The sequence below is a fragment of the Rhinopithecus roxellana genome, chromosome 16, assembly GCF_007565055.1.
Source record: "Rhinopithecus roxellana isolate Shanxi Qingling chromosome 16, ASM756505v1, whole genome shotgun sequence".
In the NCBI taxonomy this organism is placed as follows: Eukaryota; Metazoa; Chordata; class Mammalia; order Primates; family Cercopithecidae; genus Rhinopithecus; species Rhinopithecus roxellana.
In genome coordinates, this window is record NC_044564.1 from 99,955,312 (window position 1) to 100,027,400 (window position 72,089).

Below are 72,089 nucleotides of genomic sequence, written 5' to 3' on the forward strand. Positions count from 1 at the left end.
TGTAATCAACTGAATCTGTGTTGTGAAGGAAAACTTGAAAAGCTCTTCTGAAACTCAAGGAAGGAAAAGCAGTTTTTCTAAAAAATGATTGATATAAATGACAGAGGACAGAGAAGAGACTCAATTAATTGGTAACCAATAGTTAACTAATAGATATTGTTGAATTAATTGATATTGTTGAATAAGAGAGAAGAAAACCAGAAGTAATAATTAAAGATATTATAGAAGAAAATTTTCAAAAATGAAGAAAGTAGTAAACCCATGGATTAAAATATTCAAATTAGTTATTAGAAATATACACATAGACATGTTCTGTTTGATGTTTTTATTATAAGAATAAAACCTCATAGAAATTTAGGCAGACAAAAAACAAGTTGCCTCTGACGAGCCAAAATTAGATTTGCTCAGACTTGTCCAATACACACTAAACACAAGATAACAATGAAGCAAAATGTACAGAGTTATGAGGGAAAGATCTTGTGTCATAAGAATTTTATGCTTATCTTGTCTAGCATGAAAGCAGCTGATTTGCTTTCACAGATGAGAAAAAGCCTGTTAAGTCTATACTCCCAGCCTCATCCTGCAAAGATACTGAAGAAATTTTCCAGCCCATGTCTTCTGAAACTTTTTCATGTGATGGCACAACAATAAGGTGATAGAAGTGTGCCACACACAGATTTCAAAAAGTCTATTCTTGCTGATATCTATAGCAATGAGATTTGAGCTTTGGGGAGTGTATTAGTTCGTTCTCACATTGCTATAAAGAACTACCTGTGACTGGGTAATTTATAAAGAAAAGCTGTTTAATTGGCTCACTGTTCCACAGGCTGTACAGGGAGCATGGCTGGAGAGGCCTCAGGAAACTTACAATCATGGTGGAAGTTGAAGAAGCAAGCACATGTTCACATGGCCAGCAGGACAGAGAGCGAAGGGGGAAGTGTTACACATTTTTAAATAACCAGATCTTGTGAGAACTCCTTCACAATCTTGAGAATGCCAAGGTGAAATCCTCCTTCATGATCCAATCGCCTCCCACCAGGTCCCTTACCCGACACTGAAGATTACAATTCAACATGAGATTTGGGTGGGGACACAGAGTCAAACCATATCAGGGAGATCATTGTGGATGCAAGACTAGAAGGGGGTGAGAGGGGAACAGGACTGTCGGCACAGAGCAGTTGGGAGGATGTCCCAACAAAACAGGAAAGCAGCTGTGAAGTGACAGGGAAGCCAGAAGAGTGAGGAAGGTGAAGAAAGTGAAGAATGTGTTTTTAAGAGAATGAGCAATGGTGCCCAATGCTGCTGAGAGTTCAGAGAATGTGAGGATGAAAAAGTGACCCCCAGAATTAGCAACATGGAGGTCACTGGTAGCTTGGATATGAATAGTTTCCAAGGAATGATGAGTTTAAGAAAGAATGAAAGGAAGAAAAATGGAGAAAATGGGCATGGCTAACACTTGCAGGATTTTGCTGCCAAAGGGAGTTGAGAAATAGGGCAGTAGCTGAAGAGGGAGATAGAATCAAAAGGGGCTGTTTGTCCTATGAACATGGGACATGTACTGGCATGTTCACAGGAAAAAAAGAATCATCTATTGGGAGGGAAATTTGGTGATATAGGAGAGGGGAGAGAACTTCTGGGCAATGCTCATGAGTAGGCAAGAAGGGGAGAATCTATCCAGTGCTCAAGTGGAGGGTTGACTTTAGAGAGTTGGTTTACAGGGATGGGAAGGAAGCCAGAGGATGTATGGGTGCACATGCTGGTGGGTGGATGGATGTGGTGGTGGATCTGACAGAGAGAGAGAGATGATGGTGGAGGAGGTGTCAAAGGAATGAGGAAAGAGGAAGTTTTGCAAGAGTCTAGGAGGTGGGAGAGAGAATGGACTAGGGAAGTAGATTACAATGGCTGGGCCACATCAAGGTCCACTGAGATTCCTGGTGTTATTTTAAAGCAAGAGCAGTGAGGGTGGTTGTATGTTTTTCTCCAGTCACATTCAGCTGATTGGCAGCTGAGAAGGAATTGGATTTCACTCGGATTGTGGTCTTGCCAAATGTATATGACAAAGTGAGAGAGGGACGAGGGAGTTGAGAAAGAAGACTAGGAGAGATCTTAATGCGTGGCTGTGAATTTGAAGCTGGGTCACGGGTGATATGGTTTGGATATTTTACTCACCCAAATCTCATGCAGAATTGTAATCCCCAATGCTGAAGGTGAGGCCTGGTGGGAGGTGTTTGGGTCATGGGGGCAGATCCCTCATGGTTTGGTGCTGTCTTCGTGACAGTGAGTGAATTCTTGAGAGATCTGGTCATTTAAAAGTGTGTGCCACTCCCATCCTAACTCTCTCTCTCTCTTTCTTTCTCTCTCTTTTGCTCTTTTTCTTGCCATGTCATGTGCCAGCTCCCCGTTTGCCTTCCTCTATGATTGGCAGTTTCCTGATGCCTCCCCAGAAGCAGATGCTGCTATGCTTCCTGTACAGCCTGCAGAACAATGAGCCAAATAAGCCTATCTTCTTATAAATTACCCAGTCTCAGGTATTTCTTTATAGCAATGCAAGAACAGCCTAACACGGGAGGAAAGAAGGTAAGGACAGTGAGAAGATGGCATCAATAATTGTAGGTCTCTATGGGGTCAAAGGATAGCTAGGGATGAGGCACTAGAAGGAATGAGTTGGAAGGACAGAAGGTGGTGTTCAGGGAGGAGGATGAATAAGATGGAAAGGATGGAGGGACTACTGGTAAAGACAAAGTCTAGAGGATGACCCTGGGAGGGAGGGGCCAAGGTAGGGTGGAGATCGTGTAGGAAAGGAACTTGGGCACTGAGAGACCAGGATGTCAGAAGGATCATCTCCAGGCATACTGAAATCATCAGAATAAAACAGTAGTAGTGTTGAAGAGAGAAACAACAAGCCAGGAGCTAAAATCAATGAGAACCAAGGAGTGACATGGGCATCAGTGAATTGATTGCAGCAAGGATGAGGAGCAGAGGATAGATTTGTGGGATATCTTGGGGTGAAAAGTGGGTTGGGGTTTTCAGGGATGAGAGAGCAAGGGATATTGTAACCCCATTTTTTGTACCTTCTGTAGGTACACCCATTGCAATGCAACTTTGCAGAAATCCCTTTCAGGAGATCAAGTCTATTTCCCACCCCTTGAATCTGGACAGTACTTTTGACTTACTTTGGCCAACAGGATGCAGCATAAGCAATCCTGTGCCAGTTGATCAAGAGGCCCAGCAGCTCCCACTGCCTTGGACCCCTGTCCTGCTGTCATACGAACAAATATGGGTTAGCCTGCTACAAGCTGAGAGATCATGTGAAGCAGAACCAAGTTGTTCCATTTGAAGCCATCCAGATCAGCCTATAGTCAGTGGACCCCAAAACATGTGACAGACCCCAGCCCAGATCAGCAGAGCTGCCTATCCAATCTGCAGCTGACCAGAGACACATGAGTGAGCCCAGCTAAGACTGCAAGAACCATCCAGCTGATCAGAAAACTCATTAATCAAATCAATGCTTATTGTTGTAAGCTGTATTGCTTTTCTATTGCTTTGTAACAAATTACCACAAATTTAGTGGCTTAAAACAACACCCATTTATTAGCTCATAGTTCTGTAAGTTAGAAATCTTGATGAGTTCAGTGGGGTCAGAGTCTCCTTAGTCTCACAGCCAGTATTTAGCTTCACTGCTAAGCCATGTAGTGTACTATATTAATATTTCCTTTCTTATGCAACTTGGAGTTGATAGCTGCTGGCTTTTTTCATTCACTTATTTTTATTGACACATAATATTTGCAATTTACAGGGTACGTGTGATATTTTGATTCCAGCATACTATGTGTAATGATCAAGTCAGAGTGTTTAGAATATCCATCACCTTGAACATGTATTATTTCCTTGTGTTGGGAACATTTCAAATCTAGCTATTTTGAAACATACAATATATGGTTGTTAACTATAGTCATTCCACTGTGCCACTGAATATTAGAACATATTCCTTCTATCTAACTGCATGTTTGTACCCATTAATAAACCTTTCTTCATCCTCCCACCCCCACCCTTCCCAGCCTCTGGCAACTAATATATACAGATTATCTATCTACTCTCTTGCTGGGTAGGGGAGGGACAGTTGCTGTGTGGGTTAGAAAAATAGGCCAGGGAGGGGGTGGGAGATCTCACAGCTCTTTCTACAAACTCTCATCTAAATCCAACACATAAACACCCTATTATTTCTCTCATAAAAGCAAAACAAAACTGAATCCAAAAAGCCTCACTGCCACACCTATCTTCTATCCAGTATGGCAGCCACTAGATATACATGGCTCTCGAGCACTTGCAGTGTGGCCAGCAAAATCAAGGTGCATTGTAAGGGTAAAATACACACTAGATTTCAAAGACATCATTTGAAAAAGAATGCAAACTATCTCATTCATAATTTTATATCAATTACATATGGAAAATATAATTTTTAGATACAGTAGGTTAAATAAAATATATTAATAAAATTAATCTCACCTGTTCCTTTTAATTTTTAAAATGTGGCTACTATTAATTTAAAAATTACATAGGTAGCTTATATTCTGTTTCTACTGGACAGGGCTGGTCTAAACCCTTGCTCCAATTGCTCTATTCTTGTCCTCTCTTGAACTCATTCTCCACTTCCCTCCCTTGAAATGGTCCCTCAGGTTCACTGACAACTGCCATGTTGCCAAGTCTGAATTCCCAGACCTCATCTTACTTGACCGCTCAGAGGATACACACGAACTGGTCATTCTCCTCTTGGAGACACATTCTCTACTGAAACTCCAGGACATGACACTCTCCTGGTTTCCCTCATACCTCTCTTAACTGCTGCTCCCTGAACCCTTTGCTGGGTTCCCCCTCCTGTCCCTGAACTTTAAATGTTGCCATGCCCAGTCCCTGGTTTCTTTCTTTCTTTCCTTCCTTCCTTCCTTCCTTCCTTCCTTCCTTCCTTCCTTCCTTCCTTCCTCGGAAGGCTTCAGTCGTTCCTCTCTCTCTTTCTAGGGCTTCTTTCTTCGCTTTCTTTTCTCTTCCCTCTCCTAGTTCAGAGGTCGAGTGCCCTATCTGATTCGGCTTATTCTCTTTCTTTCTTTCTGGTTCTTTCTGTTCTTTGCGTTTCTTTCTTATTTCTTTCTTTCTTCTCTTCTTCTTTCTTTTCTTTTTTTTTCTTTCGTGTCTTTCTTCTTTCTTTTTTCTTTTTCTTTTTTCTTTCTTTTCTTCCTTCCTCACTCGTTTCTTCTCCCTCTCTCTCTCTCTCTCTCTCTCTCTCTCTCTGTCTCTCTCAAGATCTCGCTTTGTTGCCCCTGCTGGAGTGCTATGGCACAAACATGGCTCACTGCAGCCCCACCTCCTGGGCTCAAGAGATCCTCTCACCTCAGCCCCACAAGTAGCTGGGACCACAGGTGTGTGCCACTGCATCTGACTAATTTTTGTAGAGATGGGGTCTCCCTATGTTGTTCAGGCTGATCTCAAATTCCCAACTCAAACAATCTTCCCACCTCAGCCTCCTCAAGTGCTGGGATCACAGGTGTGAGCCACTGCACCTGGCCCATGGCTTTCTTTTCTGTCCACAATCTTTCCCTTGGTAATCTCATTCACTCAAGCTTTAAACACTATTTCTTCATAATAGGACCCACTGCTAATTCCCTGACCTCATCTCCCACTGGCCTTCCCCTCACTCACTTGGCGCCAGCCACATTTTCTTCCTTACTGTCCCTCAAACACGCTGGACACATTCCAGTCTCAGGGCCTTTGCACTTGCTGTCCCCTCTGATGAAGCAGTCTGTACTCAGCTTTGTGAATGGCTCACTCCCTTTCTTGCTCCACGTCTTGACTCATCTGTCACCTTCCATGGAGTCCTTCCCTGGCCTCTCTGAAATTGCACCCCTCCAATGTAATATTTCCTGTCCTTTTCCATCCCTCATTTTTCTCCAGGGTTCTCACCACTGTCTAATATCCTATATGTTTCACTTATTCATTTGTTTCCTCAACTAGAATGTAAGCTCCACGAAAGAGACACCTGGAACATAGCAGATCTCCTATATTTGTTGAATGAGTGACCAAACAAATCCTCCTGCTTTGACCCCATACCTCAACCTCATCTTCCTTGGTAGCTGATGCTCCAAGCTCCTACATCTTTCTAGGGTGCTGTGTCTTCCTGGGGTGCTGTGCTGTGGAGTTCATTGCCAGCATCCCCTCTGCTGGCTCATAATGCTCATCTTCATCATCTGCTCTAGTTCATTATCCTCACTCCACTTCCCCCGAATTCCTGTCTCTCATCTCCTCTCACATTCACTTTGCCTTGTAGGTTTGTGTATTTTTATTCCTTTTATTTTAGTGTGATTTCAGGAGGAAGCAGAAATAAAAACATTTTTTCAACCTACCCTATTTAGCCAGAAGTCCCAACATAGTATTTTGGGAACACCTTTTTACATATCATTGTATAGGGTGAGCGTGTGTGTGTGTGTGTGTGTGTGTCTGTGTTCACTGTAATTGGCTGCAAGGATTCTGCTTTGTAGATAGACTACAACTTATTACACTAATTCCCAGCCCTGGCCTATTAAGAGTTGTTTCTAATTTTTTGCTATGATAAAATAGTGTGATTCACATTGTTCTATTTTCTCCTATCTTTGTGATTATTTAAATGCTAAGGAGCGGAATTTTGGAGGCCAAAAGGCAGGCATATTTTTAAACCTTCTGATACATATTGCTAGATTATTCTTCAACAAAAATTCCAGTTTACATTCCTCCCAGCAATGATTGTTTGGAAGAGCCTGTTTCTGCATGCATATAACAGCAGTAGGGATTCTCATTATTCTAAATCTTTAACAATGTGATAGCTAAAAATTTATGTCTCACTGTTATTATAATTCATATTTTCCTTAATCACTAGTGAGACTGTCTTTTCATACTTATTTGCCTTTTCTATTTCTTCATATATTTATGACATATTATAAAAGATAAAAGCAGGTTACAAAACATTATGTATAATATAATCCCAAGTTTGTTAAGAAAAAAAGTTTACCTATGCATAGGAAAATGAGACTGGCAGGAACTAAGACAGACATGGACTGTGGTTTTGTCTGGGCAGTGACTTAACGAATGAGTTTTCTTTTTCATTTTCAAACTTACGTATTTTCTAAATTTTATACAAGAACCATGTATTATTTTGTAACTAAAAATGTGATTTTAAAAGTAACAATTGGCCGGGCGCGGTGGCTCAAGCCTCTAATCCCAGCACTTTGGGAGGCCGAGACGGGCGGATCACGAGGTCAGGAGATCGAGACCATCCTGGCTAACACGGTGAAACCCCGTCTCTACTAAAAACTACAAAAAAAACTAGCCGGACGACGTGGCGGCGCCTGTAGTCCCAGCTACTTGGGAGGCTGAGGCAGGAGAATGGCGTGAACCCGGGAGGCGGAGCTTGCAGTGAGCTGAGATCCGGCCACAGCACTCAAGCCTGGGTGACAGAGCGAGACTCCGTCTCAAAAAAAAAAAAAAAAAAAAAAAAGTAACAATTATTATAATCACATTAACATAGCCCAAAGTTTGTAGAACAGAGTCAGGCAGCAAAGCAGCCCACAGTTTCTTGAAAAAGCACAGTCCAACCAAACCTCCGGGGACATTCAAGATTGGCTCTTCTTTACAACTGCAGAAAACCATATGCGATGTATTCTGTCTCTAGAAGGGCAAAGGTGGGCCACTGGGGGTGGGGCAGCAGGCCTGGGATGTGGCCGGTGGGTACCAGGCGCTCACAGGCATCAGTGGGTAATTACATCTCCTTTTAACGCATGCAAATTGTATCAGTATTATTTATATATTCAAAGCCACGGATGAATAATATATGCATTTATGCAGAGGTAATTGCCTTAGCCAGGTTCTTCCTGGGACTTTTATTGTCTCCCCAGATACTGAATATTCAACTCCTCTCTCCCGACTGGAGCTGGGGGTGCAATGTGCTGTGTGCAACCCTGGCCTCCTCCAGGGAAGGGGAGAAGGCTGAGCAGGGAAGGAGGCCTCAATTTGAGATGTATGGGTAATGAGGCTGAGGGTCAGGGCTCTGGAATTGCAACTCCAACTGGTTCCTCCGTGGCTCATCCCTGGTTCAGGGATGACACCCAGCTTCCTTCTTTGGTGCAAACTCTAGTACTGCAAGAGTCTGTTAAACCTGGGTGTTCACCTGCTTCCATGCAGCCAGCACCACCAGAAAGGCCACCACCTCCTTTGCCCTACTGACAGCCTTGCTTAAGAATCTCTTACCCTAACCCGTGCATTTTTACAAACTGCTCCAGCCAGACCAGTTTGGGCTGTGACTGTGGCAGGCAGTTCTGGTCTCTGTGGGGGCATCCCGGGTAGACACCCTCCCATCTCATGCAGCCTTCTCTATTTGGTGCAGTGTGGCCCATCCCTGGCCATGCCCCGTGGGAGTGCAAGAGGAACCAAGGAAGCAGGAAGCATCGTTCTAGATGTCTTCAGTGAAGACTCAGGAAACAAAATTAGACTGCAGTGGGTAAAGGGTTGGGTGGAGTGTCGGACTCACAATTGAGGGAGTAGATCTCTAAGCCAAGCCTTGCTTTTTGGTGCCTTCTGTGCACCTCTTGTCTGAAAAGATGTCACTTTGGGGAAATGAGCTCAGGGGCAGCACCTGCAACCCCTGCCACCCTCTGCAGGGTGACACTCACCAGGCCATGAGCCCATGAAGGGATCCCACGTAGACTATTTTAAGAAAGTTGGCAGAGTAAGGAAATTGAGAACTTTGATGAAAAGAGAAATTTGTTTCTAGGGAAATTTTAAGAGGTGGGACAACATAAGGTTTCATAGCAGGATGTGCCAGGGAGGGGGAGCGGCTGGGGACCCCAGAAAAGGAGGGCTCTCGGTGGAGGGGCTTCAGATGAGGTGAGATAAAATGGGGGTGTGGGCACAGGCAGAGGCAGCGCCCTGCAGGAGCAGAGACCCCCAATCTCCTGAGGCCTGGGGGAAGCAGGGCAGAGGCTGTGAGTCCAAGAGATGTGCAAGTTTGGCAGAGGCAGGTGGGAGCTCTAACGTGTGACTTCTGTTTTGTCTATTAACTGTGAGATGAAATGGATTCCAGAGAGCAAGTGGAGGAGTGGGGAGAGGAGATCCTTGGGGACATGGGAAAAGTTTGAAATAACTGCTGAGAGGGTGGAGGAGGGGTCCGACATCCTCTCTGGCACCCAGTCTTACCAGGCTTTCACTCTGCCACCACACCAAAGTGCCCTTGGTCAAGGTCTCCAGTGACCTCCTGACCTCCTTGTTGCCAAATTCACTCATATCTGTCCTCTAGCCAGCACTTGACATGGTTGTTCGCGCCTTCCTCCCGAAAACACTGCCTCTGCTTGGCTTCCAAGATGCTCTCGGTTGTCCTCCCACCTCCCTGACCATCCTCCTTGGCCTCCTTCGCTGGTTCCTCCTCTTCTCATCCTAAAATCTTGACATGCTCAGGGCTCAGGCCTCAGACACCTCCAGCTGTATGCACTCCTCAGGTGGCCCCTTTCTGTGTTATGGCTTCCAATCCCATCACATGGCTGAGTCCCCGAGTTTAGCCTCCAGCCTTGGCCTCTCCCTGCCTCCAAGCCCTCACACACAAAGGCCCACTCCACAACTCCCCGTGACTGTGCGCCAAGCACCATACACCTGCCATGGCTACAGCCACACTCCTGATTGTCCTCCCTAAGCCCTCCTCCATGGCAACCCCATTGTCTCAGCTGCTCAGGCCAAAACCTGGGAGATATTCTTGACACCTCCCCTTCTCCCTCAGCTCACCTCCAACCCATAAGGAAACTTGTCAGCAATGCCCTTGACATTCATCCCCAACCAGACCACAAAAGTGGTCAAAAGGCCATCTCCACCACCGCCATCCTAGTGCAAGCCTGTGTCAGTCACATCCAACCTGGATGGTCATGGCAGCGTTCTACCCATCTCTCTGCCTCCATCCAGCAGTTTACACATGAGCCCTAGGCATCTCTCACAACACAGGGCCGACGCTGCTGCTTCTCCACTCCAAGCCCTCCTCCAGGGGGCCCACCTCACTTCTAGTAAAAGCCAAAGGCCAGCCACAGCCCTGAAGCCCTCCACAATCTGCTCCCTTCTCTGCCCCCCTTCTCCGACCTCCTCTCCCGCAACCCCCTCCCTACTCTCAGTGTCCAGCCACACTGGCTGTTGCTGCTTGGAGCTGGCCTGGGGCCCTGCCTTGGGCTGTGGGTGGCAGCTGTTCTAGTTCAATCATCTTAAAAATCATTTGAGGTGATGTGGAAACCCACCTGCCGACTCCACATCAGGAGACACCCAGATCCAGCCAACTGCACAGCAAGGTCACGCCCCCACAGGGTCAGCGTCTGCTCCGTGATGCACAGGGCATGGGGACAGAGTGGCCACTGGGGATGCTGCAGATGGCCAAGGGGTTGTCATTAACCAAAGAGCAGCAGGGCCTAGGCCCTGGCTTGGGGGAAATAATGGGAGGGGAGGGAGGAGGTTGCCTCATTGGAGAGGATATATTTTTTAAATTTTTACCATAAAAATTGCAAACATTCAAAAGTAGAGCTAATAATATAATGGGCCCTCAGCAGCCATCATGAGTTTCAATCACAATCAGCTCATGACCAGATATGTTTCATCCATTTTACCATTCGCTCTCCCTCAATTATTTTGAAGCAAATCCCAGAGATAATAATATTTCAACCCAGGCAATGACTCTTGTTTCTTTACCTCTAGGACTAGATTGCACTCTCACAATGGGTGTACGGTTCTGGGTTCTTGGATACCCCAGTCTTCTCTCTGGGCTGGTTTCCATTAAAGGACAATGTCCTAGGTGAAATAGTGAGTTTTCAGGAAATGATATTAGCAGGAGGGATAGTTGAGGGTGGCTGCTCAGGGACTTTCAGAGTGCCAGGCCTGGAGCTTGGGCCAAACTGGCAGGGTAGGGCACCAAAACCAGGGACAAGGGAGCCAGGTAGCCTCCTGAGACCCTGTATAAAGTGACGTGTGGAAAAATTTGGATCCCAGTCGAAGTCTCAACAGACCTTCAGCAGTAATTGACAAGCCAATTCTAAAATTTATGTGGAAAAGCAAAGGACCTATGATAGATACCATCATTAACCTTTAAAAAGAAGATTCACTATATCTGATTTTCAACCTTACTCAAAAGGTACAGTAATCAAGACAGTGAGATCCAGCACAAGGGCAGAAAAATGGATCAACAGACTGAAATAGAGTCCAGAAACAGACTCACAGGTAGAGAATCCATTGTTTTTTTTTTTTTTTTTTTTTTTTTTTTTTTTTTTTTTTTAGCAAAGGCAGCAAGGCTATTCAATATGAAAAGGAAAGGCCTTTCAACAATTCGTGCTGGAACAACGAAACTCAACCCCTACCTCACACCACACAAAGATTAATTCAAGATGAAGCATAAAAGCTAAATCTATAAAGCTTCTACAAGCAATTATAGGAGAAATACATTCCTGGGCAAAGATTAATTTGAGAGGACAGAAGAAAGCATGAACTGTGAGAAAAAGTTGATAAACTGGACTTTATTAAAGTTAAAAATGCTTATCAAAAGATACTGTTAATTAACAGGCAAGCTACAAATTTGGAGAAAATATTCACAATAGACATATCTAGCACAGAACTTGTCTTTTTTTTTTTTTTTTTTTTTTTGACAGAGGTCTCACTCTGTCTCACAGGCTGGAGTGCAATGGCACAATCATAGCTCACTGCAGCCTCAAACTCCTAGACTCAAATGATCCTCCTGCCTCAACCTCCTGAGTAGCTGAGACTACAGGTGCACACCACCATACCTGGCTTTTGCTTTTTAATATAAAAATACATCCTCCAAATCAATAACAAAAAGATAAATAATCCTCCCCAAAATAAGCAAAATATACACTTCACAAAAGGAAATATACGAATGGTCAATAATTACCTTTAATTGCCTGAAAAGGTAACCAGTAATATTAGTCATAAGGGAAGTGAAAATTAAAACTACAATGAGACAGCACCAACTCAATAGAATGGCTAAAATTTAAAAGCCTGATAATTCCAAGTGTTGACATGGATGTGGAGCAACTAGAAAACTTAACTTAGCTGGTGAGAGTGTAAATACAAACTTTTGGAAAATAGTTTGAAAGTCGCTTTCAAAACCAAATATATGCTTATCATTTGAGCTAGAAATTTCACTCATAAGTATTTACTCAACAACAAAAAGACCCGTATACAAATTTTCACAGAAGCTATTATTATTCATGATAGCCAAACACTGAAACAACCCGCATGCTTATCAGCAGGTAAATGGATCTGTGACAGTCATACAGTGGAGTATTATTCAGCAATAACATGAACAGACTACTGATAAAAACAGAGTACATGTCTGTATGATTTAATTGATATGAAGTTCAAGAACAAGCAAAACTAATTTATGGCAAAGGCACTCAGAAGAGTGGTTGCCTTTGGGAGTAGGAGAGGGAGCTTCCTGCCTTCAAGGGCGCAAGAAGAAAGCTAATGGGGTAGGGAAAGCTCTGTATCCTGATTGGGGTGTTGATTTCACGGATGTGTACATTGATCAATATTCAAAGCTTGTATAGGTAACATTTCACTGTATGGACATTTTACTTCCTCCCCAACCCACCTCAAAAAGCTGAGCAACTTTCAGGGGATCCATTCCAACCTTTAGTTTTAGAGAGGTCCCTGAAAGTCGCAGAAGGCAAGCGGTCTGCCTAGGGTCACACAGCAGGTTGGGGCAGGCACAGCCCCTTCCCCTCCCAACTCTCCCAATCTGTCCACTGAACTGCACCCACCTGGGATTCCATTCTCCTTACTTTCTGAGGTTCCCGACCCAGGGAAAAAGGAGGGAAGGAAGACAGAAGGAAGTGATGGAGGAAAAGAGGGACCCCCAATCAGAGTTGGCCACAGAGCTGGGGAGAGGCCTCTGCACGCGGACTGGGGGAGCCCCAAACCTTCCTCCTGGTACTGGGCGATTCCAGTGCAGCCGCAGGGCCCAGAGCGGGTGTAGGAGGCGTGGCCGCAGCCCCACCTTAGACCCCAGGCCGGGCCAGGAAGATGGGTCTGGTCTGCGCGTGCGGACAGGTGTAGGGGGCGAGGAGGTGGGGAGCAGCGGGCAGGGGAAGCAGCGAGGGGAGAGGCTGCCGAGCCGAGCCTCCGCGGACCCGCTCGCCCCTAAATCACGCAGCCACATGAATAATAAATAAGGACCGCTCGGATCCTTAATAGTAGTCGCATGTCTTATTAAACTAATATTTCACAAACTTTTATTCTCCCTGTGGTTGGAGGTCGGGAACAAAGACCCCAGTCCCCCAACCCGCTGGCTCTGCACAGCCTGGGGCGGACCCCCGACGGGAGGAGCTCAGCGTGCCCCGCAGGGCCCGGGAGGGGGACAACTCTCGCCCTCGTCTCCCCTGTGGGTTCCTTCTTTCAACTCACGTGGCCCTGGTTCTTCCCCTGTGCCAGGCCCTGCGCAGAGGATACAGATGGGTCCACCCCGCTCCCGCCCAAGGAACCCCCTGGGCCCGGGAGGGAGAGACAGACCCCTACACCAACGGTGTCCGTGAGGCCCAGGGCTGGAACACAGTCGGGCACAGGGGGCTCGCGGCGGGGGGAGCAGAGGGGAGCAGGGGAGGCCTCGCCTGGGAACCCTAAACAGAGCCCCCAGGGGTGAGCATGAAAGCTCTGTCCTGTGGAAGGCGCCGCAGTGCAGGGCCTGGCAGCCTGGCGACACAGACCTGATGTGAACCTTGCCTCCACCACCAGCTGTGTGGCCTTGGGAGGACAAGGGACAAGACCCTGAGAGGAGTATGCTGTGTAAGAAGGCCGGAGGGGCCCTGGAGACCCAGAGGGCTCATCTCAGAGTCAGAAGGGTGGGGGGCTTTGGGAAGGCCAGGGTCCAGAGTTGGGGCGGCCCTACTGGATCCATGCTTTTCTCCTTAGCAAAAGATCTGTTTTCCTTGAAGATCTGGGCTCCAATCCTGGCCCCGTCCCTCATCTGTGAAAGCAGTCACAGAATCCACCTTGCAGGGCTGATGAGGGAACAGTGTGAGATAAAAGCCTGTGTGGGTGCCAGTGGGTATCTATTCCCATTGCTTCCCCCAAACCACACCCTTCTGCTGTGCCCCCTACTCCCCAGAGGCTCTGATGGGCTGCACCCGGTCCCAGAGGTCTCTTCCTCCTGCCCCTCTGTGCCTTCCTCGGCTCCATGCTGCATCCTTCTTGCCTTCCCCAGGGACCTACACTTGCCAGGTGCCAGGCTGTGTGCTGGCACCGGGGCTCTGGGCTGGGTGCAGACAGTGATCTCTGCCCTGAGGAGCTCCCAGACTTCCCAGTCTGATGGAAGAAGCAGCCACGAAGGCCCAGCATCACCATGCAGGGGTGAAGCAATGCTGGGCAGGCACTGGCTCTGCCAGGCACCCCATTCTCTCTAGTGGTTCTGACCCCCAGGCTTGCCTGCCCACCCTGACTCTATCTCTGGCCAGATCACGATCCTGAGCATCCATCATGTCCAGGGGCCTCCTGGACACGACATCTCCCAGGCTCCTCCGACTCCACACAGTCACCACTGAATTCCCCATCTGCCTCTTGGCCTTGACCCTCAGCCAAGCTGCTTTCTCCCCTTATGAATGGCAGCACCTCACTCCTCCATTAATGGGATACCAAACCAGCGATCAGATCTGGTTTCTCCCTCTCCCACTCCAACCCCATGCAGTCAACTCAAATTCAGCCAGGCCTGCCTCCAAACTGGTTTCAAACCTTTCCTCTCCTCTCCACCTTCCCCACTGTGCTATGCTGGCCTCTCCTCCATTCCCCCAGGCTAGTTCCCCAGACCCTGTGCAGGTCTTCTTGCCTCCACACTCCCCCAATCCCATCCATCTTACACCCACCATCAGGGTAATCCTCCAGCTGCTCAGGTATAACCTCAGAAGGCTTCTGTGGGTCTCCACTACCCACAAAATAAACCCAGGCTCTTTAACCTCGTATTCAACACTCTTCTGCCAACAGCTAGTATCCACTCCTTATTCCACACATAGTCCCCTCCACCTCCTTCCCCACCCTGACACATACACTGGCTCAGCCACCCATCCTCCACTGTGTCCTTGGAGACCTATAAGGTAGGAAAACAATAACAGCAAAAATGACTTAACTGCTCTGCTCAGTAATAATAGTATTGTATGAGTTTCACTAGCTCAGTTAAGATTCTAGAATGAGGCCAGGTGCAGTGGTTCATGCCTGTAATCCCGACACTTTGGGAGGCCAAGGTGGGAGGATCACTTGAGCCCAGTAGTTTGAGACCAGCCTGAACAATATAGCAAGACTTCTTGTCTACAAAAAAAATGAAAAATTAGCCAAGCGTGGTGGTGCATGCCTGTAGTCCCAGCTCCTTCCTTGGAAGGCTGAAATGGGAGGATCACTTAAGCCCAGAAGGTTGAGGCTGCAGTGAGCCCACATTGTGTCACTGTACTCCAGCCTGCGTGACAGAGCAAGACCTTGTCTAAAAAAACATCTAGAATGGACTATAAGGGTGGTTCTACGAGCATCTAAGGAGAAGAAGTGGTAAATCCAGAAAAGCAATGGGGTTGCTAAGAAAAGGCCACATCAGGCTCATGCCTGTAATCCCAGAACTTTGGGAGGCTGAGGTGGGAGGATGACTTGAGGTCAGGAGTTTGAGACCAGCCTGGCCAACATGGCAAAACTCCATCTCTACTAAAAATGCAAAAATTAGCCGGGTGTGGTGGCAGGTGCCTGTAATCCCAGCTACTCGGGAGACTGAGACAGGAGAATCTCTTGAATCCGGGAGGTGGAGGTTGCAGTGAACCGAGATCATGCCACAGCACTCCAGCTTGGGCAACAGAGCAAGACTCTGTCTCAAAACAAACAAACAAACAAGAAAAGAAAAGGCCACATCAGATTGGTCCATGTCCTTGTCCACAAGGTGACTAGCCCAATAGGCCAGAGAAGTGAGGCTGTCAGAAGGGATCTGGGGTCCTGTGAAACGGATGATGAGATCCCCCGGGACATGCTTGGGCGAGATGGGGAAATGTGGGATGGACAAAGACACAAGCAAATAACACCACGACTACAGCCAATGTCCATGGGCGGGCGGGGGGTGGGGTCTCCACGGAGTGCCCCAGGCTCCATCCTGTTCTGCTGTGTTTCACTTCCTTGTGCATGAAGGTAGAGGTGGTACCTTCACAGGTTCCACAGAGTGGGAGCAAGAGAGCTCCGCTGGGTCCACAGCCCAGACAAGGAGAGAGGAGCCCGGCCATGTCAAGGCAATGTGTCCGGGACCCATAGGGGCTCCCTATTTGAGTCCTAGACACGGAAAGGAGAGAGTCTCAGGCTACCCAGGGTGTGTGGGAAAAGGGGCCATGGTGGGAGGAGAGGGAGGGGCCACTAAAGGGGCTTTTCCTCTGCTGCTAAGCACTTTCCTCACAGGCTCTGTGACACAGGAGGGAAGTGGGGCTCCTGCAGGTTGCAGCACCTGTGCATGGTCACCTGGTCGATGAGCAGCAGGGCCAGAACACCAACCCAGGATGTATGGAGTTAGTGCCGCTGTTCTAGGCTGCCTCCCATCTGGGCAGCACCCTCCACAGCCTGCAGACTAGCAGGCTCCATGGTTTTTTTCTGCCTGGAACAGATCACAGAGTTGGAGGGGAGAGGAGTCACCCCCTCAGCCCCGGGGCAGACCCCAGTACTCTCCAAGAACCCCGGAGCTCTGGGCAGCAGAGTTTGAGCACTGGGTCTAGGATGAAGCTAAGAGTCCGGGTGGCTGGTTTTGCCTCTGTGAGAGCAGCCCAGGAGAGCAGCCAGCCGAGGAGCTGCCTGAAGCTGGAGGGGCCAGGCCGGCCGATCAACGAGGAGAAGCATCAGGAGCAGCTGAGAGGGGCTGCACCTGATGCTGGGGGCAGGAGGGGGCTGCGAAGAGCTCCTGGTTATTGACTGCCTACCTCTGCAGGGCTGATAGGAGTAGGGAGTGGAGGGAGCTGGAGGTTAGGACATAAAGGCTGATTCTGAGGAAGGACCTTCTCAGAGTTAGAGTTCCCTAAGGATGAGTGAGTTTCCCATCCCTGGAGATGGCCAACTGGGTGACCCTGCGGGGAGAAATTACAGAGGGAATCCAGGCATTGCTGGATGCACTGGGCCTTCAAGGGTCCTTGCAACCTGGAAATTCTGCCATGCTGTTGCATAAGCCGTTCCCACAATCTGGAATGCTGTTCCCTCGAATTCCACCTCCACACTCAAGTCAAACCTTTCCTCTTGCAGGGTGTCTCCCCAAAGCCATCCGTCTTGCCTCACCTCATTTTTCCTGACTCATGTGTTGTAAACTAGACACCTTGTGGAATGGGAGAGAGTCAAGTCAAATGGAATTGCAGGAAATTGACTAGAACCAGGGAAAACAATAGCACACACTTGTACAGCACCCACTAGTACCAGGCACTGGTCCCCAAGTATGCAGACGTGGACCTGTTTAACACTCACAACCACGATTGGCATGGGTAGGTGCCATGTTCCAGATGAGGGCAGCTGGGGACCGGGAGGAGAAGTGACCTGCCCAGGGTCACGCAGCCAGGGCCAGGGGAAGAGCTGGGATTTGAACCCAGGCAGTCTGGCTCCGGAGTCCATGCTCTGATTCACTGCCTCGGGGCTATCAGGAGGATAACATGAGCCAATGCTGTGAGAACACAGAGCAGAGCCAGCACTTAGTAGGCACTCAGCACTCCCGAGGCCCGTCTCCCTTTGTCTCTGCCCCTGAGTGTGCCCACCACTGTCCCTGCCCTGCCCAGCTCTGCCGTTGCCTGCTGCTCATCCTCTCTGGCTTTGTCTAGCTCTCCCTGCCCCTGTGTGTCACTCTATGTCTGCCTCCCTGTTCTCCCTCCCCTGCCCTGTCTCTTGCTCTGTGTCCTTGTCTGTCCTTCTGTCCTCTCTGCATCTTCCTGTCCCTTTCCCACCAGCCCCTGCAGCGTGGACCCCGCTGACTCGTGCTTCTGCTTTCCCCGTATCCCTGGCGCCTCTAATCATCAACGCATCCTTTGTCTTTACAAGCTGGCCTGGTCTCTCTCCGTCTCTCCCTCCATTTACGAGCCTATGTGTTAGTGGACAGGGCAGCCGATGGAGGCCACTCACTAGTGACCCATCTCTGTGATCACCTCATTATTTATCACCAGGGACGCCAGTGTTTCCATAAATTACCCCGACCAGGAGCCGCCCGCGCCGGAATCAATAGTCACCTCTCACCTAATACCCAATTATTAATAACCACGGGGGGAAGGGTAACCAGACGTGGCCAGAAGTGGCACTCCAGGTTCTTGCCCAGTGGGGGAGGGGCGGGCTGGGAAGGTGCTGGCCCCCATGCTGCAAGATGCCAGCACAGGGCAAGAGGCGGGGCCCGGAGAAGGACAGGGTCCCCACATTCTCTCTAGGACTGGGCGATAGAACCTGAGACATGGTTGCACCCTGAGGGCAGAGGGAGATGCAGAGCCCCATCGTTACGGTCCTCTAGTCTGAGGACAGGAGACCTGGCCAAGCAGTGAAGTCTGCCCTTTTAGGACCCACCGGGGCCCTAGCCATAAGGGTGCACCTTCCCCAGAGAGAAGAGTTTCATCCCACAGGCAGAAGAAAGGCTACCAGAGGCAGGTGCTGGGGTGGGGCTTTGGTTCCACCAGGGCACAGGGGTCAGGAGGTAATTTTCCACCCCCGTCCTCTGGCCCTGCAACACACGCTTGGAGCCCTGCAGGTACATCTGGGTAAAGATCTGAACCTGCAGGAGCTGGTGCTTGGCGGGGTGGAGGCACGGCAGGAAGGACAGGAGGAGGAGCAGGGCACCTTAAGGGGGTCTACGCCTGCTGGTGCCCGAGGCTGGGGGCTTGGGAGTGAATCAAAACAGTTGTCCATGCAGATGACGGTGGGAGAGGCAAGGCCAGAGGAGAGAGACCAAGCCCTGGAAGACTCCTACCTCAGTGTATCCTGATACCCAGATATACACATGTCCTCAACCAGTGGCTCTCCCTTCACTGCAATGGACGGACACACACACACACACACACACACACACACACACACACCACATGCACAATCCAGCAGCACGAAAACACCCATACACACCCACACGCAGAAATACAAGTGCATGTTTGGGCCTATGCACACATACACCCCAGATATCCCCCCCCACACACACACACAGGCATCTACACACGCTGACACAACGCACACTTGCAGCCCATCCTGCACGCACACCCTTTTGTGCACACAGTGTGCACATGCAGCCACGCGGCCTCTAAGGGCATCTCTCCGAGCGAGGCTGAGGCTTCGTTCAACTCCTCCAGAGCCCAGTCGGTTCCAACACTGCCACCGTGTGGCCTCAGGTGCACAGTGCGCAGGCCGTGAGGCTGGAACACCTGGCCAGTGGGGATGAGGTCTCGCCCCAAATCTTGGGTCTCTCCATCTAGATGAACCGGGCTGCCGTTTGGCCACTTCCCAGGGAAACCGAACACAGTCCTGGAGAACTGGGGTCAGATTGTGTGATGGCTGGAGCCTGCTACTGTGGGCCATTGCTGTCCATTCAGCAGGGCTGGCCCCTTGGCTTGTGTCTCTGCAACCCATGGCTGGAGACACGTGGTAGGCAGGCAGCCCCCATGTTAGTGTAGATTTGGTGCCAAGTTGCTTAAACTCTCCCAGAGAGACGGGTTCAATCCCGACCTGCAACTTAATTATTAATTCACTCATCACAGTATCGAGGCTGTAATCTCTGTCCATGTATGATGCTAGGTTGAAATTACAGTGAGCAACATGGACAGTTGCCTCTCCTAAATGTCAGGGGGCCCAACACTGAAGAGATAACACAACAAATATTTATCAGGTTATACCACAGAAAACTGACACTGGCGTAGGTCTAAATGGTCAGCTACTGGCAGAGTATTCACGCAAGATCCTTTGATTCACCCTAATGATGGCAAGTGTCATACAAGTTACAGAACAGGGCAGTGGGGCTTAATCTGGGGTTGGAATGGCAGGGAAGGCTTCCTTGGACTGTAAGTTGAACTTGAAAGGGTGAGCAGTGATAAAGCTGCTCGCAGGGCGCCCAGAGCCCGTGGAGGCACAGATGCTCTCACTTTTGTTCTCAGAGGCCCCGGAGCCCTCAGGTGCCCCCTATGCACCTCAGTTTAGACTCGAGGTCTCCCCAGGGATGAGCACTGTTAGGGGAGTGGTGCCTGGGATGACCTTGCCAAGGTTTTCTATCCTCCTAGATGCTGCAAGGAGTTGAGGCAGACACCCAGTCACACAGGCCTGCCAAGGATGTATCATGATGTTGTAGAGATGGGGAAACTGAGGCTCAGGGAGATTACATCACACACTGAGTAGCAGTGCTGGGATTTGAGACCACCCTGACTCCCAAAACTACGCTTTTTAATTTTTTAATCTTAGGTGCAGAAACTTGAGTTAATCATACATCTCAGTTCCCGACAGACTATTCACGCAAGATCCATCTCCTGACTTGTTATTACTAAAAAATCGATATGTGTCAGTCAATCATTCCCGGAGCCTTATTTTGCACCCGGCTCAGTGACAGGGCCCATGCGGGTTCATCCACAGGTGGTTCAGTGACAGGTCCTGCCCTTGGGGAGCATGCGAGCTAGTGACAGTCAACTCTGGGCAAAGAACTTCCACTCTCCTGCCCAGCAGTGCTGATTTCAGGGATTTATCCAAGGAAAACAAGGACGAGGATCTATAAAGGTGTTTGCATCAGGCTGATAATAAATATTTCATGCCCTTCAGTGAGGAATAAATGGATTATGATATATCTGTCCAATGGAATATTATGCATCTATTAAAATTGGTGGCAAGAGCATTCCTTTATTGATGTGGAAAGATGGCTACACTTTGTGGTTCAGATTTTTTTAAAAATAGGTCATATAACAGTATTCATAGAGATATCCATTTTGAAAAACATAGATAATACGTGCGTACATTTTCCCGATTCTAAGATGCACATTTTTAAACATTTGAACATTTCTAAAATCAGGATGTGCATTTCAATTAATAGATATGTTTAATGCAGTAGTTCCTTTCTCCGAAAGAACCGTGTAATTAAATCAATGATGCATCCCACAATCAGTGTTGTCCTAGAATCAAGAAAAACAGATATCTACATGCACACGTAGGAAAAATTCCAGAAAGATAGCAACCAAAATGGTAAAAGTCATTAAATCTAGGTGATTTCCACTTTCTTCACAAACCTTCTGTACTGTCTGGGTTTTATAAACTGAACACGAATTATTTTTATAATTAGAAAAAATCTCCTATTTCCATATTGAAAAACAAAACAAAGTCTCAGGTCAAAAAAAGTCAAAGCTTCTCTTACACAACAGGCCAGAATACTCGCTAAACAGAGCCCCAGAAGCAGGGGATGGAAACCAAGGGGACTTGGCAGCCTGGTTGTAAAGGAGCTGGGCTTCCTAATGCAGGAGGGATTTGGGTAGATGGGGAACAGGTTTAGACACTACAAGCCAAAGAGACAGTCTAAAAGGAGGCCTGGGGATCCGGAGTATTCCCCTCAGGTCTGGAGGGAAATGGTGTGGCTGAGGCCAGGCAGATGGCAGTGGTGGTCATTAGAATAATAACCTAGCTGACGTTTATTGGGTGCTTACTCCGTGCTGGGTACTGCTCTAAGCATTTCATATGCATGTCCTTATTGTAACAGACTGCCTTGTGTCCCCGCAAGATGCATATGTTGATGTCCTAACCCCCAGTACCTTAGAGTGTGATTGCATCTGGAGATAGGGTCTTTAAAGAGGTGATAACGTTGAAATGAAGTCACTAGCGTGGACCCTAATCCAGTATAACTGGAGTCTTTATAAGAAGAGATTAGGACACACACATCAACAGAGAGAAGAACACGCAAAAGCACAAGGAGAAGACGGCCGTCCACAAGCCAGGAGGAGAGACCTCAGAAGGAACCAACCCCTGCTGGCACCTTGACCTCAGCCTTCTATCCTTCAGAATAGTGAGAAAATAAATTTCTGTTAAGATACCCAGTCTGTTGCTCTTTGTTATGACAGTCCTAGCAAACTAATATACTTCTTTACCCCACAACAACCCTGTGGGGGTGGGTGTTTCTGTTATCTCTTGCTACGTAATGAGCTGCCCCAATACTTGGTGGCTCAAAGTATCAATAATAATTTGCTTTGCTCTGGAGCTTGGCAAGGTCAGCTTATCTATGCTCTGCATGGCATTGCTGGGCAGACGACATTCAGGATGGCTCATGCGTGTGACTCACATGACAAGCTGGTGCTGTGAGCCCGACGCCTAGTGTGGCCTCTCCATGTGGCTGCTTGGCCTCCTCACAGCATGGTCACTGGATTCCCACAGTGGGCATCCCAAGAGAACCCGATGAAGTACGTGGCATTTTTATGACCGAACCTTAGGAGTCTCACAGCGTCACTGGTGCTACATCTATCCAGGCAGTGACAAAAGTCCTCCCAAGTTCAGGGCAAGGGACAGCTACCCCCTGGGAAGAGTGTCAATGCTCTCGTAAGAAGACCTTGCGAGATGGGATATATATTGTAGCTGACGTATTTGGAAAATGCACCCCATGATAGTAGGTACTGTAATTATCCCCATGTTACAGGTGAGGAAATGCAGGTGGAGAGATAATTTAAGGGACGGGGCTAAGATCCTGCAGCTTGTAAGTGGTGGCATTGGGTGGGTTGGTGCTGGATCATGAAAGGCCTTGAATGCCAAATCCAAGGTTTAGGTTTAAAGTCGGTGGACAATAGAGAGCCAGTGAGCTTTTGGAAGCAGAGAGAGAATGAAATCATTAGGTCTGTGTTCAAGGAAAATCGCTCTGATTGCAGGATAGAAAAAGGAAGAAGGGTAATCTGGAGGCAAGAGGAGGCCGGAGTCACAGTGCTGGGGAGGGGATGTGGACCAATCCAGGGCAGTGCTTGGGGGCTGGAGGGAAGGGCCCCGCTGCTGCTTCTAGGCAGGAGGGTCTCTGGGTGGTGAGTAGCACCCACCCCACTCCTCTGCAGACCAGCTGAGGTCCCCGCTCCCTTGGCTCCCCAAGATCCACCATCTCATAAGATTCCTCTGGGCCCTCCTTCTTCAGGGCATCTGGCGAGGGCCCTGCTGGGTTTGATCTCACCGCACAGAGCTAGTACGTAACAGGTCCTTAGTGTTTGCCGAATGAGCAAATGATGAGTGAATGAATGAATGAGTGGGAGACAGGCCGTAAAAGAAAACTGATAAACTAAGGGAGAAAAAAAAAAAGCCAAATGTACTTTAACTATGCACCTTCATGGAATCACAGATTTGGGGGGACTAACTGGGTGATGACTAGAAGCATGGCCAGAATGGGGCAGGGCAGGGGTGGGGTGGGCGGCTCAGGAGTTTGAGAAGCCTCCAGAAGCTGTCCCAGGAGAAAGACCAGGGCCGGGATGGGGCTGAGCTCTGATTGGATATAATGGGTGTCCATCACAGATGTTCCACCAGTGAGGCAATCGGCTACTTCCGCAGTGTCCACAAAGGCGAAGTTTCACCCGGGTTCGAATACCTGCTCCGCGACCCGTTCCCGAGACGTCCTCGAGCCCGATCCTTCTCTGCAGTTTTCTCAGCTGCACCATGGGGGTGAGAGCGGCACAGCCCTCCTTGGGTAGCAATGCATACCTGGGAGGCGCTGGGTGAAAAGCACCAACTTCGGTCAGGCTGGAATTAGAGGCTACTGGGGACTCCTGGCCCGGGCCTTGGCCCCACAGTGGTGTGTGCTAGAGTAATGGTTCACCCACTTTTCTTCCCCGCCACCGGACTGGGAGCTCCTGACAGGCAGAGACTGTGTCCCAGGGCTCAGCCCAGGGCTGGCAGGAGTAGGACTTGGAAAGGTCTGGGGTGTTAGCTCCGGGAACGGGTGCACTTCCCCAGGGCGCTGTTCACAAAAGGACACAGAGCATGGAGGGGCAGCCAGGCCTCCACCGTCTCATGCAGACTGCCCCATCGGCAGACCCTGTCTGGATGCCAGCCTGGAAGCCCAGGGTCACAGAAACCCTGCAGCACAGCCAGTCAGGCCCATGGGAAATGGGTCAAAGGTGAACGAGGGACTTCCAGCGGCCAGGAACCAGAGAGACAGGAGGTAGGGAAGGGACACCTGGGTGGACAGAACACCTACAACATGCCAGGAGGAAGTCATGTTCTCCTCCCCATTTTACAGATGGGAAAATCGTGAGCTTTGACCTGTATTACTCCACGGAGACTTTGAGGAGGGGAAGGAGAGAGACATGGATAAGGGGCAGGGTAGGCCCTCCCCAGCAGCAGCATCTTGGGATCAGAGAATGGCCAGCTGTCGTCTCCAGGTCCTTGCACCCCGGGTTCTGTGCCTCAAGCACCCCTGCTTGGGCTCCCCCTGGGTAGGGCCCCTAAATTTCTTCTGAGGGGCATTCCTTCTGGGTTCACCATTCAGGTCAATCTAGACTGACAGAAAGCCAAGAAAAAGTAGATTTCTCTCTTGTGTGCTCGAGGGGCAGAGACAATGGGGGTCACTGGTGTCCTGGAGAATGGGGCCAGTTCAGAGATCCTTGAGAGTGAACACCAGTGAGACAGGATCACAGGACAGGCTGGTGGCTTCCTGCCTTCTCTCGGGGCCAGATTCACCTTCAGATTCCAGGGCCCACATCCCTGTGTCCCAGCATGACCTGGAAGGAGTTCCAAATAGTCCCAAGGGTTCCGGGACCTAAACCTGGGGCTATGGGCTGGGCTTTGAGTTCAAGCTAAACTCATCCCTCGTCTTTTGCCTCATGTCATCTTCACCCAACTAGGATCCCTGCTGGTCACTGCTCAGCCCCTTGCCTGCCCTGGTCAGGGCAGGAAGCTCATCCGGTGCCAGCAATAGGCACCAGAATTGGCCACACTGCCCTAAGGCCATCAGCAGCCCCGCAGGGCCCCAGCCTTGCCCGTGCCCTCTCCAGCTGGCTCAGTTCAAGGCCAAACTCTCACAGCCCTTTGGACACTGATTCAAACAGCTCCCCCTCCTGCAGCCTGGCCTACAGCCAGTCCAGGTCCTGCAACCTTCCCCCCTTCAACTCCCCCAAACCAGCGTGTCCAGAGCCCCCATGCCCCGCCTTCCCCCAAAGCCTGCCTCCCCTGATTTCTGTTGGATTTGACATTCGCCCTGTGGCCCAGACGCCCAGGACCCCCCACAGTCCTGCCTGGGGACCCAGCCCGGGTTCCAGCTGGCTGGCGAGCCCAGCCAAGCATCACCGCTCCTGCGACATCCCTGAGTGACAGGAAACAACTCGCTCCTTCCAAGAGGCGAAGCTCTGACAAACACTCACTAGGAAATAATAAAGTGGCAAAATAATTCTGCATCGGACACACTTACCAGAGCAGAAAGCGTCTGCGGAGGAGACAACATCTTGTACCATCTATCTTCCTTAAATCCCCACGCTGTGACAAAGTGGAGGGCGAAATCATGATGAATGATCGGACACATTTAGCCAGTACCTGTGCTCTGTAACGAGCGTGGCCCGGGAATGGGGCCCTAATGAAGATCTGTGCCCCCGCCCCAAACCGGGCCTCGTCGGAAACAAGTCTTTATTACGAAATTGGCGCCTGGTTTTCATACCACGCAGGATGGAGGCGCGAGGTGTGACATGAATTAACGCCGGCACCTGCAGGGTCAGCCCAGCCCTGGCTGGCGGTACGGAGACAAACGGGTTCGGCTCCCGCCACCACCCTGCGTCTGGTTGACAAGGCGCCAGTCGCCTTCTGATTGTGCGGGAACACGCCTCGGTTTTGTTCCTACCCGGCCCGCCATCATTTATTCTGCTGCCTCATTTGAATATGATGAATACTGTAGTCCTTTATTTGTTCACAACAACCAAATAATTGTAGATCTGTGGGCTTCGGGGCAATTAATCACATTTTTCCCTCCACCAATCCACTATAAACATGACATTGAACAATAAAGTACATTAACCTCTGCTTTGCACAAAACTTTGCTTATTTAAACACAGCAAGGTTATTTGTTTTCCTTCTTGCCAGGCCCCTGCCATGAAGAAGAGGTAGTGGGGAGAGAAGGCCCACCCCATACTGGGCAACCACACCAGCCCAGCCCAGCACCCAGCTCAGCCACGCCCAGGGCCTGGTGTCAGGAGCGAGGTGTGGTTGCAGACCCCGGAGTGGTCATTCTGGCAGGATCTGAGTCTGTGTATACGTGTGTGCACACATGTGTGCACATTTGTATGTGTATGCACAGCTGTCACTATGCGAGTACTTGCGTGATATGTCTGTATTGCACATGTGTTCCTCTGCATATGTATGTTTATATATGTCTGGTCTCAGAATAGAGGTTCTGAGGACAAAGCCTGTGTGTGTGTGTGTACTTATAAGCATTCTTGTTTGCACATGTGTGGCCATTTTAAAACATGGCTGCAAATTATTTCACATCCTTCCCATCAAGAGGTGGGATCTATGTCCTCCCCTCCTTGAACCGGGGTGGACTTGTGACTGCTTTGACCAACTCTCACCGAGGTCAAAAAAGGTCATGCAGCCTTCACCTTGTTCATGGGAACGCTTACTCTTGGAGTCCTGAGTTGCTATTTAAGAAGCCCGGCTACTCTGAGGCTACCATGCAAAAGAGGCCGCATGGAGAGGCCCTGAGACCTCAAGGATAGAGACAGAGAGAGAAAGAGATGCCAGATGAGCACCCAGCCATTCAAGACATCCCAGCCCAAGTGCTAGACATGTGAGTGGAGACACCTCCAGCCATTCCATTCTTCCCCGCGGAGGATCCAGACGTGTTGCAGCATGGACAGGACATTCCTACTGCATCCTGCCTGAATTCTCGCCCCACAGAATCCATGAGCATAGTAGAATGGTGTTGCTTCATGGCACCAAGATTGGGGTGGCTTGCTATGTAGCAATAGATAAGAGGGCTGAAGGTCTGTGCAATGTGTGTGCATGTGTGTGCATGCATGTGGGGGTGTGTACATGAGCAAGTGATGTATGTGAGCAGTGCATATATGTGCAGAGTGCATCCAAGCCTTCACTCAGCACCTTGCTGAACACCTGCTGCGCCAGTCTTTTTCTAGGCATGTGGGATACATCAGTGACCAAAGCAAAGGCCATGTGCTCGTGGAACTTGACTTCTGACACAGATAGACAATAAATAATAAACTAAAGAAAAAGAGTTAAATTAGATGGCATGTTATAAGGTGATAACTACTGTGCACAAAGGTAAAGCCAGAGCTGGGTGTGGGGATCAAGAGAGCCGGGGACAGGGAGTGGGTCACACTTTTCTACAGGGTGGTAAAGGCGGGCCTGTTTGAAAACATGGCGTTGGAAAAATCCTCAAAGGGTATGAAAGAGTTCGTGTATAGGTTTGATTATGCCCCTGAAAAATCTTCCCCCAAATGTTGAATTTCTAACCTTCAGAGCTTCAGAATGTGACAAATATTATTTGGAAATATGGGTGTAGCGGATACAGTTAGCTGAGACAGGGCCATACTGGAATAGGGTGGGCACTTAATCTAATATAACTGGTGTCCTTGTAAAGAGAAGAGACACAGAGACAGAGACACACAGGGAAAAGACCATGAGACGACAAAGGCAGAGATGGGAGTGATGCATCTACGGGTCAAGGAACACTAAGGGCTGCCAGCAAATACCAGAAGTTGGAGGCAGGCATGGTGGCTCACACAACTGTAATCCTAACAGTTTGGGAAGCTGAGGCAGGAGGATCGCTTGAGCCCAGGAGTTGGAGACCAGCCTGGGCAACATGGTGAGACCCTGTCTCTACAAAAGATTAAAAAATTAGCTGGGCACAGTGGCATGCGCCTGTGATCCCAGCTACTTGGAAGGCTGAGGTGGGAAGATCGCTTGAACCCAGGTGATCAAGGCTGCAGCGAGCCAAGATTGCACCACTGCACTCCATCCTGGGCAACAGAGCACGACCCAGTCTCACAATAAGAAACAAAGGAGAAGGAGTTGGAGGGGGAAAGGAGGATCATCCCCATAGATATATTCCAAGGAAAGATGGCCTGGCAGACACCTTGATCTTGAACTTCTAGCATCCAGAGCTGTGAGACAGTAAATTCCTGTTGTTTTAAGCCATCCAGTTTGTAGTACTTTGTCACACAGCCCTAGCAGACTGATGCAGTGAATGACATGGAGATCTGGGAGAGGAGCAGTCTGGGCAGGAGGATCAGCCGGTGTGAGGGCCCTGCAATGAGCAGAGCAGCAGGTTCAAGGATCAACAAAGAAGTGGGTGGGCAGGGAGAGAGGAGGAGGAGACGGGTGAGCCAGGTGACAGGGGCTGATTCACACAGCCTTGAGCCACTGCAGGGACTTGGCTTTCACTGTGGGTGAAACAGAGGTTTGCAAGGTTCTGAGCATCATATATTCTAACCAGGATTGAAAAGGCTCTCTCGGTGCTTTGAGAACAGACTCTGGGTTTGAGGACAGATTAGGGAGAATAATTAGAAGCCTGGTGCGATAATCCAATGATCCATGTAGTGGCTTGGACCAGGTGGTGGTGGTGGAGGTGGTGAGAGGTGGTTTATTATGAATATATTTTAGGAGTCCAGGCGACAGGACTCCCGGATGCATTGGAATGTGGGGTGTGAGACAGAAATCAAGGAGGACTCCAAGATCCCTGGTTTGAGAAACGGGAAGGAGAGAGTCATGATCAGCCAAGATGGAGACAGCTGTGGAAGGAGCAGGTCTGGGATTGGGATAGACCAGGAAATGTGTGTATATATCACATCATATGCATTATGTGTACGTGAGAGTGCATAAGTGTGTATGTGTGTGTCTGCATGTATCTTCAGATGCATTATGCACTCAGATAGGTCTGGGTGCTTTTGTATGTGTCTACTGATAGACATTTTTGTCTTTAAAAAGAATTTAGGCTGGGCACAGTGGATCACACTTGTAATCTCAGCACTTTGGGAGGCCGAGGAGGGCAGATGACTTGAGGTTAGGAGTTCAAGACCAGCCTGGCCAACATAGTGAAGCCCATCCCTACTAAAAGTACAAAAATTAGCAGGGCATGATGGTGGGCACCTGTAATCCCAGCTACTCAGGATGCTGAGGCAGGAGAATACTTGAACTCGGGAGGTGGAGGTTACAGTGAGCCAAGATTATGCCACTGCACTCCAGCCTGGGCTACAAAGCAAGACTCCTTCTCAAAAAAACAAAAAAAAAAAAAAAAAAAAAAAAAAAAGGAGAATCTAAATGAGTATCTGCAATGTGTTTGCATATGTGTGTGCATTTATGTGACTTTGTAGTGTGTGTGCCTGAAGAGTGTATGTGTATATCCATGGAGGGGTGTGTGTGTGTGTGTGTGCATGTGCGTGTGTGTGCATGCACGCATGTGTGTGTGAAGTGCTCTGGAGGGACAGTGCAGGGAGGCCAGTCCCCTGTCAATGGACTTGTCTTGGGTGGACAGGATGGAGGTGGGATTTACATAGGCAGGGCTGCACTCAGAAACCTCTTTGAAGCCAGACCCCAGGACAGGGAGAGTCTGTTCATCCAGGTTCTCATTGAGAAGGAGGTGCTGAAAGAGAGGTAGGCCTCCCATGGATGGGCGCAGAGCTCCAGCTGCACCAGGTGGTACCCACATGCCAACAAGGGGGGAGTTGGTCAAGTGGATTGGGAGTCTCCACAGGATGCAATGTAGGTTTGCCTTCAAAAAATGACATCTTTAAGAAATAGTTGGCTGGGTGTGGTGACTCATGCCTGTAATCCCAGTGCTTTGGGAGATCAAGGCAGGAGGATCACTTGAGGCCAGTAATTTAAGACAAGCCTGGGCAATATAGTGAGACCCCCATCACTACAAAAAGAAAAGAAAGAAAGAAAATTAGCTAGGCATGCAGTCCTAGCTATGTGGGAGGCTGAGGCAGGAATATCTCTAGAGCTCAGGAGTTTGAGGCTGCAGTGAACCGTGATCACACCACTGCACTCCAGCCTGGGTGACAGAGTAAGACCTGTCAAAGAAAGAAAGAGAGAGAGAGAAAGGAAGAGAGAAAGAAAGGAAAGAAAAAGAAGGAAGGAAGGAAGGAAGGAAGGAAGGAAGGAAGGAAGGAAGGAAGGAAGGAAGGAAGGAAGGAAGGAAGGAAGGAAGGAAGGAAGGAAGGAAGGGGAAGGGAAGGGAAGGGAAGGGAAGGGAAGGGAAGGGAAGGGAAGGAAAGGAAAGGAAAGGAAAGGAAAGGAAAGGAAAGGAAAGGAAGGAAGGAAGGAAGGAAGGAAGGAAGGAAGGAAGGAAGGAAGGAAGGAAGGAAGGAAGGAAGGAAAGGATTATTTGGGGGAAAAAAAGTCCCCAAAGAATAATAAATTTTGATATGAGCTAATGAAATTCTTCACAAAGAGAAGCCATCTAATGAACACTCCCTCACCTCATAGCTGCCAAACATCTTGGCTATAGAATAGGATCTGTGCCCATACTATACTCTCTTTGTTTCCCACCAGGCTGAACGGAGGAGCTTCCCCTACCCATCTTTGAGGTACTCCCTCTCTCCAAAGGGAAACTCATTGCACCTATCAATCACTGTGGCCCTCACTGCAGCTGCCAGGTTGGGCATGGTATCATTGCTAGAGTAAATTAATAAAGCCTCAAGTACATGGAATGTGGCCATTCACCTCATGAACGCACTGTTTTCTATTCCAGTCAAAAAGAGGATCTGAAACAGACTGCAATAGTTATTTGTAGGTTTGTAGTTTTGCTCAGGGGCTATATTAACTCTTCCATCCCCAGTTGTAAAATTGTCCAAGGAGATACAGACTGCCTCCAGATTGCAAAGAACATCACATTGATCCGTTACATCAACGACATCATGCTGATACAGACAAGCAAAAAGTGCTAGTTCTTTGGAGGTCTTGGGAAGACACAGGCACACCAGAAGGTGTGCATGTATTTATAATTAGTGTAAATGGTATTGTATAATGTTGCCATTCTCTTACTAATTGTTTTTCGATTGGCACTGTGTTTTTAAGATCTATCCATGTTGCTATGTGTACATATATGATCCTTTGCTTCATAATAGTGAGGGCCAACCCAGATGGCTACTGTCTGTCCTCCTCCCACAAATCTGCAACAGAAATCTTTGTAGATTTCCCAATGCACAGCTGTGTTAGAATTTCTTTGAGTCCTAGGGTACCTATGTGCTTAATTTGCATAAGTAGTGTGGAATCACTCTCCAAAAAGGCCTCACCAATTTACACTCCCATCAGCCATGTGTGAGGAATCCTATCTTCCTCATTTCTGCCATTAATTGGTATTACCCAGCTTTCTAGTTTTTGCCAGTCTAAGGTGTAAAGTGATACCTCGTTTTAATTTGCATTTCTCTGACTACTAATGAGTTTGAGCATCGCTTCATGTGCTTATTAGCTTTGGGGGTTTCCTTTTCTGTAAATTGCCTGTCATATCATTTGCCCATTATTCTATTGGAGTTGATGTTCTCTTCTTGTTGCTTTGCAGAGCTCCTTGTATATTCTAGGTGTTAATCCCTTGTCAATTTTAGACTTAAAAAAATCTTAATCCTATCATCTGACGCTTAATTGGTCCACATTCTTTTTTTGTTAAACACAGTTTCTGAATTTTGATGTAATCAAATTCAGCAAATTTGTGCATTGTGGCTTGTGCTTTTGAAGTTTTGTTAAACAAGCCTCCTTCCCTTTCCTAAGCCCAAAGATATCCTTCCACATTTGTGTCTATTAATCCTATGCTTTTTAACTTTCACATTTAAATTTTTAATGTACCTAGAGACCCCACGCCACACATGAGGAGAAACAGGGGTCCAGTTATAGTTTTCTTGGTAGTCTGAGCCAGTTTTTCCTACTTTGTGTGCAAAACAATCCATCCTTTACCCATGGATTTGCTGTAACACCTCCTTTATCCCTGTTGAGTTCCCATAGGTAGGTCTTTGGGTTCTCCCTTTGGGTTTCATTGATATAATTTGTCTATTCATAGTAATTAAAAATTGTGGTGTAATTAAAAACACCAAAGTTTTTAGTTACTATGGCTTTATAGTCATTCTCAATATTTGGTAGGGAAAGTCATCCCCCCTTCATTCTTCTTTTTTTAAGTTGACTTACTTCTTCATGGAACTTCCATTACTCCACATAATGTTTAGAGTAGATTTATCAATTTTCTAAATACACACACACAACTGTAATTATTATTGGGATGGCAGTGAATTTATGAATTAATCTGATTAGAGTTGACTTAATTATGATATTAAGTCATCCTATCAAGAGACCTCAATTACACAAGACTTAAAGCTCAATTCATGGAGATCTAATATGATCTTGGTTTAATTCCCAAATACTTTGTAATTTTCATTGCTCTGATGATATTTTATTTTGATTACATTTACTTACATTTAAAATTTCTTTTATTATGATTTCTTACAATTACATATTATATTTGTCATCTTTTCTTCTACTGAATTTTTAAATTACATTTTCTAATTGGTTATCGCTGATGTAGAAATCCTATCGATTTCTTGTACCTGGGCAACCTTAGCTGGATTCTCATATTCATTCTAATAATTGGTCTGTACATTCTTTTTGTACTCATCTAGATGGGTTACATATCTACAAATATGACAGTTTCATGTCTTTTTTTCCAGACTCCACAATCTTCCTTTCTTCCTTCCTTATAGTATTTATTGGAATCTGTAATACTGTATTAAACCACATCGGTTATGAGACACTGAGGTCTTAAAGCTGTATGTCTGAAGTTTCTCTATTATGTGTATTATTTACTTGGGGATGTATAAATTTTATTAAATTAATTTCTTTCTACTCCAAGTTTTATAAGTTTTTGTAATCATAAAAGGTATTCAAATTTATCAAATACTTTTTCTGCATTGACATTATCATATATTAATTTTCTCCTTTTATTATCATATTGAATTAAATGAAAATATTTTCTGATGTTGAACTATCCTTGCATTCCTTGAATATGATGTATTATTTTTAATACACTGCTGGATTCAGTTAGCAAACTTTTTTTTAGAATTCTTGCACCTATGTTTGTAACAGGGCTACAGTTTTCTTTATTTGCATGGTCACCATCTGGCTGTGGAATCAGGATTGTATTAGCTCCATAAAATTAGCTGGCAGACTTCTCTATTTTTCTATTTTCTGAAAAAAAGAAAAAACTGGAATAAAACAGAAAATAAATATTCCTTAGAAGTTTAGCAGAATTCATATGTAGAACCATCTGGGTCTAAGTTTTGGCAGAGAAGAAATGTTGATAGAAAGAGGAGATATTTGGCCAGGTGTGGTGGCTCACGCCTGTAATCCCAGCACTTTGGGAGGCCGAGGCAGGCGGATCACAAGGTCAGGAGATCGAGACCATCTTGGCTAATACGGTGAAACCCCGTCTCTACTAAAAATACAAAAAATTAGCCAGGCATGGTGGCGGGTGTCTGTAGTCCCAGTTACTCAGGAGGCTGAGGCAGGAGAATGGCATGAACCTGGGAGGCAGAGGAGGTTGCAGTGAGCCGAGATTGTGCCACTGCAATCCAGCCTGGGTGATAGAGTGAGACTCCGTCTCAAAAAAAAAAAAGAAAAAAAAAGAGATATTTGACTACCATTTCAATATTTTAAATATTTATTCGTTGGTTCAAGTTGATTCATGTCTGTTCAAGTCCAATTCTCCTTGCACAAATTTTGGCCCTTTATATTTTCCTACACATTTAAAATTTATTTTTTAATTTTTTTTATCCTACACAGTTTTTATATAGATTCTTAAACTTGTTAGCATCTAGGTCTTCCTAACAGTCTTTTATTATTATTCATTTCTATCTCTTTTAATTAGTTTTTTCCAAGAACAAACTTTTGGTTTTGTTTATTTTCTCCATTTTTTTCTTCATTATGTCATTGATAAATGTGTTTATTGTTTCTTTCCTTATTTTGGGGGATTTGCGCTGTTTTATTCTTTTTATTTTTTAATTTCTTGATAAACAAATCTGTTTATTTGATGCCATAAATTTCTTACTAACTGTTGTTCTTGGCTATGCCCATAGTTTTGACAAGTACTGTTTCCATTCTCATTTACTTGTAAAATACTTCTTCAGTACATTTAGTACTATACTGTAAGTGGTAAATTCAGAGGCTGTGTAGCTTGTCTGCCTGGGTTTGAATCCCTGCTGTATCACTCACTAGCTGTTTAACCATAGGCAAGTTACTAACCTCTCTGTGCCTTACTTTCTTCATTTAAAAACAGTCCATTTAAATGAGTATTAGCTCATATAATGACCAACACAGAACATGCCTGCATAGAGCAAGTGCTATGTAATTGTTAGCTATTAAAGGTTCCAAACATATGGAACATTTTAGCTCTCCTTTAGTTGTTAATTTCTAGTGAGATATTACTCTTAGATGCGGGAAGCTTCCTGGCTTCTTCTGAGACAGAGAGGGGAGAAACTGAGGGAACATGTGAGGTTGGAGAACTTGATTTTTTAGAGACACCAATCTTTACCACTGTGGTGTGCTCCCCTGAAGGCTTTACTGCAAAGTGTGAGTGTGGAGAAGCCAGGCTGCTTTCAGGGTGGAAGACTGCAAGGTGAATGAAAAGGAAGGACAAACAGGCAAGAATATCAAGGTCAAGGACTCTGGCAAGAAGAGGCTCAAGGGATGGTTCATGAAAGGCAGAGCAGATTAAATGTGGGAATTGAGGGAGAAGCAGAATCTGGGAGAACCCCAGGGTGTCTACAACCAGGTGGACTGAAATGCTGGTTCCTGAGATGGGGAAACCTGAGAAGGGACAATCTGGGAGAGGGAGAGCAGAACTGGGATTCAATTTTGGACACGTGATACTTGGGATCAGTGGGTCCAGGCCCTGGAGCCTGGCAGCAGGGCAGGAGAGGAAGGGATGAGAGAGAAAAAAAGGCAGGCACGTCAAGGTAAGTCATTTTGGAGAGTTTGAGTGTTACTGAATGCAAAACGAGCACTGGGAGTTGGACATGACTGATTCTGTGTTTTGGAAATACCACTGACTCCAGCATGGAGAATGGGTTGTAGGAAGAGAGAGGAGAGGAAAGAGACAAGTTGGTAGGGATCTGGCCCCACCAGACGCTTGGTGTTCCCTAGGGCTGGTTTCATGGGCATGAAACTTGTGCAGTCACACAGGGGCCCACACGCCAAGGAAACCTTTGCTTGGTTGAATGCCCTGCATTTGTTATCTTGAAATCCTTAATAATTTTTTCTTTGCACTTGTGTTTTGTAAGTCAAGACCAATGGGACCAAGAAACATGAGCACGTGTAGAGGAGGTGTGCCCAGTCTGTGTACCCGCCACAGTTCCTCACTGCCCCGTGGCATACAGTGTGTGTGCTGCCCCATGAACACAGGATGATGGTGGGCCCACAATGTGTGGGAGTCCAGTGAAAATCAAAGCCAGAACAAGGCAGACATGTTACATCGATGACTCAGGCCATGCTGTCTGTCCCAACCAGAAGCTGCTTTAAATGCAGAGGAGGAGCAATGGTGTTCTCAGAAATGCAAATGAGCAAGGAAACGTATCATAGACTTTCTTATGCATGTGACCTCCCTGTAACCAACCACTTAGGCTGAAATGATGACTGAAGGTTAGGGAAGGAAATGACAGTCTTTATTGTTCTTTTTCCTTTCAGTACTTTCTTACCCAGCAGTAAGCTGAAGGTAGACATGCTGGTAGAATGTGTGCGTATCAAGAAGTGAAAAAAAAAATTAAGTTACTTTTGTGCATCATTTCTGCTGTTCTGGTAAGAATGAAATTTGTATGTATGAGGACAGTGGTTCATGTGTGTAATCCCAGAGCTTTGGGAGGCCAAGGTGGGCGGATCACCTAAGCTCAGGGGTTCAAGACCAGCCTGGCCAACATGATGAAACCCCGTCTAAATTAGCCAGGTGTGGTGGCGGGCACCTGTAATTCCAGCACTTTGGGAGACTGGGGCAGGTGGATTACCTCAGCTCAGGAGTTCGAGACCAGCCTGGCCAACATGGTGAAACCCCATCTCTACTGAAAATACAAAAATTTAGCCAGGCGTGGTGGCATGTACCTGTAGTCCCAGCTACTTGGGAGGCTGAGGCAGGAGAATCACTTGAACCCAGTAGGCAGAGGTTGTAGTGAGCCATGATTGTGCCATTGCACTCCAGCATGGGCAACAGAGTAAGACCCTGTCTCAAAACAGAGAGAAGTCTGTATGTAAGTCTGAGCCACAAATGACAAACTGTATAATTTTGATGTGTTGCATGCTAGTTAAATGTCCTTATATTTGCATTTAAAACTGGCATTGCACAGTATAAAGATAAATAGAAAAATGGATGCTAATAACTTACATTTTTAAACTTGTTTTTACTTAGAATAACATTAAATTGTTTATTTAAAAAATATCACCAGTCACGGTGGCTCACGCTTGTAATCCCAGCACTTTGGGAGGCCAAGGCGGAAGGATCACCTGAGGTCGGGATTTCGAAACCAGCCTGACCAACGTGGAGAAACCCTGCCTATACTAAAAATACAAAATTAGCTAGGCGTAGTGGCACATGCCTGTAATCCCAGCTACTCAGTAGGCTGAGGCAAGAGAATCGCTTGAACCCAGGAGGCAGAGGTTGCAGTGAGCCAAGATCGCACCATTGCACTCCAGCCTGGGCAACAAGAGTGAAACTCCATCTCAGAAACAAAATAACATGACAAGCCCAGAGAGAGACCATGGAAGAAAGGAAAAAGGTTTATATTTCAGTACCTTTTGTACCTTTTATCCAATGTTTCCCCTGCTTTATGAACAAGGGGTCCTGCATTTTTTATTTCCCACTGGGCCCTGCAAATTACTAGCCAGATCTAGTATCATCTCCTGAAGGTCTCACTCAGTCTTCTCAGTCTTTACTGTTTATTCACAAGCCAGACTGTTACAGAGTGCTGTCTTCTTCCTGCCTTTCTCCCAGACATCATTCCTCACGGAGAGGACAAGGTCCTCCTATTGAGTGGATGTGTGTGTAAAGTACGAATCATGCTCACAAGACACTTTGTAGCTTGATGTTTTCAAATAGTATATTATGAACACATCCCCCTTGCTGATAACCATTCTTAAACACATTTTAATAGCTATGTATTATTCTAACATTCTAACATTAGACCACAATTCAGTGACCCCCTGTTTTCAGCTTTTCAGAGTTATTAGCGATGCGCTGATAAATCTTCATGAACACTCAGCACAGAGCAACAAAAACGTTCCTCTTACAAATCAACAAATATTGGTTGGATAAATGAAATCATAAATTCACAATAATTTTCTTAAATTCTTACAGGTATACTGTCAGGGTCAAAAAGTATATAATTTGAACAATTTTAATATTCTCCCAAAATGTAGTACTAGTTTGAAACAGCAGTGAACAATGGATCTCACTGGTGTGAATTTTTACCAAATTCTTTTTTTTATTATTATTATACTTTAAGTTCTAGGGTACATGTGCATAACATGCAGGTTTGTTACATATGTATACTTGTGCCCTGTTGGTGTGCTGCACCCATCAACTCATCAGCACCCATCAATTCGTCATTTATATCAGGTATAACTCCCAATGCAATCCCTCCCCCCTCCCCCCTCCCCATGATAGGCCCCGGTGTGTGATGCTCCCCTTCCCGAGTCCAAGTGATCTCATTGTTCAGTTCCCACCTATGAGTGAGAACATGCGGTATTTGGTTTTCTGTTCTTGTGATAGTTTGCTAAGAATGATGGTTTCCAGCTGCATCCATGTCCCTACAAAGGACGCAAACTCATCCTTTTTTATGGCTGCATAATATTCCATGGTGTATATGTGCCACATTTTCTTAATCCAGTCTGTCACAGATGGACATTTGGGTTGATTCCAAGTCTTTGCTATTGTGAATAGTGCCGCAATAAACATACGTGTGCATGTGTCTTTATAGCAGCATGATTTATAATCCTTTGGTATATACCCAGTAGTGGGATGGCTGGGTCATATGATACATCTAGTTCTAGATCCTTGAGGAATCGCCATACTGTTTTCCATAATGGTTGAACCAGTTTACAATCCCACCAACAGTGTAAAAGTGTTCCTATTTCTCCACATCCACTCCAGCACCTGTTGTTGCCTGACTTTTTAATGATTGCCATTCTAACTGGTGTGAGATGGTATCTCATTGTGGTTTTGATTTGCATCTCTCTGATGGCCAGTGATGATGAGCATTTTTTCATGTGTCTGTTGGCTGTATGAATGTCTTCTTTTGAGAAATGTCTGTTCATATCCTTTGCCCACTTTTTGATGGGGTTGTTTGTTTTTTTCTTGTATATTTGTTTGAGTTCTTTGTAGATTCTGGATATTAGCCCTTTGTCAGATGGGTAGATTGCAAAAATGTTCTCCCATTCTGTAGGTTGCCTGTTCACTCTGATGGTAGTTTCTTTTGCTGTGCAGAAGCTCTTTAGTTTAATGAGATCCCATTTGTCAATTTTGGCTTTTGTTGCCGTTGCTTTTGGTGTTTTAGACATGAAGTCCTTGCCCATGCCTATGTCCTGAATGGTACTACCTAGGTTTTCTTCTAGGGTTTTTATGGTATTAGGTCTAACATTTAAGTCTCTAATCCATCTTGAATTAATTTTCGTATAAGGAGTAAGGAAAGGATCCAGTTTCAGCTTTCTACTTATGGCTAGCCAATTTTCCCAGCACCATTTATTAAATAGGGAATCCTTTCCCCATTTCTTGTTTCTCTCAGGTTTGTCAAAGATCAGATGGCTGTAGATGTGTGGTATTATTTCTGAGGACTCTGTTCTGTTCCATTGGTCTATATCTCTGTTTTGGTACCAGTACCATGCTGTTTTGGTTACTGTAGCCTTGTAGTATAGTTTGAAGTCAGGTAGCGTGATGCCTCCAGCTTTGTTCTTATGACTTAGGATTGTCTTGGCAATGCGGGCTCTTTTTTGGTTCCATATGAACTTTACAGTAGTTTTTTCCAATTCTGTGAAGAAACTCATTGGTAGCTTGATGGGGATGGCATTGAATCTATAAATAACCTTGGGCAGTATGGCCATTTTCACAATATTGATTCTTCCTATCCATGAGCATGGTATGTTCTTCCATTTGTTAGTGTCCTCTTTTATTTCACTGAGCAGTGGTTTGTAGTTCTCCTTGAAGAGGTCCTTGACATCCCTTGTAAGTTGGATTCCTAGGTATTTTATTCTCTTTGAAGCAATTGTGAATGGAAGTTCATTCATGATTTGGCTCTCTGTTTGTCTGTTACTGGTGTATAAGAATGCTTGTGATTTTTGCACATTAATTTTGTATCCTGAGACTTTGCTGAAGTTGCTTATCAGCTTAAGGAGATTTTGGGCTGAGACGATGGGGTTTTCTAAATATACAATCATGTCATCTGCAAACAGGGACAATTTGACTTCTTTTCCTAACTGGATACCCTTGATTTCTTTCTCTTGCCTGATTGCCCTAGCCAGAACTTCCAACATTATGTTGAATAGGAGTGGTGAGAGAGGGCATCTTGTCTTGTGCCAGTTTTCAAAGGGAATTTTTCCAGTTCTTGCCCACTCAGTATGATATTGGCTGTGGGTTTGTCATAAATAGCTCTTATTATTTTGAGGTACGTTCCATCAATACTGAATTTATTGAGCGTTTTTAGCATGAAGGGCTGTTGAATTTTGTCAAAAGTCTTTTCTGCCTCTATTGAGATAATCATGTGGTTCTTGTCTTTGGTTCTATTTATATGCTGGATTACGTTTATTGATTTGCGAATGTTGAACCAGCCTTGCATCCCAGGGATGAAGCCCACTTGATCCTGGTGGATAAACTTTTTGATGTGCTGCTGAATCCGGTTTGCCAGTATTTTATTGAGGATTTTTGCATCGATGTTCATCAGGGATATTGGTCTAAAATTTTCTTTTTTTGTTGTGTCTCTGCCAGGCTTTGGTATCAGGATGATGTTGGGCTCATAAAATGAGTTAGGGAGGATTCCCTCTTTTCCAATTGATTGGAATAGTTTCAGAAGGAATGGTACCAGCTCCTCCCTGTACCTCTGGTAGAATTCAGCTGTGAATCCATCTGGTCCTGGACTTTTTTTGGTTGGTAGGCTATTAATTATTGCCTCAATTTCAGAGCCTGCTATTGGTCTATTCAGGGATTCAGCTTCTTCCTGGTTTAGTCTTGGAAGAGTGTAAGTATCCAGGAAATTATCCATTTCTTCTAGATTTTCTAGTTGATTTGCTGTAGAGGTGTTTATAGTATTCGTATAAATACTATATATTTATATTATATATAATATACTACATTATATATAATATAATATATTATATATAGTATATGGTAGTTTGTATTTCTGTGGGGTCTGTGGTGATATCCCTTTATCATTTTTTATTGCGTCTATTTGATTCTTCTCTCTTTTCTTCTTTATTAGTCTTGCTAGCGGTCTGTCAATTTTGTTGATCTTTTCAAAAAACCAACTCCTGGATTCATTGATTTTTTGGAGGGTTTTTTGTGTCTCTATCTCCTTCAGTTCTGCTCTGATCTTAGTTATTTCCCGCCTTCTGCTAGCTTTTGAATGTGTTTACTCTTGCTTCTCCAGTTCTTTTAATTGTGATGTTAGAGTGTCAATTTTAGATCTTTCCTGCTTTCTCTTGTGGGCATTTAGTGCTATAAATTTCCCTCTACACACTGCTTTAAATGTGTCCCAGAGATTCTGGTATGTTGTATCTTTGTTCTCATTGGTTTCAAAGAACATCTTTATTTCTGCCTTCATTTCGTTATGTACCCAGTAGTCATTCAGGAGCAGGTTGTTCAGTTTCCATGTAGTTGAGCAGTTTTGATTGAGTTTCTTAGTCCTGAGTTCTAGTTTGATTGCACTGTGGTCTGAGAGACAGTTTGTTATAATTTCTGTTCTTGTACATTTGCTAAGGAGTGCTTTACTTCCAATTATGTGGTCAATTTTGGAATAAGTGTGATGTGGTGCTGAGAAGAATGTATATTCTGTTGATTTGGGGTGGAGAGTTCTATAGATGTCTATTAGGTCCGCTTGGTGCAGAGATGAGTTCAATTCCTGGATATCCTTGTTAACTTTCTGTCTCGTTGATCTGTCTAATGTTGACAGCGGAGTGTTGAAGTCTCCCATTATTATTGTATGGGAGTCTAAGTCTCTTTGTAAGTCTCTAAGGACTTGCTTTATGAATTTGGGTGCTCCTGTATTGGGTGCATATATATTTAGGATAGTTAGCTCTTCCTGTTGAATTGATCCCTTTACCATTATGTAATGGCCTTCTTTGTCTCTTTTGATCTTTGATGGTTTAAAGCCTATTTTATCAGAGACTAGGATTGCAACCCCTGCTTTTTTTTGTTCTCCATTTGCTTGGTAGATCTTCCTCCATCCGTTTATTTTGAGCCTATGTATGTCTCTGCATGTGAGATGGGTCTCCTGAATACAGCAGACTGATGGGTCTTGACTCTTTATCCAGTTTGCCAGTCTGTGTCTTTTCATTGGAGCATTTAGTCCATTAACATTTAAGGTTAATATTGTTATGTGTGAACTTGATCCTGCCATTATGATATTAACTGGTTATTTTGCTTGTTAGTTGATGCAGTTTCTTCCTAGCCTCGATGGTCTTTACATTTTGGCATGTTTTTGCAATGGCTGGTACTGGTTTTTCCTTTCCATGTTTAGGGCTTCCTTCAGGGTCTCTTGTAAGGCAGGCGTGGTGGTGACAAAATCTCTAAGCATTTGCTTATCTGTAAAGGATTTTATTTCTCCTTCACTGATGAAACTTAGTTTGGCTGGATATGAAATTCTGGGTTTAAAATTCTTTTCTTTAAGAATGTTGAATATTGGCCCCCACTCTCTTCTGGCTTGTAGAGTTTCTGCCGAGAGGTCTGCTGTTAGTCTGATGGGCTTCCCTTTGTGGGTAACCCGACCTTTCTCTCTGGCTGCCCTTAAGATTTTTTCCTTCATTTCAACTTTGGTGAATCTGGCAATTACGTGTCTTGGAGTTGCTCTTCTTGAGGAGTATCTTTGTGGTGTTCTCTGTATTTCCTGAATTTGAATGTTGGCCTGCCCTACTAGGTTGGGGAAGTTCTCCTGGATGATATCCTGAAGAGTGTTTTCCAACTTGGTTCCATTTTCCCCCTCACTTTCAGGCACCCCAATCAGACGTAGATTTGGTCTTTTTACATAATCCCATACTTCTTGCAGGCTTTGTTCATTTCTTTTTCTTCTTTTTTCTTTTGGTTTCTCTTCTCGCTTCATTTCATTCATTTGATCCTCAATCGCTGATACTCTTTCTTCCAGTTGATCAAGTCAGTTACTGAAGCTTGTGGATTTGTCACGTATTTCTCGTGTCGTGGTTTTCATCTCTGTCATTTCATTTATGACCTTCTCTGCATTAATTATTCTAGCTATCAATTCTTCCACTCTTTTTTCAAGATTTTTAGTTTCTTTGCGCTGGGTACGTAATTCCTCCTTTAGCTCTGAGAAGTTTGATGGACTGAAGCCTTCTTCTGTCATTTTGTCAAAGTCATTCTCTGACCAGCTTTGATCCATTGCTGGCGATGAGCTGCGCTCCTTTGCAGGGGGAGATGCGCTCTTATTTCTTGAATTTCCAGCTTTTCTGCCCTGCTTCTTCCCCATCTTCATGGTTTTATCTGCCTCTGGTCTTTGATGATGGTGACGTACTGATGGGGTTTTGGTATAGGTGTTCTTCCTGTTTGATAGTTTTCCTTCTAATAGTCAGGACCCTCAGCTGTAGGTCTGTTGGAGATTGCTTGCGGTCCACTCCAGACCCTGTTTGCCTGGGTATCAGCAGCAGAGGTTGCAGAAGATAGAATATTGCTGAACAGAGAGTGTACCTGTCTGATTCTTACTTTGGAAGCTTCCTCTCAGGGGTGTACTCCACCCTGTGAGGTGTGAGGTGTCAGACTGCCCCTAGTGGGGGATGTCTCCCAGTTAGGCTACTCAGGGGTCAGGGACCCACTTGAGCAGGCAGTCTGTCCGTTCTCAGATCTCAACCTCTGTGTTGGGAGATCCACTGCTCTCTCCAAAGCTGTCAGAGTCGTTCGCGTCTGCACAGGTCTCTGCTGCTTCCCATTTTGTTGTTTAGCTGTGCCCTGTCCCCAGAGGTGGAGTCTACAGAGACAGGCAGGTTTCCTTGAGCTGCTGTGAGCTCCACTCAGTTCGAGCTTCCCAGCGGCTTTGTTTACCTACTTAAGCCTCAGCAATGGAGGGCGCCCCTCCCCCAGCCTCGCTGCTGCCATTTTGGTTAGATCGCAGACTGCTGTGCTAGCAATGAGGGAGGCTCCGTGGCTGTGGGACCCTCCCGGCCAGGTGTGGGTATAATCTCCTGGTATGCCCGTTTGCTTAAAGCGCAGTATTGGGATGGGAATTACCCGATTTTCCAGGTGTTGTGTGTCTCAGTTCCCCTGGCTAGGAAAAGGGATTCCCTTCCCCCTTGCGCTTCCCAGGTGAGGCAATGCCTCGCCCTGCTTCAGCTCTCGCTGGTCGGGCTGCAGCAGCTGACCAGCACCAATTGTCCGGCACTCCCCAGTGAGATGACCCCAGTACCTCAGTTGAAAATGCAGAAATCACCAGTCTTCTGTGTCGCTCGCGCTGGGAGTTGGAGACTGGAGCTGTTCCTATTCGGCCATCTTGCTCCACCCCTAACCAAATTCTTTAAAAAAAAAATCTTCTAATTTAATAGGCAGAATTTCCTATTATTAGTTTAATGGTCATTTCTTTGATTTCTAGAGAGTCTGAACTTTGCTGGCCATTTGTATTTCGACCTCTGTGAATTATCAAGGTACCGTTTGCCTATTTGACATTATTTTGTCTTTTCCTTACTGATTAGTAAGAGTTCTTCACATGTTGATACCAATTCTATATGTCACATATATTGACAATAGGTTTTCTTACTTCGTGACTTGTTTTATAGTTTCATTTGTTCTATTAATGCTCTTTAAGGATTTTATTTTTATTTTATTTTATTTTATTTTATTTTATTTATTTTTTGAGGCAGAGTTTCACTCTGTCACCGAGGCTGGAGTGCAGTGGTGCGATCTCAGCTCACTGCAACCTCCCCATCCCAGGTTCAAGTGATTCTCCTGCCTCAGCCTCTGGAGTAGCATGGGCCACCACACCTGGCTAATTTTTGTACTTTTAGTAGAGAAGGGGTTTCACCATGTTGGCCAGATTCGTCTCAAACTCCTGACCTCAGGCAATGCACCCACCTCGGCCTCCCAAAGTGTTGGGATTACAGGCGTGAGCTACCGTGACTGGCCTAGGATTTTATTTTTAAGAAGTCAAGTTTCTCCATCTTTTTCTTTGGAGATACTTAATATCTTCTCATATATGCTCAAAAAGCCCTACCTCCACAAAGCTCCCGGCTCTACCCCTAAGAAAAGAAATATATTATCTAATATTCTTATGATTTTCTACCATTAAAAGGTGAGTTAAAGCCCTGTTTACATTATTGATATCACATTCTTTTGTAAATTTATTTTTTTTTTTAATTTGATTGGACATGTTTGTTAAGTTTTGTTCTGTCATTTGGCTTTCGATGTCTATGTGCCTACACATGTGCACACACACAATCTTTCACTATGTGCTCTGCTTGCTCTTTGTATTCCTTTTATGCATAGGAATGTGGCTCATGTAATGCTCTTGGTTCTCTCTTTCTGGAGACTATATTGGTCCCCTACTATGAGCAATACTGACATCAGCTCGCGAACTCTTCCCCCATCTCTCCTTCCCTCCCCACCCAGTTTTAGTCACCACTCTTAGTTTGGAGTTTCTCTCTGTACCCTTGAGTACAGTTAAGTTTCCTTCTTGATTTGGAGGCTTCAAGTGACATCCTTTTACTTCCAGCTAGTGCCTCTGAGGCAATTAGTCCCCACACTTCAGTCCTCCTGTGCCCCATGTGTGTTGGCTGTGCTATTTCTACACTGCCAGCGCACATGGCATTCACACACTGTCTCTGAGCCCTTCCATTTGCCCTCTGGATCCACACTCCCTGCCCTTCTCTGTTCTGACCTGTGTGGATTTCATGAACAGTTCCTATGTCCACCACCTCCCGTGTCCTTCACCTCCACCTCAGCTGAGAAGGAGCCCAAAGGACATTGAAAGATGGGAGGAGAGTGAATTCAGTGAATTCAGGTTAGTGGTTCCCAGGCTACCTGTCTAATCCTCTTAGGTTGGCGGTGTTTCTCCACCTAATTTTTATTATTTTCATTTTTATTATTTATTTATAGTATTTATTATTATTTTTTGAGACAGGGTGTCACTCTCTTGCCCAAGCTGGGTGCAGTGGCATGATCACAGCTTACTGCAGCCTCAACTTTCCAGATTTAAACGATCCTCCTGGCTCAGCCTCCCAAGTAGTTGGGACCATTAGGTGCATGACATCATGCTCAGCTAATTCTTACATTTTTTTTGGAAAGAAGGGGTTTTGCAATGTTGCCCAGGCAGGTCTTAATCTCCTGGATGCAAGTGATCTTCTTGCCTCTACCTCCTAAAGTGCTGAGATTCCAGGCATGAGCCACCGCACCCAGCCCAGTTGACTTTAGATCCAAAAACCACTTCTCTCATCCCTTGAGACCTAGTGGTAGGCCCGGGGTTAGTGCACCATTCCTGATAGTCCCTGAATCCTATCTTTGTCAGTCATCCCTTTGTAAATAGACTTTCTTTTTGCCAATGTGCCTTCTACTTCCTACTGGGACCCGGAATTAGATACATATAGTTTTATCACTGTCTTAGTCCATTTCCATGCTGCTAATAAAGACATACCTGAGACTGGGTAATTTATACAGGAAAGAAGTTTAATGGACTCACAGTTCCACATGGCTGGGGAGACCTCACAATCATAGCACAAAGCAAGGAGGAGCAAGTCACATCTTACATGGATGGCAGAAGGCAAAGAGAGTGTGTGTTCAGGGAAACTCCCCCTTATAAAACCATCAGATCTCATGAGACTTATTCACTATCACAAGAACAGCACAGGAAAGACCTGCCCCATGATTCAATTACCTCCCCTTCCCACAACACATGGGAATTGTGGTAGCTATAATTCAAGATAAGATTTCAGTAGGAACACAGCCAAACCATATCAATCACCTTCATCCTTATCTTTTCATTTTAGGTTCTCAGTTAAATATATTCAATACTGACCACAAGACTTATAAATCCAATGATTTGTTAATTGTCTAAATATCTTTCTCTACTATTCTCCTTAGCAGAGTCTCATGAAAATAATATTCTCTGGGTTCCTGCACGTTCATAACTGATTGGTTGGCAGCCTTCATATTTGCGGGACAGTTTGCCCAGATACAAAATCTTTGGCCCATTTTCTTTCCTTAAATATCTTTGAAATATTACTCTATTGTTAAAACATAGAATGTTTCTGTCTAGGATCTTGATTCCATTCTGATTTTCTTTTTCTTAGAAATAACTTGGAGTTTTTAACCTGCATGCCTAAAGGATTTTCATTTTGTCTTTAAGGAACCATAATATCACCCAGCAAAGTCTCAGTGTTGACCAGTTTAAGCTAAGTTTCTTAGGACAGAATGTACCCTTTCACTGTTGAGATTAAACCTTCTTATATTTCAGGAAATACTTTTTAAAATTCAGTTTTAAAATATGTATTCTGTTCTGTTGTTTAGGCTTTATTCTCTAGAGCCTTGAATTATATGTATGTTGGATCTCCTTTGCCTAACTTCTGTATCTATCACTTTCTCTCAAATCCTTGTTATCTCTTTATTTCTGTTTGATCTTCCTCACTTTTCTATTTTCTCTATTCTCCTTTTCAAAACAAGATCTGGCTCTATTGCCCAGACTGGAGCGCAGTAGCACCATCCTGGCTTACTGCAACCTCCCCCACTTCAGCCTCCCTAGTAGCTGAAATACAGGTGTGGGCTACCACGCTTGGCTAACGTTTGTATTTTCATTAGAATACAAAAATGTTTCACCATGTTGCCCAGACTGGTCTCGAACTCATGAGATCGAGCAATCCACCCACCTCAGCCTCCCGAAGTACTGAGATTACAGGCGTGAACCACCACACCTGAACTATTTTCTCTATTTTTATTACTGTTCTTTTGGAGATGTTTACTCACCCTTGTGTTTCTTCTAATTTAATATTCATTTCTGAAAAAATATTGTTTTCTCTCTGTTTTCCAATTCTACCTGAATTTTAGAAATCCTCCTGTTGTCAAGCCATCTCATTTCCATTCTCTTCTCTTTCTGGTGTGTGCTGTTCTTTCAAAGCTTCTTTTATTTTTGTAATTGCTTTCAGCTCATTTAGCTTTGTGTCCACATATGTTCTTGTTGTCTATCACAATAGTATTTGGTTTATTTTGATTTCCTTTTCTTTCTTGTAAAAACTATTACTTGGAGTTAGATTGTATTTTGTTGTTGTTTCTTAAATTTAAAAAGCTGATTTTTCCTGGATTCTTAGAAGAAAGCTTCTAGAGAAGGGGCAGAGATGGGCCAGATGGCTTTCTTTACCTTTTCTTTTATTATTATGAAACACTCAAATGGTGGTCTCTCTATGCAACTGCTTTTTAGCTTCTCAGAATTAAGCCTGGGTCAAAAAGGCATACTGCCTGTAGCCCTGGGTTTCCCAGAGTGCTATGGGACTTACTCTTCAAGGTAATGCTCTAAGCTTTAAATTTTCGTTGTCCAATATGGTAGCCACTAGCCACTTGTAGCACTTAATATGTGTCAAATCTGAATTGAGATATATAAAATACCAAAGACAGTATGGAAAAAAGTAAAATAGCTCATTAATACTTCTTTTGTTGATGACTTGATATGGTTTGGCTGTGTCCCCACCCAAATCTCATCTTGAATTCCCACGTGTTTTGGGAGGGACCCAGTGGGAGATAATTGAACCATGGGAGCAGGTCTTTCCCATGCTGTTCTCATGATAGTGAATAAGTCTCATGAGATCTGATGGTTTTATGAGGGGGAGTTCCCCTGCACAAGCTCTCTTTTTGCCGCCCACCATCCATGTAAGACATGACTTGCTCCTCCTTGCCTTCTTCCATGATTGTGAGGCCTCCCTAGCCACATGGAACTGTGAGTCCATTAAACCTCTTTTTCTTCCCAGTCTCAAGTATGTCTTTATCAGCAGCATGAAAACAGACCAATACATTACATGTTGAAATGATACCATGTTGTGCATACTAGATTAAATAAAATATATTATTAAAATTAATTTTACATGTTTGCTTTTACTTCTCAAGTAGTAGTTACTACTAGAAAACATAAAATTATGGCTTGCATTTGCAGTTCACATCATATTTCATTTGGACAGCACTGTTTTAGACTTTTATTTTTAAATTTGCTGTTACAATATGACAAAATCTGCTCTCGAAGAGTTCCTTCCTACTATCTGAACCTTTTCTCTCACTGACCCCTAGGCTTCCTTCCCTGTTGGATTTATTTTCTAGATGTTTTATTTCAATATTAAACTTCTGGAATGAGTCTTGTGGATAAGGATTAAATCCTTCAGGACTTAGACCCCTCATATAATTCATCCTTCAGCATCACCTTTTTTGAACTTACCCCTAACTGCCATTTTAGGGAGCCACATCCCAGTGTTGACAGGGATTCTCAGATCTGCTTGCCCAGAGCCTGCTCTGGATGGAGTATGTAAATTTTTTAGAGATTTTGGGGGTTCTGTGGTTCAGAGTGTCCCTCAACAGTCTATCTTCATTTCAACAGTCTATCTTCACTTATGGTGCTCCCGATTCACAGCTGCTACCCTGTCCAGTACTTCCTGGTACTCCCAGGAGTTTGGCCATATCTGCCCCTAACACTGGGGTTTACAGAGAATCTTCATCATCTAGTTTCATTAAAGAGATTGCCTGTGGGCTTTTTTTTTTCCTTTTGCTGTTCTATTGATTTTCAGGAAAAGTTTTGGTGTAATTAAAAACTATGCTGCTGCCACAATCTCAGTATGACTAGAATTCCTTCACTTGCTACATTTAATTTTGTAAACTATGTGGAATTAATTTTGGTGAATAATGTGAACTGGAAATCTAATTTTATTTCTTCATGTTTTTAAAGCAATTCTACTTTTTCTTATTATGAAACTTGCATGTACATATTGAAGAAAGCATACAATATAGACAAGCAAAAGGAAACAAAATACAATTTTATTATAATCTTCCCACACAGAGAGAATCATTTTAACAGTTTGATCTACATGCTTCTAGGAGATTCAGTATCATTATTATGAAACAGGGGAAATGCTACATTTTGTTGAATCTAATATGGAATCAATTGTAAGAATTACCTTTTGCTACCATTAAGAGAAAAAGACACAGCTAATTAAACTAGACACACTAGCAATCAATTTTATGTATCTTGATATATGAAAATCTGTTAATCTTCAAATCAGATAAAAGTTATAATAATGACCTTACAGGACTGTTATAGAGATCAAATGATATAATGTATATAAAGTACAATAAATAATTATCATTCCATCATTTTAACATACTGAAAATTATTTATCCAACCTTCTATTGTTGAACATCTAGGTTATTTCCAACTATTAGCTACTATAAATATTAATAATTTATAAATAAATAAATGCAAATGATCGCCAAATATAAAGTGTTAAATCCTAACACTAATTGGGAAATGCAACTCAAAACAGTGATGAAATACCATTTGCCCTTTTTGAATTAACAGGATTCCTTCAAGTGGAAGAAAAATTGAGAAGACCTCAATGCCTAACAATAGAATGTAACTAAATAAATTGTGACACAATGGTATTCTCGGACATTTTAAAAAAGATGATATACAAAGGTGAAAAATTTATGTCAAAAGCTACAACTCTTAATGAAAACATAGTTATGCACATCTGTGTACTAATAGGAGATAAAAGAAGAAACAGAAACACATTAGTAGTGGGAGATTTTAATTCACTTCTCTAAGTTCATGACATGTACATACAAAATAATAATAAAAAAGACCTAAAAACATAGCTAATGAGATAAGTCTCATATAATCACATTGACTAATCATAAAAAATACAGACGATAGGCCGGGTGTGGTGGCTCATGCTTGTAATCCCAGCACTTTGGGAGGCCGAGGCAGGGAGATCACGAGGTAGGAGTTCGAGACCAGCCTGGCCAACACAGTGAAACCCCATCTCTACTAAAAATACAAAAATTAGCTAGGCAGGGTGGCACGTGCCTGTAATCCCAGCTACTCAGGAGGCTGAGGAAGGAGAATTGCTTGAACCCAGGAGACGGAGGTTGCAGTGAGCCGAGATTGCACCCTGCACTCCAGCCTGGGTGACAGAGCAAGATTCTGTCTCAAAAAAAAAAAAATAAAAATACTGACTATACTTTCCTTTCTAGTGCTTCTGTTGATTCACAAAATTGATCATATATTACTTCAAAAAGAAAACAACAACGATAGGAATAATAAGACAATACTCTCTGATCACAGTAAGACTAAAAATTAATTCTAATACCCAAACACACACAAAAAATTCTATCTGTAAAATTTAGAACTCTCAAACAATTCTTGGATCAAGAAGAAATTAAACCCCAAACTGGAAAGTGTTTAGAAAATAATAATAGTGAAAATCTTGAATATTAGATCTATGAGGAAAATTCATAGCTTTTGAGCACTCAGAGGAAAATTCATAGCCTTTGATATCATATTTATGATTAAGAAAGAATCAGCTAAAATGCTCTAAGTATTTAACCTAAGAAATTAGGGGGGAAAAAAATAAAGAAAACCAAAAGGAAGGAATCATAAAAAGAAAAGCAGACACCAGTAAAATAGAAAAGAGAAAAAATACAGCACCACTAAATCCAAGTGCTAATACTCTGGGGGTAAAAAGAATATATCAGTGGTTTGGTAACCTAACCCAAAAATAAGAAAGTAAAAATACACAAAATAACAATGACAATTGGAAAATAAACACAAATAAAGAGACAATTATAAGCATTGTAAGAGATACTTGGCTCAACTTTATGTAAATAAATTTGAAAACTAGAAGAAATCAATACTTTTATTAGGTAGAAATAATTTATCAAAACTGACTCCAGAAGAGAAAGAAAGAATATACAGACAAATGACCATAGAGGAAATATAAAATGGTGGTGGAGATTTATCCGTCTTCTCAGAAAATAACCGTGTCCAGACAGTTCTACAGAGGAATTTTATCAATTATCTAAGAAACAGGTAATTCCAATGGTACTTAAATTTTTCCAGTGCCTATTTTTAAAAAGATATTTAAACTGTTTTTGTGAGACAAAACTATTTGACCCCCAAAACCCAACAAAGAGACACACACATACAGCCCACATGCAAAAACACACTTGTGAAGATTAATACAAAAGTCCAAATTAAAATAGTAAAGGAAATACAGCAGTACTTCAAAACAAAATAAAACTAATATACCATGACCAAGTGAAGTTTACTATAGTAATACAAGAATGGTTCAATATTTTAAGATCAATTAAAATCAATATTTTAAAATCTATTATCTATTCTGTGATAAGGTAAGTATAGTAACATGTTAATGGTAGAATGCAGGTGGTAGGTATATATGTTTGTTCACTGTAAGATTCCTTCAACTTTGGTATACATTTGAAAAATTTCATAATAAAATGTTGGGAAATATCTATTAATATAATTCATCATATTAATAGATCTAAGGAGAAGGCTCATAGAATCATCTCCTAAACACTGAAAAGGCATTTGAAAAAATCCAATATATATTCTTAATTTTTAAGACATTTAATAACATAGAAAGAAATAGTTATTTCTTTAGCATATAAAATAGATTCATCTCAACCCATAAGCCTTAGTTGATACTTTTATTAGGAAAAAAATAATTTATTCTTAATGTTTAATGGGAAAAACACTACAAGCATTCCCATTAAAGTCAAGATAGAACAAAAATGTCCAATATTACTCTATTGGACTATTATTTAACATTGTTCTGGAATAAATAACCAATGTAACTAAAGAAAGACATTAGAGGTATGAAAATAGGAAAGTGGGATATTAAATTATCTTTATTTGAAGATGATATGATTGTATAGCTGGAAAACCCAAGAGACTCAACTAAAAAACTGTTATAAACAGTAAGATTGTTCAATAATGTAGCTGGCAACAAAATTAAAAGGAAAATCAAGAGTATATATGTATTATTCATACCCATATGCACATATTCAGTATTTTATCATAATGAGATATTAAGTAATTTTATCATAATCAGATAAAATATTCAGGATTTTATCATAATGAGATACTCATAATGAAAAATGTGTAACAGATAAGTGAATAAAGCCTTGAGATACTACTGAGGACCACACATGATGACTTTAACAATGGAAAGTTATTTTATGTTCTTGGGTAGGCAGTTTCAGTATGAATATGTCAGTTCTTTTTAAATTAATTTACAATGTATCAGCATCCCATCAAAATGCCAACTGTATAGTATGATGAAACCAGCCAATTCTAAAGTTCAGATAAAAATGAACAAACCAAAATAAGAAACTAATTCTTAAATGCCAAGAAATTAGGGGAAAATAGTGCACCAGGTAATAAAACACATTGTAGGGCTGTAATAAGTAGAACAGTGTGGTAATGGCACAGTACTTACATACACAGATGTCAACGGTAGTTTAATGTATGATAGGGGCGGCATTTAAAATCGGGATGGGGAGGGGAATATTGATCATTCAACAATAGATCTTGAGATAACCAAGCAGTCATCTGGGGGGAAAAAGTTGAACCTAGACTTCGTATTTTACATGAAAATAAATTCCAGGCTGGGCCTGGTGGCTCATGTCTGTAATTTCAGCGCTTTAGGAGGCTGAGGCGGGAGGATCCCTTGAGGCCAGGAGTTCGAGACCAGCTTGTGCATCACAAGGAGACCACCCCCCAATCTCTGCAAAAAATAAGACAATTAGCAGGGCACGGTGGTGTGTACCTACGGTCCCAGCTACTCAGGGAGCTGAAGTGGTAGGAGTTTGAGGTTACGGTGAGCTATGGTTGTGCTACTGCACTGCAGCCTGGGCAACAGAGTGAGACCCTGTCTCTCTAAAACAAACACCCCAAAATGATCAAAATAAATTCTGGTGGCTCAGATATTTAAACATGGAAAATGAAACCATAAGCTACAGGAGACTGTACTTATAATCTTGGAATGGCAAAGACCTTTCTACTATGACACACACAAAAAAAACACCCAGAAGCCATAGGAAGATTTGTAAATTCGACTACATTTTTTAACATTTGTAAAGCAAAAATCGTAAGAAGTTAAATCCCAAGAAACTGCAAACTGGATGGGATTATTTGCAACCCATAGAACAAATGAAGCATTCCTGAAAATTGAAAAGAATAAGAGCAACCCCAAGAGGGGGGAAATGTACAAAGGCTCCAATGCATACATTTCTCAAAGGGTGTGATATGGCCCCCAAGAGAGCAAAAATTGCTTCTTGAGGGACAAAGTATCTCAGACATTGCAATGATCTGTGGCCCTCCAAAGCTGTTGTCTTAATCCACTTATTTTTCCAGATGAGTTTTAGAATAAAATTCCATGTGTGTTACTTGGAGTTTCAAAAATTCTTAGATTAATTGGGGGAGAATTAACATCTCCAGAAAATCTGCAGTCCACTGTTCTCATTCCGGAACATTTCTTGCTGATTCTCAGATATTTCTCATTCATTCAAGCGTCCTTTCATATAAAGTTTTATGGCTCTTCCCACATAGGTCTGCACATATGCTTTAGTTGTTTAATAATTTGGGTTGGTTTTTTGAGTTATATTTTTATCCCAATATTACTTTATACATTTTTATTCCTGCCATATTTATTTCGTAAACTGCTACTTTACCAAATCATATTAGTTTTTGACTTTTTACCCCTCCATTTTATTTAATTTCCAAAATGAAAGTATCATTATTGTTTTCTGGATATAAAAGTACTACCCATTTATCATTTTAAAATGCAAAGAACTTAGAAGAGTAGAAAGTGAAAGCCCTTCAGTAAGTCTACTCTTGGGGTAACCACGATTTCTTATTCGCTCTAAGTATTTTTCAGTTAATTATCTGGGGTTTCCCAGATAGAAAAATCATCTCATCTTTAATTAACGTATGACAAGGTAATGTCTGGAGCGTTAAATCAGTGCGTTTTCTTTAAAAAGTAATTTTAATTATGAAATATGTTGAATATACAAAAAAAGTATAGAAAGTGATGACAGACACCCATTTCAGCGTTATCAGTTTAACACTTTGCCATACCTATCCCTCCCGTATTCTTTTCTCACTCCGCCTCCCCCAAGAATACCACTCTCTTAGAGTTGGTGGATGTCATTCCCATGTGCTTACAGCGTTAAGTGTATATCCACGGCAGTGTATACAAGTCGTTTGCGTGTTTTTTTAATTTATATGAACAGTGGCATACTCTTCATATCTTTTTAAAATCTGATTTTTATATTTACTCATGTTGATACATAAAGATTTAGTGCATTCCTTGTATCTGCTTGCTAGTATTTTATTCCTTGAATATTTTTCCATTTCCTTTTTAAGGTACTGTAGTATTGTTTCTCTTTTTCAACTATTTCATGCAGTACATGAGAAACATTTTTATTCATGTCTCTTAGGCACATGGGAAAATTTATCTAGGGGAGATACATGTAAGGTGGAATTGCTAAGTCACAAGTTAGGTGCACCTTCGTCTTGATTAGTCCAATACTACCAAAATATCTCCAGTGTTGCACCAGTTTACCCTCCCACCAGCAAGAGTTCTTGTTCCCCTGAATCTTCTCCATCACTAGGTATCATCAGCTTTTAAGTTTTGCTGATTGATAGATGTGAAATGTATCTCCTTGTTGCTCTAATTTCATTATCCTGATTGCCAGTGAGTTTGCAGAGTTTTTCACTTTTATTTACCATTTGGATTTTCTCTTAGAATTCTCTGTTTAGAGCCTTTGCCCATTTTCCCATTTTTCTTCTTATTGATTTGTAAACGTTCATTATATATTGTGGAGACTAATATTTTGTTGCAAATAGTTTCTCCCAGATGGTGGTTTGTCTTTCACTTTATGATAAGTTTATTCTACATAAATATTTTATTTTTAGGTACTAAAATGTATCAATTTGCTTTTATGATGTAGTGCTTTTTCTATCTTACTTAGCAAATCCTTCCCATCCCAATGTTCTAAACATGTGTTCCTATATTTATTTTTATAAAAGTTTCAAAATTTTGCAAATTAGTCTTTAATCTACCTGGAATTTATTTTTTATACAAAATAAGGTGGGAATCTAATTTTATCTTTTCTATGTGAATAAATCACCCCAGCATTGTTTTCTCCCTTTGTTTAATTTTAGAAAATGTCAAACATACACCAAAGTATAAAGAGAGAATAGGATCATAAACTTCATGCGCTCATCACCCAACTTCAGTAATGATCAAATCACAGCCAATCTTATTTCACCTCTACCTCCAAATACTCCTTCTCTTGAATTATTTCAAAGGAAATCCAGACATCAAACAATTTCACCTGTAAATATTTTAGCATGAACCTTTAAAAGTTTAGATATCTAACCACCATAACACTATTAAATCAAAAAACAACCCCTTTATATCAATAAACAAATTTCTACAAATTATATCATTTTCTTTTTGCAGTTTGTTTTAATCAAAAACCAAATAAAGTCCATCCACTGCATTTGGTTGGATGTTTCCTAAATGCATTTTAATCTGTAAGTATCTCCTTTCTCATTTTTCCTCTTGAAAATTCTTTATTTAAGAAACTGGACTGCTTGTTCTGTACAGAGTCCCACATTCTAGATTTGCCTGATTGTATCCTCTGGTATCCTGTAACGTGTTCATCTGCCCTTGTGTTGCCTGTAAGCTGAACGTCAGTCAGTCAGTCAGCCTAGCGACTCGATCACATTCAGGTTTGATGTCTGGTAGGAGCACTTCCGGCAGGATTTTGTGTACTTCCATCAGTAAAGGATATAATATCTAAAATCACATTTTTGGGATGTTAGCAACCATAGGAGATTATTCTGTGGATCCATCGCTTCATTAGGGCTTTTTCAGAAGGTGATATTCTAATTCCACTACTCCTTGATTATTTATTACAGCCTCACTTATTAAATACTCCATTGTGTTCTCACCATTTGTGCAAATCCCTTATACATGTGGGTCGGTTTCCAGACTCTTTTATGTTCTTTCGACCTATTTGTGTGTCTTGGCACTAATGCCACATTATTTAAATTACTCCATTTTCTTAGCTGGCAGGAGAACCTATCACTGAACTCATAGGCTGACACACACACTTATAAAAAAAAATAGCTCTTCTTGACTCTCTGTGATTGCAAACATATTTTGAAATCAGCTTATCAAGTTCCAGAGAAAACTCTCTTTTTGTTTTGGAATGGTACTGCATCAAATCTATATATTAATTTAGATAAAATTTTCATATTTATGATATTGAGCCTTCACAGCCATTAACGTGACTTATCCATGGATTTATATCCTTCAAAGGAGTCTTTTATATCCTTCAAAGAAGTTGCAGAATGTTCTTTTTAAACTTCTTGCATATCTTTAGATCTTGTGAGTGGAATCTTTTTAAAAATTACATTTTTAAATGACTTGTTGCTGGTATAGAGGAATGCAATCAATTTTTGTACATGGAATTTGTAGTTATTGGGCTTGGCAAACTCTATTTTTCTGATAGTTTGTTGGTAGATTTCCTGAAAACTTATTTCAAATGTGAGCAAGGGTATTTTTACCTGGGAATAATGACACTTCTATCCTTTCCAATCCATATATTGATCTTGCCTTATTAATTGTGTTTGTCCAGTACAATATTGAATACAAGTGGTCATAGCAATCAGTTTTACTTGTTTTTTTTTTTTTGTTTTTGTTTTTGTTTTTTTCCTTCTTCTTTATTTTTAAATAGAGACAGTCTCATTATATTGCCCAGGCTGGCCTCAAACTCCTGCGCACAAGCAATCCTCCCACCTTGGCTTCCCGAAGTGTTGGGACTACAGGCCTGAGCCACCACACCCATTTTTGTTTATTTTTGCATTTAATAGGAATGCTTTTTGCTATTCACAACTAGATAGTATGTATAGTGTAACTTTTTTATACATACCTGATATGGTTTGGATCTGTGTCCCCACCCAAATCTTACCTTGAATTGTAATAATCTCCACGTGTCAAGGACAGGACCAGGTGGTGATAATTGAATCATGGTAATCTCCACGTGTCAAGGACAGGACCAGGTGGTGATAGTTGAATCATGGGGGCAGTTTCCCCCATACTGTTCTCGTGAGGGTGAGTACGTTCCGGCGAGATCTGATGGTTTTATAATGGGCTTCCTCAGTCGTTTGGCACTCATTTCTCTCTCCTGCCATCCTATGAAGAGGTGCCTTCTGCCATGATTGTAAGTTTCCTGAGGCACGCTCCCCCACCCCAGTCATGGGGAACTGTGAGTCAATTAAACCTCTTTTCTTTATAAATTACCTAGTCTCAGGCAGTTCTTTATAGCGGTGTGAGAACAGACTAATACAATACCCCTTATGAAACCAGGCATGTTCCTCTCTCTTCCCCAGATAACGTTTCATAAATGAGCAGTCGATTTTGTCACTTGCTTTCTCCCACAATTGCTGAGCTGATAATATGGTTTTTTTCTTTTCATATATTACTGGGTTAACTATGTAAGTACTTTTTAAGACTAAACTTTCATTCCTCAAATAATCTCTACTTGGTTATAATGTTTTCTTCCATTTTTCATGTATTACTCAATTTGTTTCACTAATACTTTGTTAAGGATCTTTGCCTCTGTGGTCATAAGTAACTGTGTTAGAGCAGGCAATCCTAGCAGTCTCCTTCTCTGTTTTGGTATTAAGGTTGCATCAGCTTCATAAAACGTGATAAGGCGCTTTCCTTCTCTCTCTATTCACTAGAACATATTGTACAGGATAAAGATTTTCTAGTCCTTGAGGTTTGGATATATCTCACTTATAAAATCATCTATACCTAGTAATTTTATTTTGTCTTGTTTTTGTGGTTATAGTTTAAAATACTGATACAATTTTATTAATGGTTGTAGATCTATTCAAGCAACCCCTTCTTGGGTCAGTTTTATAAATTCCATTTATCTTAGAACATTGTTCAAACTTTTAATTTATTGTTGTAAAATTCTTCATAGCACCCTCCTTCAACTTATTATATCTGAAGTTTTGTTCCCCTTTTCATTTTTAATATTATTTATTTGTGCCTTTTTCTTGATAAATCATGCTAGAAGTTTATATATTTTATTAATCTTTGCAAAGAATCAATTTAGGGTCTTGTTTCTCTTCTCTTCTGTTGTTTCATATTTAATTGATTTCTATGATTTTCTTTGTTCTCATTGTTATCATTGTCCTTGGAGTTTACTTATCTCTATTTTTCTGGAATTGGATACTTAAGTCATTGATGTTCCATCTGTTTAAAGTACTTTCTTCTGTCAGTATTGCTACTCATATTTTTTTAAAACATGGCACTTTTATTTTTGTTTCATTTCCTAAATTAATGGGGCATTTTGGCAATCTACTTATAATTGATTTCTAATTTTACTACACTGTTATCAGACTGTATGATCTGCATGACATTGCAATTTTCAAAAACTAGTCTGGTCTAGTGCTAGGTTGACTTTTATAACTATTCCATAGATACTTGTAAAGACTAATTATTCTCAAAATTTTCAATATAAGGTTTTAAACAACTTTATTCTTTCAACTTTGTTAACTGTGTTGTTCAAATCTTCTCATCCTTACTAGTTTTACTTTTCATCTCTTTGATGTATTAATAAGAGAGAGCACACTAAATATCTCCATGATTGTGGATTTGTCTTTTTCTTGTAATTCCAGAAATATTTTGCTTTATATATTTTGAATTTGTTGTTAGATGCATACAAGTTTAGGATTCTTACATGTTTCGGGTTTTTTCTTATCATCTTATAACATTACTCCTTGTTTCTATTTTTTATTTTTTGGTCTCAAAATCTATTTTGCCAGATCTTAATATAACTTTTAAATTTGTTTTTGGATTAAATTTCTCTAACATAACACTTTCCAGTTTTTAAAAAAATATTCAGTCATCACTGGGCATGGTGGCTCACACCTGTAATACCAGCACTTTGCAAGGCTGAGGTGGGAGAATCACTTGAGCCCAGGAGTTCAAGTCTGCGGTGAGCAATGCTCGTGCCACTGCACTCCAACCTGGGCAACAGAGCAAGACCCTGTCTTTAAAATAGGAAAAAAAGAAATCCAATCTTTCTGACACGTAATCCTTCACTATACACCTGTTCACTTCCCCACCCCCAATCTAAGTATCGTTGTCTTTTAACTGGCAAAGTTATTCCATTTACACTTATTTTGAGAACTAACGTACATTTCCTTGATCTTATTTTGAGAACCTTCTATTTGCCATCCTTTTTCCTTACTTCCTCTCCTCCACCTCACCCCCTCATTTCGTGCTTTCTGTTTGATCAATCAGATTTGTTTATTTCCTCTCCTCCTTTCTTCTCCTAATTATTTGGAAAGCTTTATTTAACATCTGTTATATTTCTCTGCTTTCGGATGGTATGCTTAAATTTTTAAAATGCACGCTTGAATGACCAAAGTCTGAGTTAATCAGTATTCATGCCCTTGTCTCAAACCATTCAGGGATCTGATAACCACTCCCTTCCACATTGTCCATGTTATCCTTGTCTAGAAATTTAATTCCACACTGTTTTAAAACTTATCCAAATTAATGCCCTATGTCATATCTAGTCTTCTCACTGAACAGCTACTGAACTTTAATTTGTACTCCTACAGTTCTGGCTTTTGAAAACTTCCCTCTTTGTTTCTATCATCTGGGTGTTTGTGTGTGTGTGTGCATGTGTGTGTGTGTGTGTGTGTTTATGTGTAAGGGAATAAATAGAACCCGTACTTTGAAAGCATTACGGAATATTTCATCCAGGATTTCTAGGAGGATTCTAGGTGAGAGAAAAAGGGGTACCACGTCATCTCAGTTTGTTATTTCCTATATTGAATGTCACGTCAAGATTTTCTAGGCATTCATATACATGAACTTAGAGAAGAAAATTTTTTAAACATATAGAGTATTATATTGTATACACTTTCCTGCATCTTTCTTTTTTCTATCGGTAATAAGCATCTTTTCTTGTCAATATCTATGTATCAATCTGATTCATTTTAATGATTACAGTGTATTGCATAGTATGGATTTAAAATAGTGTATTGAACCACATTCTGTTTGATGGACACTTAGATTATTTCCAAGTTTTGCTATTATAGAGAATGCTGCAGCAGACAGCATGTACAAGCTGCCTTAGGAATGTGTGACAACGTTTCTTGCTCTAAGGTAGCAAAGACATGGAATTATGTTATAGAGTGTACAGTTTTTCATCTTAGTCCTGCCCAAATGCCCTTAAAAGTGGGAATGCCATTTTGAGTACATATTATACAAACTTTATATTGCTCTTATAATGTATGAATGTATTACCCCCATCTTGCCAACACTTATTACATTCAAACTTAAAAAAAAATTGCTAAGGTAGTGAGTGAATAGTAGTACCTCTTTATTTTACTTTGCAGCAAGTTCTCTGATTATTAGTAAAATGAAGCATCTTTTAAAATAGGATTAGTGACCATTTTAATTTCCTTTTCTGTGGATTGCCTATCCACATCCTTTGTCCATTTTCTGTTAGATTGCTGGATTTTGTTTTCTTATTGATTTGTAAGAGTCCTTTCATCTTGATCCTAATCCTTTGTCTCTTAAATAGGTTGTCAATATTTTTAGCATGCTTGTCATTTTTTCAAAATCTTTTGTAGTGTCATTTATCACACAGAATTGTGACTTATAGTGTAGTCAAATTTATTAAACTTTGCATTTACGGCTTTTGGTTTCTGTGCTTTACCCAAGTTGATATTAAAGTCTCCTACATTTCTTCTAATACAGTTGTTTTACATTTTGCTCTTAGGATTTTAATTTATTGAACTTTTTCCTTATGGATAGTGTGAGGTAGGATCTAATTTTATTCTTTCCAAATAGTATACAATTTTTCCAATATCATTTATTGAATACTACATAATTTCCTCAAGCATTTGGCATTGTATCTTATTTAAATTAATAAATCAATGAACACGGTATAGCTGAACTCTACTCAGTTCTGTGAATTGAATTGCCTTTTCCAGCACCAATAGCACACCCTTTTAATTCCCATTATTTTATAAAATTATGACTTTTATAGAACAAAAAATAGATTATTTTAAATATTCCTCTGGTCAAATCATGCACATTTGTTCTTCCATATTAATTTTAGAACCAGCTTGTAAAATTCCATGAAAAATCATATTGAGTTGCAATTGATATCTCATTGATTTTAAAGGCTATTTTGAAATAATTTATTTTGTTTTCCAAATGCTTTAAGCTTTTTATTGGCTTAAACTTCTGTTATGAATTTTTCATTTTATTGCATGCAAGAAAATACAGCCTTCTCCCAGCAGTAAATGCTAACTGAGAACCTACTCAGTTGTATAGCCACTGTACTAGACTCTGAGGATTGAGTGGTGATGAGACAGACATTTTCTCTGCTCTCTTGTGACTTAAACTTCCTACCTTTTGAAACTTATTAGTATTTCCTTTGTGGGTTAGAAGAATGATTAATTTTTTTTTAAATGCTAACTGGAACGTGTTAAGATTATATAGTCTATATTTGTAGATTGCTGATTTTGAAATGTATCTAGTAAATAACATTAATGAAATTATTCATATCTCTCATATTTTTATTTCTTTTTGCCTACTTGATTTGACAAAGACTAAGCGATGCAATAATATTAAGGTATCCTATTAAGATTGTGACTTTGCAAAATTCATCTTGGTATTTCTCATAGCTTTTGCTCGTTTATTGCTTTTTTAAAAATACCATTTTTTAGATTTTTTAATAAAGAAAATGTTAAAGAATATCCCATAATCCCACCATCAACATCATCTTTGCTAACCCCCATTGTGTGTGCCCATGCATGCACACACACACGGCTAGGAAATACAAATGGTAGAGAAACACTGAAAACAAAAGCTCAAGTTTTCTGTGTCACTCTCCCTCTTTCCACTGTTAACCATTGGCAGGCTTTATCTTGAGTAACCTTCTTTGCCTCCAGTGCTGTCCCATAGAAGCTTCTGTTTCTGGAACTTCAGTGATGAATTGAACGTGGGCTCTATCTAATGATACAGCCTCCATCACGTCTTGGAGCGGGTGTTCTCAAAACCCTACCCCAGGCCTGTTGCCAATGCCTCCTGCTCTGAAAGTGCTTAAGGCTAAGAAGCCTGCCTTCTAGAGCAGTGCTTATCAGGCGTCTGTGTGCACGCAGATCCCGAGGCGTGTTGATAAAAGCAGATTCTAATTCAGTGGGCTGGTGTAAGACCTAAGATACTGCATTTCTTTTTCTTTTTCTTTTTCTTTTTTTTTTTTTTTTTTTTTTTTTTTTTTTTTTTTTGAGACAGAGTCTTACTCTGTCGCCCAGGCTGGAGTGCAATAGTGCGATCTCGGCTCACTGCAACCTCCGCCTCCTGGGTTCTAGCGATTCTCATGACTCAGCCTCTTGAGTAGCTGGGATTACAGGTGTTACCACCGCGCCCAACTAATTTTTGTATTTTTAGTAGAGACAGGGTTTCACCATGTTGGCCAGGTTGGTCTTGAACTCCTGACCTCAGGCAATCCACCCGCCTCAGCCTCCCAAAGTGCTGGGATTACAGGCGTGAGCCACCGCACCCAGCTGGTTCTGCATTTCTAACAAGGTAACCAGAGTGATGTTTGTGGGCCACCCTTTGAGGGGCAAGGGCCTGTCCTTAAACTTGGCTGTACTTTGGAATCCCTTGGGGAGTTTTATAAAATATTAATATCTGGGTAACACCTCCCAGAAATTCTGATTTGGTATGGGTTGCAGCCTACACACAGAGCAGTTGAAAAGCTCCCAGGTAATTATAATATGCAATAAAATTTGAGAACCACTGTGCTACAGATGCTGTCTCCTTCATCTCCACACTTGCTTTTGCTGCAAAGTTACACTCAGCAGGTGCTTGGACGGATGCAGTGCGTGCGGCTTTGGTAGGCTTTTCCCCTGGCGTCCTAGAGAGCACCAAGATCTCTGCCATGTGCTTCTCAGAGTAGGCTTTCTTTGCCTTGGAAAGTTCCAGGCCCTGAAGATGCTTCTCACTTTGTCCTATTCTGCAATCATGGGGCATGTCCCTGAAGTTTCATGCTCCCTCAGGGTTCCCCTTCTACCAGGAAGGCACTGTTTTTGTCTTGTGGTATCTCCCAGAGTGAGAGAGAACAAAATCAGAACGTTCTGGCTATGCTGAAAGCATCCATTGAGCAAATATATCTCGCCCCATCTTTACTTCCTAAATCAGATCATCTTCCCAGGAGATCTTCTCCATCATCCAGCATCGAACCGAGGCCTGCCTCCATCTGCCATTGTCCTACCTGACCCCCCTTTATTCAGTTTAATCTTTGCAGTGCCTTTCCTTAGAAAAAGTGGTCCTCAAAGTGGATCCCCAGGCAGTAACCTCAGCATCGTGTGGGAATTAGTTAGAAATTCAAAATTCTCAAGCTCTACCCCAGACCTACTGAAGCAGAAACTCTGTAGGCGGGACCCAGCAATTAGTGTTTTATCAAGCCCCCCAGATGATTCTGATGCCTACTCAAGTTGGAGCACCCCTGCCTGAGAGCATCAGATGATGATTAATTTGGCCTGGGGTGGTGTTCAAGCATCACTAGGTTGAAAAGATTCCCCAGGTAAATCTTACGTGCAACCAGGGCAATGAACCACTGCTTTAGAGGGTCCTAATTCCTTAACAGGCCATTTCTTGGGGACTGAGTAATACCTTGATCTCCAGCGACAGTGGTTCTGGCAACTTGAAACTCACCTAGTTAGTGATGCTTCTCATATTTTATACTGATCTTCCTCTTTTCTTAAATTTGTCTGGATTTTCTGTAACTCCTGGGATTAGGTGCCCCAGGATCTAAGGGGAAAGTTGTCATTTACTCCAATGGTATGTGCTCTCTCTCCCTCTCTCTTTCTCTCCCTTTCTCTCTCTTTCTTCTTTTTCTCTTTCTTCTTTTTCTTTCTTCTCTTGTTCTCTCTCCCTCCCCATCCCCATCTGTCTGTGTATGTGTGCGTGTGTGTGTGTGTGCGTGTGTGTGTGTAAGGGGTTTCCTGGATATGGTTCCCTTGGGAAGAATCATTCTAGTCTCCTCTCTGAGACCTTGCTTCTCTTCCTTAGTGAATTTCTGTGGCCCTCAATTACCATTTCTGGTCTAGTAACAACTTAGACATGGCCCCTTCTCAAATGCTGTGCCTACGTTTATTTCCCTTTCCTGTAAGTCTATTCTGCCTTCAAGATCACATTTGCCATTTCATATCCATCCAGTCTGTTCCCAAGATCTCAGTGTTTCTCTTCAGAAAATCTGTCTCTTCCTCCAGCTTAGTGGAGCTGTTTTTAATTCTGTTTCCTTTCTTCTACTGTGTCTGTTTTGATCATCCGAGGCATACTTTGCTCCAGACACCCTGATTTCCTGGACAACTTAATTCTCAGAGACACAGTCCTTCAAGTATGAGCTTCCTTAGCTCTTTTTGTAATGTTTTGTGTTTGCGACGTTACTGAGTTGTTCCTCTGTGAACCTAAGATGATAACACATCTCTTTATAACAGATTTCCTGTTCCTTCTTTACATTCACAAAATACGCTATTTTGAGAGTGAAGCCTGGAGTTGAATCTCTAAATCCAAGGCCATGATTATTCCAGAGGCAACTGTAGACCATATGGTGGGGTGTGTGAACCCCAGGAGCCTGTGGGGAAGCCACATTAATTCCCAGTTCTCCTTAGCCCTGTACCACAAGGCAACATAGAAAGACATGGGGTTTTTGGCAGCCTCCCTCTGCTGTCTACCTCAGCCTCACAATAGCAATACAGTGGCGCAGGCTCACAAGTGGTATTGTAAGGCATGGAACTTGGATGCAGTATAAATTGTACTGAAAAATCATAATAGTGATAGGTAATTGTTCCTCCTCTTAATGTATAAAAGGTCTGTGTGGGCCGGGTGCAGTGGCTCACGCCTGTAATCCCAGCACTTTGGGAGGCCGAGATGGGCCGAGGTCAGGAGATCGAGACCATCCTGGCTAACATGGTGAAACCTCATCTCTATTAAAAATACAAAAAATTAGCCGGGCGTAGTGGCGGGCGCCTGTAGTCCCAGTTACTCAGGAGGCTGAGGCAGGAGAATGGCGTGAACCCAGGAGGCGGAGCCCTTGCAGTGAGCCAAGATCGTGCCACCGCACTCCAGCCTGGGTGACTGAGCAAGACTCTATCTCAAAAAAAAAAAAAAAAAAAAAAGAGGTCTGTGTGGCAGGATATCAAAGAGATATCTGCACTCTCATGTTTATTGCACCACTATTCACAATAGTCAAGATTTAGAAGCAATCTAAGTGTCCATCAACAGACAACTGGACAAAGAACATATGGTGCATACATGCAACGCAGTACTATTCAGCCATAAAAAAAGAATGAGATCCTGTCATCTGTAACAACATGGATGAAACTGGAGGACATAATGAAGTGTTAAGTGAAACAAGCCAGGTACCTGCTTGGGAGGCTGAGACAGGAGAATGACGTGAACCCGGGCAGTGGAGCTTGCAGTGAGCTGAGATCGTGCCATTGTACTCCAGCCTGGGCGACAAGAGTAAGACTCCATCTCAAAAAAAAAAAAAAGAAAGAAAGAAATCAGGCACAAAAAGACAAGCTTCACATGTTCTCACTTATTTGTGGGAGCTAAAAATTAAAACAATTGAACTCATGGAGATAGAGAGTAGAAGGAGGGTTACCAGAGGCTGGTAAGGGTAATGTTGGGGAGAGGAGGGATAGTTAATGTGGACAAAAATATAGACAACAGGGTGATGATAGTCAATACAAATTTATTATACATTTAAAAATAATTAAAGGAGTATAATTGGATTGTTTGTAACACTAAAGTAAGGATAAATTCTTGAGGTGATGGCTACCCCATTTACCCTGATGGGATTATTATGCATTATGTGCCTGCATTAAAGTACCTCATGTACCCCATAAATATATATACCTACTATGTACTCATAAAAATTAAAAAATTTTAAAAAGATCTGTATGGTAGCCTGAATAATGATGTTTCTGTCCAAAGATGTTTATGGCTTAGTCTGTGGAGCCTACGGCTATGGTAAAGAGATATTGAAGATGTGATGAAATTAAAGATATTGAGATGGAAAGATTATGCTAGATTACCCCAGTGGGTCCTAAATGTAATCATCAGGGTCCTTCTAAGAGGAGGCTGGAGGCTCAGAGTGAGGAAAAGTTGGTATAACAACAGAACAGAGACAGAGGAGAAGATGCTACACTGTTGGCTTTGAAGGAGGAGGAAAGGATCACCAGCAAAGGAAGATGGAGGGCTTCTAGATGCTGGAAAAGGCACGGAAATTTATTCTAGATGCTGGAAAAGGCACAGAAATTGATTCTGTCCTAGAGCCTCTGGCGGGAACGTGAATATGCACCTCTATTTTCAAGGTGACTATGCTCCTTGATTCTGACCCAGTGAAACCCTTTTGGACTTCTGACCTCCAGAACAGTAAGATAAGAAGGTTGTGTTGTCTTAAGCCACTAAGTGTGGTAATTTGTTACAATAGCAGTCAGACACTAACAGAGTCCATATATGGGTAAACTTTATTTTACCTACAATCAAAGCATACTGTCTGCAATGCCTGTCCACAGGGGCCCTGAGGCCTACTGGCATCTTCAGAGAACCTCGTGGCCAGTGCTGAGGAAGGCACTGTTTTGCCCAGGGTGAGCTGCAGCAGCTCTTAGCCTAAGGCCTCAGGAACCAACTCAACCTACTTTTGCCAAGGCTTATGCCTGTATAAAAATAGCAGCTTGCCTGTAAAAAAAAAAAAAAAAAAAAAAAACAGAAAAAAATCTGATGACCTGGTCCCCTCAAAAGCCTCAGTCCTTGAGTATTAATTTGCTCCCCATGTTCAACTGCGTGTTCACTAGGCACTAGGCCCAATGTGTCAGCTAGGAACACTATCCTGAATATGCAAACTTCACCACCCTAACTGGGGCCTTCTTCCCCCGAAGGATCCAGCCTGCCCCTGTGCATTTATGGCTTACGGGGGGTGACCAGAATGGGTGCTTCCCATAGACAGCTGGCTCCTGAGAATGAAAGAGGAAGCAGCTGAGCTACCCAGACCCAGCTCCTGCCCTCAAGCTTCCCTACCAAGCATATCCCACTTCCAAAGGCAGAACTCAGGGAGCAGACAGAGGCCGGGGTGCTACCCAGAGGGACTTCTCTCCTCCTTGAAGGAAACACCGGAAGTGAGGAGATGAGTTTCTCCCAGCACACTCATTGAACACTGCACCAGTCAAGCCCAAAGTTCTACAGAATCTATCTCATTGAGTCCCTGCAATGACCCTATGGAGATCAAGTCTATTCGCATTACCATTGAGTTCTACACTGAAACCCAGAGAAGTGAAGCAATTTGCAACAACTACTAAAATAATTTTGTGCTTCCAATCAACGAATTCAGCAAGCATCTCTGTTCTGCCATGTTCTTGAGTTGATCCCAATGGCCCTTCCTCCAGAAACAAGAGCAATGCTGTGGTTGACTGCCAGTGAGCACTGGTGGGTAGGAAGTTTAGTTCTTCTTCCTCTGTTTCTCATTTGCTATGGAGCCCCCCTGATCTGCACCTGGCCTTCAATATCATCACCCATGTGAAGCTTTGCAAGGCACGGGGGGCCCACACATCTCCCATAGGTCAATCCTGCGTAATTCTGGAAAGTCAGCCCCGAACGTTGCAACTGGAAACAAAATTTTGTTTTAGAAAAACAAATCTGACGTTGTCACTTCCCTGCTGAAAACCCCTATATGGTACCACATTGCTCTTAGGGAAAGTTGCAACTGTTTAAAATGGCCCATGAGGTTCTGCCATGTCTGGTACCTATTCACCTTGCTAGTCTCATTTCAAGTCACCTTCTAATTTCTTTTTCTAATTGAATTTTAAAATGTTTATCAAAGTACATGTATATGGTTTAGAGTCAAATAGCAGCATGAACTTACAACAAAAACAATAGTCCCCACTATATCTTCAGTTCACTCTCCCACAAGACAGTCACTTTTCATGCTTTCACTGGTCTGCTGTTTACCTTTGTACTTCAAAATAACGGTTTATACTGCTAGTTTCACATTTTTAAAGAAAATCTGTTGACTTTTTAGTAAAAAAGAAGAGTATTTAGTTATCTTACACCACATCACACATATCCCCCTCTTCCCATCCTTCCAACATAGTTACATCACAATTTTTGTTGAGTACTCAATATTTATATAAGAACTGTATAAATATTGACCATAGCTGAGTCATGTAGTGTACTATTAATATATGCTTTTCTTGTGTGATTTTTGTTTTTTCCAGAGTTAATAATTGCTTAGTTTTTATCATTTGCTAGTTTTCACCCGTTTTTCCCTTTGCCTTTCTGTGGGATCTCATTTCCTGGATCCCATGCTTTCTCTTTCTTGATGTTTCTCCCTCGTTTAGCTATAGTCATATGTCTTCCAGTAGCATCTTGAGAAGGAACACATAAGAGCTAACTTTACTTTTTATCTTGCATATCTGAAAATGTGTTTATTCTACTCTTAGGGACAGTTAAATTATAGCTACATGAGCGTCAGAATTCTTGGTTGGAAATAGTTTTTTCTTATAATTTTTAAGTCTTTGTGTCACGTAGCTTGCAGGGTTGCTGTCTGGAAGGTATACTGTTCTGGTTCCCAATTCTGTGTGTGTAACTTTTTCCTTTCAGGAAGTTTCCAGGATCTTCTCTTTATACGTGGTGTTCTGAAATTTCACAACAATATGCCTAAGTGTGGGTCTTTTTTCATTGGGTTAGTGTTTCCTTCCTTCCATCCTTCCTTTCTGCCTGCCTGCCTGCCTTCCTGCTTTTCTTTTTTCCTTTGAGACAGAATCTCACTCTGCCACCCAGGCTAGATTGCAGTGGTGTGATCACAGCTCACTGTAGCCTCAACCTCCTGGACTCAGGCAAATCCTTCTGCTTCAGCCTCCCGAGTAGCTGGGACCACTGGCACATGCCACCATGCCCAGCTACTTTTTAAATTATTTGTAGAGATGAGGTCTCCCTATGTTGCCCAGGCTGGTCCTAAACTCCCAGGCTTAAGCGATCCTCTCGCCCCAGCATCCCAAAGTGTTGGGATTATAGGCAGGAGCCACTGTGCCTGGCCTGGAGTGTTACCTTTCAATCCTGAAATTCAAGTCCTTCAATTCTGGGAAACTTTCTTGTATTTTTTTGATTATGTTCTCCTTTTTGCTTTCCCTTCTCTTTTTCTAGAACACTTATTAGCATCATTCTAGACCTCCTGAATTGATTTATTTCTTCTCTCTTTCTTGGTCTCTGATAGTTGGATGTTGGACCTCCTGGATGGATTCTTTGATTTTCTCATACTTTATACCCTATTTAACAACAAATTTTCTTAGCTGGGCAACATGGTGAGACCCTGTCTCTATAAAAAATACAGAAAAATTAGCCAGGTGTGGTGGCACATGCCTGTGGCCCCAGGTACTTGAGAGGCTGAGGTGGGAGGCTAACTTGAGCCCAGGAGGTCCAGGCTACAGTGAGCCATGATTACACCACTACTCTCCAGCCTGGATAACAGAGCAAGACCCTGTGTCAAAAAAAAAAAAAAAAAAATCTGTTTTTATTCTAACTTCTGGGTTTTCTGAACTGTATCTTCCAACCCTTTTGTGTTATCTCAACATTCCCTTAAAAAATATATGTGTAACATTTAAATCTTATTTTATAACTGCAATGTATTGTCTCTTTTTCCTCCTAGTTGCCTTTTTCTATTTTCCTGAATCTTTGGTCTCTGGCTTTCATTATAGAGTTTTCCACAAATACCTGGTGACTCTTGACTGTCATTCATGTTTAAAAGTGTGGTGTAAGAAGCTGACTGGGGCCGGGCGCAGTGGCTCACGCCTGTAATCTCAGCACTTTGGGAGGCCGAGGCGGGTGGATCACCTGAGGTCAGGAGTTCAAGACCAGCCTGGCCAACATGGCAAAACTCTGTCTCTAGTAAAAATAAAAATAAAAAAGTTAGCTGGGCATGGTGGCCTTTGCCTGTAGTCCCAGCTACGGGGGAGGCTAAGGCAGAAGAATCACTTGAACTCAGGCCAAGATCACACCACTGCACTTCAGCCTGGGCAGTAGAGGAAGACTTCATCTCAAAAAAACAAACAGACAAAAAAACAAGCTCTATGGCCCGAGGGGGACCAGGCCAAGACTGGAGATTTCATTAGAGGGCTTCAAATATCAAATCGTGGTCTCTGTAGACCTTTTCCCCATGCCAGGTGGTTTCGCCAGAAAAGAATTCTCTAGTCTCCCGACCTGGAGAGGGAGGGAGACATGGAAACAGCTTGAAAGCCCAACTGCCCACATCCCATACACAGCATGGGAGGACAAGGTGGGAATTCCACCCTTTAATTCTTTCATTTGTTTTCCTCCCAGTTTTAGTGTGGAACTCACTCTTTCCTTTTCAAACGTCCCAAATCCTGAGTCGCCTCCAGTCAGCTTCTCAAAGAGTCAACTTCTTGTCTTCTGCTGTGCTGGGAGGTATAGTTGCTCGCCTGGCTAAATGAGGTTTCAACCTGTCCCCTCTTGTCGCTCCCTCTCTCTGCCCTGTGGTCCATGCCTGTGGTCCTAGCTACTCAAGAGACTGAGGCAGAAGGATTTGCCTCAGCCCAGAAGGTTGAGGCTGCAGTGAGCCATGATCATGCCACTGCACTCCAGCCTGGGTGACAGAGTGAGAGTCTGTTTCAAATAGAGAAAGAAGTGCCAGCCTCCCGTGTCTGAGCCTTTCCCAGGTCGCCAGGTCCCAGGGGCTGGTTGTTTTGCTCCTGGCAGGCTCCCCTTCCTGCAGGCTGAGATGTCAGCTTTCTCTGCTTTGCAAGTCCCTTACCATCATCCATCTGCCCTCCAGCTTCCAAAATCTTGTGAAAATCTCCTGTCTGCTTTGGTCTCCTCTCCTGTTCTCTTTATTCTGTGGGTTTATACATTTTTAAGTTCCACTAAATTCCATTTTGGTTTGGTGAGGTTTCAGGAGCGAGTAGGAAAAGCACATCTTCAAACAGCCATCTTATCTAACGTTCCTGACATTTCTCCATGGTTTTCTTTGTATGAGCAGCATCTGCTTCCTCTGCAGTTCTCAAACATGCCAGAGTCGTCCTGCCTCTGTGCCTTTGTGTGTGCTGCCTCCCCTCCTGGAACACGCTTCCCTCCTTTTACCTGCTCGTCACCTGGCTCACAGTGACTTACCAGACACGTGTCAGCTTAAAAGTCGCCCTTCAGAGAGGCTCCCCCAGTCCCGGGCCTCCTGCCTACCTAAAGCGGTTCTAGTGACTAACTTGTCACATACCAGCGCTGCTGCTCCTGAATCTTCTGTGACCCATTCTTTCCCTCTCAGACTCAGGAGGATTTCAGAAAGAGATAGAGAAGCCAGGAGGGCTTCCTTCCCGGAGCCTGGAGCACCCTGCGGGAAGCTCCTCCAGCCTGGGCTTCACTCACCCTCTGCACCGATGCCTGGCTGCTGCCCTGAGTAGCTGAGCCCGTCCCTGGGATCCCTTCCAGCTGCTGGCCAAGAGCAAGAGGTCAGCTGAAACAAGGCCTTCTCTTTGTTCTCCCAGCCTCCCCACACATCCTGAATCTTTTTGTTGCACTCTGTTTTTCTCTGTTCCTGTCACTTTCTGTGTCTCTCTATCTCTGTCTCAGTGTCTCTCTCCCTGGCTCTGTTTTCTCCTCTCCTCCTCCTCCCCACCCACTTTCTCTTCTCCCATTCTCTCTCTTCTTTCCTGTCCACCCACCTCATTTCCCCTTTGTCTGTCTCCACGTTCCTCCTGCGCCCTCCCTGGCTCTGGCTCTGAGGATCCCTCTCTCTCTCCCTCCCTGGTACCCACTCCACT